The sequence below is a fragment of the Psammomys obesus genome, unplaced genomic scaffold (assembly GCF_907164565.1).
Source record: "Psammomys obesus unplaced genomic scaffold, mPsaObe1.curated_primary_1811, whole genome shotgun sequence".
NCBI lineage: Eukaryota > Metazoa > Chordata > Mammalia > Rodentia > Muridae > Psammomys > Psammomys obesus.
In genome coordinates, this window is record NW_026596034.1 from 3,644,740 (window position 1) to 3,710,597 (window position 65,858).

The 65,858-nt window shown below is 46.0% G+C and overlaps 1 protein-coding gene across 1 annotated transcript; it reads right to left on the reverse strand.

The window, feature by feature from the left end:
* Positions 1-17,576: 17,576 nt before the first annotated feature.
* N4bp1 (NEDD4 binding protein 1) lies at positions 17,577-59,517 on the reverse strand. Its single transcript, XM_055620983.1, has 7 exons — positions 59,100-59,517; positions 38,207-39,894; positions 29,367-29,497; positions 27,549-27,645; positions 25,081-25,188; positions 23,303-23,410; positions 17,577-21,484 (listed from the first exon to the last, which is right to left on the reverse strand). The coding sequence occupies exons 1-7, from the start codon at positions 59,295-59,297 to the stop codon at positions 21,127-21,129; spliced, it is 2,688 nt and encodes an 895-aa protein (XP_055476958.1). The 5' UTR covers positions 59,298-59,517; the 3' UTR covers positions 17,577-21,126.
* Between the last annotated feature and the right edge of the window lie 6,341 nt (positions 59,518-65,858).

Genomic DNA, 65,858 nt, shown 5'->3' on the forward strand with positions numbered 1-65,858 from the left:
CTAGGCCATCTGTAGTCCTAAAAGCTAGGGAGGTGGAAGAAAGAGAATTAGAAGTCTGAGGCCAGCCTGGTCTATGTGACAAGTTCCAGGAGAACCAAATCTACACAGCGAGACCTTGTCTCAAAAATAAATAAAAAAGTAAACACACATGAAAGGTAGGTGATTTGAACACCAAGATTGTATACAGGGAGGACACTTGTAAGGCTGGTGGTGGGGATGGTTGGGGGGAGGGCGGGCTGAGAGATGATGGTTCAGGAAAGACGACGTAGAAAAGATCCTTGCTTCACTGCCCGAGACACTTTGCAGCCTCCACTGCCAAGGCCTTGGCCGGTGCTGGGGACAAAGCGATAACAAAAAGAAAGGATGAAGAGTCATTGCATTTATGGGGCTTGCGCCTTGGGAGGGGGTGGCGGGTTCAGACAGTAGTGAGACCTATGACAGGGGCAAGAGGCTCCTGGCTCTTGTCACTGCTGCCCCTGCCGGTCCTTTCTGCCTTCCCAGGAAAGGCCTCTCCCACCCTAAGCAGGACTCTTCCCATGCCAGCTGCGGTTAGTGAGGTTCCACAGGGCTTCATGCAAACACCATGGAGATCTTGGAAGAATGGCTTTCCCCCTGCAGCTCTCCTGCCCCACCCCACCCCCACCCCCACAGCTGCTCTCTCCTATTCAGCCACTTGCTCACCCTTTCCAACCCCTGCCTTCTGCAGTCTCTGTTTTGGGCTCTCTGGCTGTAGGGACCTTTCCTCTAGGAGGCAGGACCTGCCATCTTTTCTCTTTCTTGACCTCTCTCTCTCTCTTCTAGACAGGGGTTCTCTGTGTAGCCTTGGCTGTCCTGGACTTGCTTTGTAGACCAGGCTGGACTTGAACTCATAGAGATCTGCCTGCCTCTGCCTCCCTCCTCCACAGGCGTGTGCCACCACACCCAGCATTCTTGGCTTCTCTACCTGCTCTAACTTCTTTCGTCTTCTTTCTCCCCTTTTCCTTGGAAGGTCTTCAAACTGAAAGCAAAGTTGCACTAGAATGCAGTGAGTTCTTTTATATCTCTCATCTGAATTCACCGTCTGTCATTATGTTGCCATTTTCTGTTCCGCATTGTGTCTGCACTTTGATGGGCATTATGTGTGGAGCCTTTGGAGAGTAACTTTAAGCCCCTGTGAGTCGTCCCTCTTGGTTTCAGCTGTGTTTTCTAAGAACAGAGCATGCTCTTACATAGTCACAATTTAAATGTCAGTGAAAAAACTATATTGACACACAATTCTTACATAAAATACATTCCATATTTAAATATCCCCAATAAAGGACATTGCCTTTACAATGTCCTTTTTTGCACCCTTCCTTTTGACCCAGGAGCCAGCCTGAGAATACATGTTGACATGAATCAGAATGCCCTGCTTCCACCAGAGCCACTGCCCCAAAGCTGTCACTCGGTGAGATCCTGTCCCTGTTTCAGTCACCAACCCACAAGAGGTGGCTCCTGGTCCCTCCAGCCCTGTTTTGGCAACCTCTCTCCTTTTCCTCCTTCCCATGTTGGCATCTCTCCAGGACAGAGTCTCTGGGTTATCTCCTTTCCCAGAGCCATGCCTGCCAGAGTCTGAGAAAAAGAACTCTTTGCCTGCTATCAGCCAGACACAGATTTCAGCTGTGGTTCCTCCCAATGCCTGCGCGGCCTCTGATGCTCAGGCTTCTGTGTTGAGAGTTGTTCTGAGCAGATGAGACAATGGGCTGTGCAGACACGAAGGAGGATCTTCCCGGGCCTTGTCAGCATGGCTGGCTCAGAGTGCACCTGGGTGACAGAGGCGCATGTGTCGTACCCAACAGGGTCCATACGCAGGAGAACCTGGGACATCCATTCTCAGCTCCCTGATGACCCTCCCGCTAGCTCTAGCCAGTATGCCTGTCCCAAGCTTGATGGAGCCCAGGCCTCAGATTAAAAACACATTTAATAACACAAGGAGTCAGGCTGTCTGGGCCTGCTGTACATACCTATAATGCCAGCACTCGGCACCCATCATCTTGTCCAGACATTCCATGAACCTGATAATCACCCCTAAGTTTAGCCAGCTAATAACTTCCTCCCCCAGCTTGCTACCCCCGAAGTACCCCCAAACCTCTGCTGGGCTTCAGCATCTGAGGCTTCTGTCCACCCACAGTAGGAAGGACAAGCTCCCTGTGGAGCAGTGACATCAGATTCCTAAGTAACATCTGGGTCCCATTTAGCAGCAGAATATTGAAAACCAGGGCTGGCCATGAGCCAGCACATCGAAGGAGGAGCAGGGCCACCACTCCCCTTCCAGGGCAATACAGTTGTCTGAGCCTCTGGAGGCCCACCCTCTTTCCACAAGGCATTCTGAGGAAACAGAGGGGAGTAGAATTTGCTGGCAGCCCAGTACTGAGTTCTCTAAAAGTCGTAGATGCCAGCCTTTCCAAAACAGCAAAGTGAGTGCTCTGCTGACATGGAGAGCTAGGGGGCGCTCTGCCTGCATGAGCCTGGAGTTGAGGGTTGCTCCACCTAGTGCAAAGTGCCAAGGGCCGTGCGGGCACAAGTTCCAGCAGACACACTGTGCACATGTGGACATCAGGTCACTCCATGCCACTCGCTGTACTTGGTTCCTTCTAATCACGCTTGGATATCTGGTTCCCAGCGCAGCCAGAACGTCCAGTCCAATCTTCATTACTCAGGGAGGGCAGGAGTCCAGCAAAGGTGGTACAGGAATACAGGATGCTGCACCGTGAATGGAGAGTGATGCCGCCTCCACTGGGTGCCTGCCGACTTAAACCACATCCCAGCAGCCGTTTGAAATCCCCACTAAGCTATCCTCAAAATAGTGGGTGAGAAAGCTAGGAAGATGGCTTGGGAGGTAAGACCACTTGCTATACAAGCCTGAGGACCTGAGTTTGAATCCCCAGCACCCATGTGACAAGCCAGGTGTGGATGCACAGGACTGTGACCCTAGCGTTGTGGACCCTGTATCACGGGACTGAGGCAGAGATTTAGGAGGACATCCTCTTCCAGCCTCCAGATGTGCACACCAATGCGCACACACCCCTCCACACGCACACACGTGTACACAGACACACACACACGCACACACACATGAAAATGAAAAACTCAAGGCTGGGTTAAGCCATAAGCTGGATAAATGAGGCTGAGAGCCAACCTAACCTGGCCTGGCATCAGATGACAGGGTTCCTGCACGAGGTCCTGATACTGAAAATCCGCCAGTGTGTCCCCCTAGGCTGTGCTTTCAACAAGGAAGTACAGGGTGGGGCTCTCCCACAGCTCGGTACGTGCAGGACATGTCACAGGCAGGGAAACATCCGGTGCCCATTCACCCAGCAGCACAGCTATGGGAAACTTTGCCTTCCAGGTCAGTCATGAATCACCCTGCGCCTCTCTGTCCTCAGACTCCAGAACAGCCAGCGCCTGCTCTCAGTTGGCTTTAGGCCAGCAGGATCCCTATGGTCTATGGGGAAAATGTCTGTACCTACCACCCACATGAGCAGCTTGCAAGGCCAAGCAAGTGGCTTTGAAAGAGCATGTTGAATTTTGTTGCATAGGGACATGTGAACAGACACATACACAAGAACAGGCTTTGTCTGGGAAGCAGAGCCTGGCGGCTGGAGCTAAGCAAGGCACACAGTTTGTCTGCTTGCTGCTGGTGCAGCGCCCGCCAGGCTCAACCCAGGAGGCTCATGCACAAGAAATCAGAACAGCAAGGATGGAACAGCCTTTCAGGACCAGGCAGGCCACCCTTCCATCTGCTATTGGGGACAGTGAGGTCCCAGTACACTGTCACTTATGGACACATGACAAGATGATTTCCTGAGCTATGTATCTTGGGGATTCTACTGCATCTCTAGGATGCAGAGGCCAGGCCTGTGAGCTCCCTTAAGGTCAGGGGAGAAGTGAGTGACTTCTCCAGGCAGAAATCCTCAAAGAGGTGTGTTGCGCTTGTTTTTAAACTCTGCTTTATTTTGGAGTTCTTTAAAGCTTCTCCTTTCCAACTCCCCAACCCTAGGTAGAAGAGTCAAGGTTAGTGGGGAGAGGGGGTGCAGAGCCCTTTACTTCTCCTGGATGTTTAGGGTCCATAGGTTCCCCTGAGGCTATACCAATCTCCATCAATAGCAAACACAGCAGGCAGTTTCTTCCCAGGCGCTTTGTTGAAACGTTTCTCTCCATCTGCTACACCCTCCGTCTCTGGTCACTCCAAACTCCCTCACGCCACACACCAACACTGCACACCCCACTTTCTGTCTCCAGCTTCCCATATTTATATCCCTCAGAGTCCTAGACCACGCCTCTCTCGGTTACCAGCTGGCAAAGGCCACACCACACATGAGGCAATTTTCAGCTATGGACAAACTAAAGCCCAAACTAAAATCCCACACTTGGGATTAAAACAAAAACATATTTACATAATGTAACCGACTTTTAAAAGAAACCAAAGCTTCCATTACAGAGGTGCTCTCTGTGAGCGTGGCACCCATTGGTAGGACTGTGTTGAAGGTACTAACTAGAAGGTACACCTACCACAACGGGCTAGCTCCAGAACGGTGGGGAGATCTCAGATGCCCTCGCCCAGCCTGGGAGGGTAGCTAACATGTGATTGTCATGAGGTGAGATATTCTGTCTTTGATAGCCTGCGAAATAACCCCTGTGACACAGAGATGCTGTTTTCTTGCCACCTCTCTAGTCCAGGCTGGAGCCCCTCCGGAATAGCTTTGCTGGAAAGTAGGGCTATGTCGAGGGTGTGGACAGCAGGGCCATGGTATCCTCCAATAGTCCCAGGCAGAAAAAGCCACAACAGGAATCTAGTGTGGGTCTCTGTGACAAATAGGGGCTCTAAACAGATTGAATTTGACTTAGAAAAAGAAAGAAATATGGCAACAATGTACTGTGTCTTGGGCGAGTCTGGACGTGATAGACACGTTTACAAACATTCCTCAACAAATCAAAGTTTTTTGGGCAGTGGGGTGGAGACAGGCCTTTGCACATAAATGCATACCCCCTCCATCACCCCCAGCCCTTCTGGGAGCCTACCTAATGCAAGTAGATAGTGTCAACACTCTCGTCTGTTCTCAGGCCATGTGGGATGAGTTGGTCAGGGTTCTGTATTAAAAGGAAATTTATCAGTTGGCTTACCTCATATGGTCTGGCTGTCTCACCCCAGAAAGGCCAAGAATCTCAGTTTACAAGACTAGATATCTCAGCAGTCATAGTCCAGTCCTGAAGACCTGAAGGATTCTTGGAGAGCTGCTGGTACTTCGGAAGCCTGAAAAAGTTGGTTTTAACATCAATGAAGAAATGCTGCAATGGCAGGGTAAATGACCTTGCCGGAAAGACCGCAGGCAAGCAGGCAATCAGCAGCTCCCTTCCTCGTCTCTCATAGCGGCTGCCATGGAAGGCGTGGCCCAGATTTACAGTAGGTCATTCAACCTCAAATGATCCAGGTTTAAGGTGGGTCCTCCCACCTCATACGATCTAAACAAGAATAATTTCTCACAGGTGTGCCCAGATGCTGGGGTTTTAGTTGATTCCAGATGTGGTCTAGTTGACAAGCAAGATTAGTCACCTCAAGCCCCGTCCCTTGTCCACTCGGCACAGTCATATCTCTTTATGCTATGCCTAATTTCCAAATATAAGCAATAACCAGGTACTAGTTATGCCTAATATAACGTAATTATGCCACATGCAGCTGTAAATGTAATATATATCTTACAATAGGTGGCAAATGTATCTTGAAAGATATTCTTTTAATTTCTTATAGCTTAAGTATGATAACCATTGATATTTTCTCAATTGATGCTATGTTACAAGATAAAAACATAAAGGAAAGAAAACATAACTGAACAAAATATTCTTAACAAAATATGACAAAAATACTCATGTCAATTCTAATTCTCACTTTTGCAACTGGTCACATGGACCTTAGCTGGTATTTAAACTACCTTTCTCTGCTACCCGTTCTGGATTTCCTCCATTCTAAACAAGTATCTGGGTAGGTCGTGGTTCTTTTCCTAAAGGAGTGATCCATTCCTTCATTCCTGAAGGGTCTGTGCCCTTTGTCATCCTGCCTGGAGTAGGTTGTTGTAGCTTCCCATTGACTTTAATCGCAGGACATGGTAGCACCGAGAGATGCCCCAAAGCATCTCCTGTACTCAAGACACAATCCGTCTCTCTTCCACTGTAAAGAAGCAATCCAATTTCCCCTCTGTACTCTGGATCAACCATCCCTTTCTTAGCCTTTGGGCTTAAGGGCATCAGAAACTCAAAGTGACCATGGGGAAGTCTGAGCTTCCAGTTCAATGGAATATTTATTTTGTCTTCTGGCAGGAGCAACTCCCTCATCTGGCACAAAAATTCTAGGTCAGCAGAATTTAAGGTCTCACGAACAAGAAGCAAAATTTTTCCTAGACACAACTTTTTTCCCTAGTGGGTAAGCAGGAGTGATAGGGAGTAGATCCTGTGTATGGTTTCTGTGGGAGAAACCATCCCATACATTTGACATTGATTCAAAGCATATTCTGCCTTCTGGAGGATTCTATCTTAGTCTTCTAGGCTACTGCCATCTAACTGGTGCTGTCACTGTGTCTTCAAAAGGCCTTTCATCATCCTTTCAGGCCAGCTGTGTCAGGGTGGTGTGGAACATGGCAAGGCCAGGGGACTCCATGATCCTGGGACTACTGCTGCACTTCTCCGTCTGTGAAGTAAGTTCCTTGGTCCGAAGCGATACTGTGTGGAATACCACGACAGTGGATAAGACATGATGTAAGTATGGATGGTAGTTTTGGCAGAAGCACTGTGTGCAGGAAAGGCAAACCTATAACCAGAACAAGTATCTACTTCAATAAGGACAAAACATTGAACTTTCCAGGAAGGAAGTGGTCCAGTGCTGTCAACCTGCCACCAGGCTGCTGGCTGATCACCTCAGCGAATGATTCCACACTGGGGGCTGTGTGTTGGTCTCTGCCGCTGGCAGATCTGACATTCAGCTTCAGCTGTAGCCAGGTCAGCCTTGGTGAGTAGATGCCATGTTGTTGTACCCATAAATAACCTCCATTTTTCTCACCATGGCCACTTTCTGCAGGAGCCCTTTGTGTAATGACAGGGATGACCAGGGAAAGAGGTTGGCTGTACATCAGATCTATTTCTCTGTGGAAGTTACCCTTTGATAAGTGTTTACATGGACATAAGTGTCTTCACATCCTTCACCCATTTGGAGCGATCTAGCCACAAATTTCTCCAAATGTCCTTCTCACCAATTTTCAAGTCATGCTCTTTCCCAGTCCCTGACCATCCACCAACCCAATGCCCATAAATCAGTGAAAACCAGGCCATGTCTCCTCCCAAACAGAATGCACGAGCATGTGTACTGCCCAAGGTTCTGCCCACGTTGAAGATTTCCCTTTGCTGGTGTCTTCGTCAGGGTTGTCCCAGAAAGGGGTTGTAATGCTGCAGCTGTCCACTTCTCGATGCCCACATATCATGTAGAACCAGCAGTAAATCGGGCCCTAGTCTTCTCTTCCTTAGTCAACCAAGAAGAGAGCACAGCCCATAAGCTGATAGGTGCATGCTTGGCAGCAGATAGCACTGTAACGGGAGGAGAAACCATAGGCCTTTGAGCAACTTCTTCGAGTATTGTGCCCTCAGGACCTCCTTGGGCTTGATTACATATCTCTATCACTTCTATTTGATACTAAATGACTGATGTGCATGTCCTACTGTACGGAGGGTCTGATATTACCCACTTCATGACCGGCAGCTCAGGTTGCATGGTAACTTGGTGGCCCATTGACAATTGTTCAGTTACCACTATAGCAGGCCAAGGGCTGTTTCTCAAAGGGGGAATAGTTGTCTGCAGATGATGGTAGAGCATTGCTTCAAAATCCCAAAGGTTCCTTTGCAGTTTACCAATAGGGTCTGCCTCAGGCTTGGAGCATCCTTATCTGCTACTGATACCCCATGCACCCGTCAGATGGATCACATGGTCCAAGACATAGAACAGCCTGGGTCTGTTAAAGAGCCTTTTTTGCGTGACAGGTCCTACTCAAAGCCAGCACCTTTCCAAGTTATTTGGTATTGGAACTGGAGCAGCACCCCCAAGTGAAGAACGTGCTGTCTCCAGAATCCAAATTGACCCACTAAACACTGTGATTTTTCCTTGGTTGTGGAGGGACCAGGTGCAGTAGCAGATAAAGGATAAGTTATCCCTTATCTCAGAAGCCCCACAGCACAGGATTGCGGTGGTAGACGCCCTTGAATTTTGGTTGGAATTATTTCCCATTGTCTTAATTAGGGTTACCATTGCTGTCATGAAACAACATGACCAAAGCAAGTTGGGGAGGAAAGGGTTTACTTGGCTTACATTTCCACATCACAGTTTATAATCAAAGGAAGTCAGGACAGTAATTCAAATAAGGAAGAAACCTGGAGGCAGGAGGTGGCAGAGAGGCCATGAGGAATGCTGCCTACTGGCTTGATCCCATATCTTGCTCAGCCTGATTTCTTTTTTCTTTTCTTTTTTTTTTTTTTTTTAAGACTTATCTATTTATCTTATGTATATGAGTGTTCTGTTGTTGTTGTTGTTGTTTTCATGCACACCAGAAGGGGAATCAGATTGTGAGACACCAAGTGGTTTCTGGGAATTGAACTCAGGACCTGTGGAAGAGCAGCCAGTGCTTTCAACTGCCAAGGCTCTCTCCAGCCCTCAGCCTGACTTCTTGAACCTAGGACTACCAGCCAAGGGGTAGCCCCACCCACAATAGGCTGGGCCCTTCCACATCATTGACTAATTAAGAAAATGCCTATAGGCTTACCTACAGCCTTATTTTATGGAAGCATTTTCTTAGTTGAGGCTTCCTCTCTCTGATGACTCTATCTTGCATCAAGTTGGCATAAAACTAGCCAGTATACCTATCCTTGGCGCATATGTGTTACCAACAAGTCCAAAGTGGTTGTTTCCTCCTGCTCACCTTGGCCAATCAGCCTAATGTCATCAATTTAGTGGACCAGCAGGACACCTTGTAGACAAGCCTAACGATCAGGATCCCTTTGAACAAGCTGTGACACAGGGAAGGAGAGTTAACATAACCTTGAGGAAGAACTGTGAGGTGTGCTGCTGTGCTGCTGCCTTTGCCATCTGACAGCAAGTTACTTTCCGGTACCTCATGGGCAGGTACTGAGGAAAAGGCAGCTGATAGATTAATAACTGCATACCATGTACCAGGAGATGTGCTAAATGCTCAAGTCAGAACACCACACAGCATGAGGCTGTGCCAAACAGGAGACTTAAAAGAAGATGTCACCAGGCAGTGGTAGTGCCACACAACTTTAATCCCAGTGCTTGAGAGGCAGAGGCAGGTGGATCTCTGAGTTCAAGGCCAGACCGCTCTACAGAGTGAGTTCTAGGAAATTCAGGGCTACATAAAAAAACCCTGTCTCAAACAGACAAACAAACAAACAAACAAACAAACCCCCAACTGAACCAACCAAACAACCAACCAAATAAACAAAGGGAGATGTGATTAAGTTACAGCCCAGAAGAAGAGCAATGGCAAAGCTCTTCCAATGGGCTGGTGTCCTCTCACCATTTGTGCCTTTTAGGATTAGTGAAGGGCATGCTCTCTGAGCCTTTGCATAGTGGAAGATTAGGTGAAGTTTGCTTCTTATTTTATTTTTTAAGTTTAATTTTTATTTTATCATTTTTAATGTTGATCTGTGTACTATGTGTATGCCTGGTATACACAGAGGTCAGAAGGCATTGGATACCTTGGAAATGGAGTTACAGATGGTTCGGAGCCACCATGTGGGCTCTGGGAATTAAACCTGGTCCTCTTGAAGATCAGGCAGATTCCAGCATTCCAATTTCCCTGAGTCTTAAAATCCCTTCATCAACACTAAACCAAGGATATCAAACATGTCCTGTTCCTCTTCAGTGGGCCATCTATTGACAAATGCTTCAGCCAACCAGCCAGCCAACCAACCAACCAACCAACCAACCAACCAACCAACCAACCAACCAACCAACGAACCAACCAACCAACGAACCAACCAACCAACCAACCGACCGCATACTTTTGACACCTTTTTGTTTTGTTTTGTTTTGTTTTGAGACAAGATTTCTCTGTGCAGCCTGGGCTGTCTACAACTTACTTTGTAGACCAGGCTGGCCTTGAACTCACAGAGATCCACCTGCCTTTGATGCCTGGCTTTGACACCATTTCTTTTTAACTGTGCAAATTTCCATCTTAAACCTAGAATCTCCACTCAGTGGGTCCATATCAAAAACTCTGCCTGACCCAGTTTTATGTTCCTTTTACCATTATCCCACACTCTTAAAATCCATTCCCACACATAACTCTTCAGATTTCCTCTTGAATGAATTAGCAGACTCACCATGTTCTTTGTTGTACAGAGTAGCTTCTCGTGGACCATACTTTCTTCAGGTGCCCAGCACCCACTCACCCAGACTTCAGTTTTCGTAGTCCCCTTTACCACAGCCTCCATACAGACTGTTCAATGCAAGCCACCATTTCATTGGCTTCCTTAAAAGGACCATCTCTTGGTCCTGATCCCTCTCTCACACATGAATGCTTGGGAAGTTAGTCCATCCAGAGGCCCATGGGCCCTGGTTGTCAGTGATGATCCCAGGCTTGGCTGCCAGTTCCCTAGGGATCTTACTAGAAAGGTTCTCAGAAACTTTCTACACCTCTCCCCTACCCTGATACTTGGATTTATAGTTAACTTCAATTTTTCTCAGATGGGCTCCTGGCTCAGCCATTAGCCTCAGTAGCCTGTGGAAACTTCTGGTGGGAGGCATGTGCACACAGTGTCACTAGGCTGTGTCCCTTGGCTCCTGGGGCAACAAAGACAGAGAGGAATCCTTGCTCTCGTGTGCGTCACAGAACCTATCTAGTCCAGGGTTCCTCCCATGGCCTTGGCTAGGAGGTGGCTGTTGGCAAGTAATCCTGCAGGCATTGCCATTGGCAGGAAAGCAAACTGTGGAGAGGTAAGAATGAAAAATCAGGACAGTGCCGTTTTTGCAGGCACTGGGTCAACACCTCGAGAGACTGACCCTGTGGTTTATACACATCTAAACACAGTAGAAATTGTGACCTGTGACCTTTTCAATAAGAATCCATTCTTTTGAATAAACAGAGTGCAGGCCTAGGGCCTAGAGAAGGATCTGTGATGAGCAAAAGGATAGATACTATTGGTGGAGGGTACAATATACATGGGCCTCTCTCATAGGGATGGATTCTATTTACTGTAGGATTAGAGCCGCAACAGTGCTCAGGATCTTGGGGATTCAGGAAGGCTGGCTCCTAATAGAATAGCAGAATGATCGCCAAGTTAACTGACCACGTTTTGCTCTGGCATTCCAGGTGACTAGACATCATTCATTTCCTTCCATTGGGGGGATATAGGCTCACATGATTGACGATCTTGGTTTCTCCACTGCTTATTTTTAGCTGTTCCTCTTACACTCCACCACTTAGCTACATTATCAGGCTGTTGACTGGCCATGTACAAAGGTGGAAAGTGACCAGATCAGGGATGCACTGGAGTGGGGCTTGCGCATGCCGAGGTGGGTCAGCCACTGTCTCAGTTAGGGTTTCCATTGCTGTGAAGAGACACCGTGACCAAGGCAACTCTTCAAAAGAAAAAGGTTTAATTGGGGCTGGCTTAAAGTTTCAGAGGTTTAGTCCATTATCATCACAGAGGGCAGCATGGCAGTATGCAGGCAGACATGGTGATGGAAGAGCTGAGAGTTCCACATCTTGATCCTCAGACAGCAGGAGACTGTGTCACCCTGGGTGGAGTCTGAGCAAACAGAGCCTCAAAGCCCCTCCCCACAGTGACACACTTCCGCTAACAAGGCCACACCTCCTCCAATAAAGGCACAACTTCCAATAGTGCCAATCCCTGTGGTCAAACAGTCAAACACATGAACCTATGGAGGCCATTCCTATTCGAACCACCACAGCCACTTAGGAAGGCCTGAGGTTTGGACTAGAATGCGTACGCAGGGATTCAGCAGCTGGGGCAGGGGACCCGAAGGGACTGGGGTACCATCAGAGACCCTGGTGCCAGGGTTGCTGCCACGCAACACCACTCGAGGCTGTGTCACGAGGTGGTTGTGCTGGATAACACTGATGCTTTCCTTTCCCTCACCATGGTGCCCATCTTGGCCTCCACCTGTTCAGCTAGGTCTGCACTTAAGAGGTTTTGCCTTCTGTAAATTTTACATTGGCATATGACCCATCTTGAACTCTTCCTGATCTATCTGTCTAACACAAGGTGGACGTTCATATTTTGTTTGACGTATAGATTGTTCCAGTTTTCTGTGCCACATTGTGAATGATGACGCTCTTACTCACTTGCCATCTTAGTGCCTGGAGGTCAGGGGTTTTGACTAGCTGCAGAGTCTCTCCCAGGCCACCATCAGGATGTGACCCTGGGGTATTCACCTCTGAGGCTTGCCAACTGTGGTGGTTTGAATAGTTATGGCCCCCGTGGACTCGTGTGTTTGAATGCTTGCCCTTAGGGAGTGACACTATTAGGAGGCGTGCTGTGTTAGAGGAAGTGTGTTACTATGGGGATAAGCTTTGAGGTTATGTATGTTCAAACTGCCCAGTGTGACACACAGTCTCCTTCTGCTGCTTGCAAATCAAGGTGTAACGCTCTCAGTTCCTTCTCCAGCACCATGTCAGCCTGGATGCTGCCATGCTTCCTGCCATGACAATAACGAACTAAATCTCTGAAACTGTAAGCCAGCCAGCCCCGGGACAATGCTTCCCTTTATAAGATTTGCCGTGTCATGGTGTCTCTTCACAGCAACAAAATCCTAGCTAAGACACCAGCAAGGAATCCACTTCCCAGTTCATCTGAGTTGCTGGCAGAACTCATTGCCTACGGTTGTAAGAGCAAGAGCCCAACTTGTCGCAGGCCATGTTCCGCTCCTGCAGGCTCCTGACAGATTCTTTTTTCATGAACTTCCCAAGTATACCCGCTTCCTCATCAGCCAGGAAGGGCAGTCTGCAGCAGCTGCTTAGGGCATATGTACTATGCCCCTGGGAGTGATAGCCCTGCCACAGGTCTTACTCACACTTGAGGTGGGAACCAGCAGGCAAAGGTCACCAATCCATTTAAATCTCCTGGCCATGGGGACACACCATGTGCTGACAGACTATCTTTTCTCCTCTGACCAGTCTGAGCGCTTTGTAAAAAAAACCTATTGACAGAACAAATGGGCACCCATTTCTACTCCACCGGCCTGTACGTCTGTCTGTGAGCCAAGAACATAAGGTCCTGATGACCAATTTTAGACCAACTTGAAGCCAGGGAGTGCATCTTTGGTTGTTTCTTTTTTTGAGGGTGGTTGGGCTTAAGACAGGGGTTCACCCTGTAGCCCAGGCTGGGCCCAAATTCCTGATGACCCTCCTGCTTCTGCTTCCATTGTGTGTGACCTAGAGTTAGTTTAACCCGCTGTCGACCTGCTGGGAGTACAAGTTGCTCTGACTATTAGGAACATTCTTATACATGCTTTCTCTTAGCATCTTTTCACTTAGGAATAGAATGGCTGGGGCAGGGGCAGATGTGGGTTAAATTAACTCTGTTCTGTATGGAATCCCGGGTTTATTGTTGCTCTTGGCCTCCTCTGCTCTGGGCAGGAAGAGATGCCTTCAATCAGGCAGACTAGAGGGGAGCGGTTCTCAGAGACTGGCCCCTTCCACCTGGGTTGCGACCCTTGCTCAGGGTGGGGGCTTGTCCTCAGGGTGAAGCCCTGACAGGGTGGGTGCTACCACTGGGCTTTAGACTGGCCACCTAAATGGTCAGGCATCTGGAGAATAAACAGTAGCCCACTTCCTGGTGCTGAGCCTGCGTCTGTGGAGATCTGGGAACTCCTTAGAAATCTTCTGCCCTCAGCCAGAGTGAGAAGGTGTCTGCTCCAGCAACCAGTGACCAAGTGTCTCACAGACACACCTGTGTCTAGTAGCTGCTTGTTGCCATCAGAAATCAGGGAGGCGCAGGCCAAGTGGGTGGCCAAAGCCACTGCCCACAAGGCCAGGCCTTGTACACTGCTCTCAGCCATATGTTCCTGTGCCCCTGGAACTCAGTGCACGTTGGGGAAGCTACCTTGGTACTCTCAACATCCGCTGCAAAACAGCGGGCTTGGCTGGAAACCGCGGCCATGCTCCCACTCCTACATTGGGTGTCTCTGAGGTGCAGAACAAGAGCCCTGGAAGTGCTTTCCAAACAGTGGAGCTTGGAGCTTGCTGACTTTCCACAGGCCTCCTCCTCAAGAGGAAAAGCAGGCCATAGTCAGGTCCTCTCTACTGATCTCTCCAGCCTCGGAACTTCTGAGCTCTTTGAACCTCCCCATGATGCCCACCTCCTTGTTAGGACGGATCTCTTAGGCAGTGCATACCTTGCCTAACCTGGCTCCTTCCCACACACTTTCCTTGCGTAGATACCCATGGAGATGTAGCCCATGGATGCTTAAGCTTAGGTGTTCGTGGAGGGTTGCCGACATCCTGGAATGGCTGAAAGGACAACTGGCTGTGACTTCCGGCCCATGGGTGGGGTAGATACACGCTGCTCTCGGGCATGAAGACTGTGGCACAGCTCTCAGTGGTGCTGTCCTGCCTCTCACCCACTGAGAACTATTTCTGCTAACCCTAAATTCTGGCTACAGCAGAACAGGGTCACTGTAAGATGGTGGGCCGTGCTGGCTACACACGAGGAAAACATCTGAGAACAGACAGGAGGCCTGGGCTGCCCACCTGGGAAGCGGCTGCATGCAAAGCAGAATGCCTCATAGCCACCTGGGCTGAAGCCTGCTCTCAGACCCAGGATCCATGGCGCTGATTTCTTTGGTTGTCTGTGATGGGGCATGAGGCTTCCCTGCCTGTTGTTCAGAACAAACAGATGCAAGCCTGGGTCAGGTTAGAAAATAAATAACCATCTTGGCCAAGGCCATTTCTATGGCAGTCCAGGGCCTGATAGCCAGGGCTCTGGGAGAGTACAAGGAGCTCAGCATTACTCTCCATTGTACCCTAAACGGGGCTCTGGCTGATTCTGGTCTTAGAGGTCCTGAAATTGTCAGATGATGCAGAACACTATAAGGGAAAAGCCATCACCATCTTCTGGGAAGGTAGAATGAATGAGAGAGTAACATGGGAGTTCAAGCCTTGCCTCAGCTGATTGCTAGTGGTTGTGGACACAAAGCCAGCCAGGTCTCTGCACACTGTGAATGATGGCAGGGCAAGGTAATGAATTCAGTGAAAAGGTCCAACTGTTCCTTTCCCTCCTTTTTCTTTCCGAAATTGTCCCAGAAGCGATTAGTCGTTTCTTCTATTATGTAAGGACACAGGGGTGGAGATGGGGATCAGGAAGGGCAGTTGTGGCAGCCAGCCAAAGCGGGTGCTGAGGGCCAGCTTCAAGGCTTGACACACAATCCCAACTGCAGTCTTCCCCCTTCCCTTTGTCTTTTGAGTCAAGAGTCTCACATTGTAGCTCGGCCTGGCCTCAAACTTGTCCTCCCGCTGCCCAGGTGCCAGGTTTCAGGTTTGCACAGCCATGCTTTGCAGCAATGCCTCAGCAGGGCAGCTGGGATCTCTGAGGGCTTGACAACAGTATCCATGTCATCAAGCCTTCCAGAGACTTGAGAGGTTGAGGAACTTTCTCAAGGTCACACAGCACTAGGGCCTACACACTCACCAAGGCAGTCTAACTGCCTCCTTCCTTTCCTCCACCATTGTCTCTGTGGTTTCCTTTGCTTCGAAGGGACTCAGGAACAGGTGGGGCAGAAGGATCCAGAGGGGAGGTGGTACTGGAGCTGTTTCAGAGGACTTGGGTGACCTGGTGGTAGAGGCCCTGTGGATGGGGAAGGACACAACCTTGTTTTCAACTCCTGCGGGCCAGTCGGGAGGACCTTCTTCCTGCTACCTGTTTGAGATGGCCACAACTTGAGCCTGATCCAGGAGCCAGACCAGTACAGGCCTGATTCCTCTGCTGGGTCTGTCTCCAGACTGGGTTCCAGACTGTTTGGCTGAGCAGGGTTAGCAGGTGACCTGGAGGGATATGGCAAGCAAAATCTTAGAAGCTGCAGTCTGCAGAGCAGAGTTTTGGGATTTGCAGTGAAATCCACAAAGCAGGAAGGCAGGAGGGGAAGTTCCAGCCCCTGGACACATAGTGGGCACTAGCTATGGGACTTTGGCTCAGCCTTTTCCCAAGAAGTCACCCCTGGCCCTGGCAGCACCGTGTGTCTAGAAACATTCTATCTCTCCATCTATCTATCTATCTATCTATCTATCTATCTATCTATCTATCTATCTATCTATCTAATTATATGAGTGCTCTGTCTTCAGCCCTGGCAATACCATGTGTCTAGAGAATGGAAAAGTGAACTGCTTTTAGTTCTTTTGTTTATTCATTAATTATATGAGTGCTGTGTCTTCACACACACCAGAAGAGAAAATCAGATCCCCTTACAGATAGCTGTAAGCACCATGTGGTTGCTGGGAGTCGAACTCAGGGCCTCTGGAAGAGCAGTCAGTGTTCTTAACCACTGAGCCATCTCTCCATCTCCTGCTTCTAGTTTTTAAAACCCCAAAAGCATGGTGGCTTTCACCTGTAACCCAAGCATTCAGGAGGTTAGGGCAGGAGGATCACCATGAACTCAAGGCCAGCCTGGACTATAGAGTGAGAGACTGTGTGAAAACAAACACCCCATAAAAACCTGCTGGGCAAAATGGCCTATAATCCCACTGCTTGGTAGGCTGAGGCAGGAGGATCATGTTTGGGTCAGCCTGTGCTACAAAACCAGTTCCAGGCCAGACTAAGCTATTTAGCAAAACTCTGCAACACCAACCCAATGAAATAATGTACTTCAGGCTTCCTCCCACAGCAACAGTGCTGGGTATATCCCTCTGCATACGACAGTGGAAGCCCCCTTCCTTGAGAAGGTATAAGTGGGGAGGGATAGGAGGGTGGGACTCTTGAGGAGGACACACAGTGTGCTGCTTGCACAAGCCTTCAGGACCCCCCATCTGCATGCTTTATTAAGGACAGGGAGGTGCTTCACTCAAAAGTAGACACCTGATTTCAAGGAATTAATTCCAACATGAAACTGCTTCAGCACCAGGGGACACTTCAGAGACTCCTGGGCCTGGTGACATCTGAGAAAGTGTTTCCTTGACAAAGGGAGCTCAGAACTCAGGGCCATGAGTCTCTTGCTCGTATTTCTTCCCTATGGCAGAAAATGGTGTTAATGGCTGTGAATCGATCAGCCCATGGCACCCTACCCATGATGGGAAAAATCCCCGAGGAAGCCTGTTAGGAGTGGCCTAAGCCAACTATCTGGTATGGATGGTTTCATCTGGTCAGAATTCTAGATCCGAGCAACTTTGCCCAGGATGGCATGTGCAGAAGCCCCTACAAAAGGGGCCATGCAAACCAGGCAAGCAAACCCACCCCTAAACCTAACAGAGGTGGATCTCTAAAACATGGTCACCAAAGGTCCTCCAAGGGACCTTCCGCCAAACCCAAGTCAAGAAAGCACCATCGTCCAATTCACTTGAACAGACATTTATTGAGCACCTACCAAGTGCAAGGCACTGTTAGGTGCCACAAGAGATACAGACTGACCATATGGTCCCTGCCCGCGAGGAGCTCACAGTCTAGAGGGAGGCAACACAGTACACAGTTGGCTGCAGCTACACCTGCCAGGGCGGAAAGAGCCAGAAGGGAGACATGAAGAATAGCATAGGGCTGCTTCTGTTCAGGGCACAGAGGAGGGCTCAGGGCTGGGCCCTGAGGAGGCAGGCTGTAGGGCAGAAGAGCATTTCTAGAGAAATAAGTGTGAACAGGGCCCATGGAGAACCTAGATCTGGGTGGCTAGATTGAACATCATGGCAAGGGATAGAAAGTGGACAGTCAAGTATGCCCATGGAGCAATAGCCGTGACACTAGACTGAGGGTAGGAGCTGGATACTGTGTAGAAGATCAGAAGAGCATGATGCAAAATGGTCCTCTAGAGGACGAACTTGGGGCCCTGTGGAGTCTGGGAGAGGGAAGAGCTATAAAGTGGCTTAGTGTTGAGGAACCATTAAGGAACCAGTGTCATGGAGGATTGTGGGAACAAGTGATGAGCAGTAGCAAGCCAAGGCCAAGAAGGATATAAGCGAGCTCTCAGGGTTAGGTGAGAGGTGACAGGATGCAGGCTGAGGTTCTGGGAGCCAAGATCACACAGGGCTAGTAACAGGACTGGTGTCACCTTGTGGAGGATGGAGTGAGAATGGAGACTCCTAAGCAAGCACAGTTCCAGACCACCTACTGCAGCCACTCAGGGTGTGTGGGGGTGACAAGCCTCCAGGTTTCCCTCTAGAGTCCACATGTCCTCAGGGTGGTGCCGGAGAGCCTGCATTTTAGCATGAGCTGCCCTTTCCACCGTGAGACCTACGGGTGGCCCCGTTTGAGAACTACCTGGTTGAGAAACCGTATTAAGGATTGGCATGAAGCGCCTCTAGAAGGAAAACGGAGAAAATAGGGCCAAAGGCCTTGCTGTCTATAGCTACTACATTAACAATGAAACAGCAACCAGTGATTTCCCAGGCTGCTCACCTGTGGTGGGCAGAAGCCAGGTTTGCAAACTGGGGAGGGAAAAAGTGGAAAGTTAAAGCATTAGCAACAAAATGCATGGCGGGTTAACCTAAAGGGATTGGAGATATCAAGGGAGTAACAGTGCAGGTGGACCCAGCTGAGATGGCTCAGATGCTGAGGATGGGGCAGCACTGCAGAGGTGTGGAAGGCAGGCCAGTGCCTGGGCAAGCCTGGTGCAGAGGGCAGTGTCTACAGCAGCTGCTCCTACGAGGGGGAGGACTAGCTACTTGGCACTGGCAAGGAGGGGTGGAGTAGTCTTTCATGCCTTACATGTTCACAAGGCAATATAAACACAACTCCATCCTGTCTCAGAGCAAGTCCTAGTAATACACCTGAGCCTGCCAACCACACTGGACCAGGACAGCTATGGCAACAACACATGAGCATACACACACACACACGCACACACACACCCCCCCTTAGAAGTCCATCAGACACCCTGTCCAATGACCAGAAGTGTCAGCCTCAGCAGGGCTGACAACCTCACCCAAATGTCAGGACACACAGGAGGCAGAGGAGCTCCACACAGGGAGGAATTCCGAGACACTCCCAGGTCCACTGAGGAGGCACTGAGGGATGCAGGTAAAGCATCTACAAGCACCTAGCAGCAACAGAGCTTGGAATGAGGCAGAGAAGCAAGCTGTGAGCTTTCTTCAGTGGCTGAATAGCTAGGCTTTAAATGCTACATACACCTAAATGTGATAGATTTTACAAAGAATCTAGAATTATATTTCATATTATAATCTACAAAGTAATTAATGCCTCTCGGTTTCCTCCAGCATTTTCTTCCCTCCTATATGGAACTAAAAGGAAATGGGCAGATATCTCTCAGAAACAATACTAAGAACCTGGAGGTTCACACAATTCAGAGATCAGGCTGCCTGAAGAGCCTTAAAAAGCCTGTGCTCCTCCCTGCCAGCATCAGGCGGAGGCAACTGTGGAGCACCAGGAGGCCCTACAGACAGCTCCACCTCGGCACCTCTGCTATGCTCCAAAGTAGGGGCAAGAGTGGGGAGCTGGCCAAAAGTCTTTGTTCTCTACTTGCACAGCTAGCAAGTCTGAAACTACCTCCTGACAGATGACAGCTCCCCAGCAGGTTACATCATCAACACATTCAGGAGAGAACATGACTGAGGTACAAGTGCGGCCACCTAGAAGGCTCTGTATTTGTCTCCTAAGGGATGCAGGGATCAAGCGAAACCACGGCACATGCGTGGTGGCATCATTCTGTGATCTACACAGTCCCTGCATCACGGATAACAAACCAGCACCAAGTCCTCAGTTACTATTTGGGGGGGCAGGAAGAAAGACAATCCACAGGGCAGTGAAATTGACCACGAGGGCCCAGAGACAGCACAAATGAAAAACACAAAGCCCTTTGAAGGTCTAGGTGAGAGTCAAGATGCTAAGGATGACCAGGAAGAGTTTCACAGACACAGAATTCAAGCTACACTGAGAAGAGACAAAACCAAGATAACTGGTTTTGAAAGACTCAGGAAGAGCTGCTAAGAGACCTCTAAAGACAGAAGAAGGGAAATACAGGGGCTTTGGGACCCCTTCTGAAACTACTAATGCTATTTATTGGCTTGGGTCATCCTTGAGAATAGAAAACTTTTTGGCAAAGCTGTACAAACTCCACATAGGGTCTCCTCACCAGGTGCTTCAATCCCCACCTCACCTACTGAGGGTACAGTAGCTGTGGTGCCCGGCTGGCAGCATGGTGGCCTCGGCTGGTGAGTGCATTAAGGAGCTAGGCCAGTCAGAGAATATGCTGGGCCTCAGTTCCCTTCTCTGTCCGGTGGAGAGGGAAGAAGGTGGGGCCAGATGGACTCTTAAGTCTTCCCACCTGCTCTTCCAAGTGTGCCTTTGTCTTGGCACTGGTGACAGCTAGGCACCCAGTGCCATCTAGTGGCTCCTGTCTCCACTCTTCACAGTGGCCTGCTGACAGGAGCCCACAGAGCAGAGCAGGCCAGCTCCAGGGAGGAAGGCAAGGGAGCACACACCATGTTAGTGGACAGGACAGATCACCAAGAAAATAGACTTTAAGAGGTCTTGCTTTCCTTAAGGAAGCAACTCTTTTTTTTTTTTTTTTTTTTTAATTTTATTTAGAAAGGCTAACCATACTCATTTGTCAATTTTTCTTCAGCTTTAAGGAAAATAGTTTAAAAAACATAAAATAGTAAATACACTCAAGAGTAACTGCTATTAAACAGTTCTGAACAGGCAGAAAATGTACTTTCCTTTGACAGAAAATGTTAAATCTGTAATAGCAGCATAATTTATATATAGAAAAAGGCTGGCTTTGAAAACCCAGATTTCTGTATACACAAAACATCTCCCTCCTTTTTCCTATACTACACAGCAATGTTCACTCTGGGAAGGCGACTTCACATTAGGGTACTTCCCACAGGCGGCAGCTCCCTCGGGGGTCCCATCATCAGTGGACTCTCAGCCCAGCCTTCAGTCCAGTACAAGGGCAGAGAGGGCGTTCAGGTCTTTCATGTACGGATGAGCTACCAGGATTTGGTCGATCTTCAGTTTCTGCTCAGAGTCAGGGAAGATCTTCAGCAGCGCCTCCCTCAGCTCGCTGGTCTCTGCAGAAGATCTCTGTGCTGGCATGGGAAGGTTCTGCTGCAGACTGGGAAGGGTGGCCAGGGGCGTAAAGTGGGGCTGCTGAGGAAGCCAAGGGCTTGAAGAGGCTCCCTGGATCCGGGGTGGAGGCTGGTGGCTGGTGTTGGCTACCTGGGTGCTGGAGCTCCGGAAGCCAGGGTCAAACGTGCCCACACTTGGCAGAGCATTGAGTAGCGGCTGCATGTCTCTGTGGATGAAGTTAGCCATGGTGAGAGGGGCAGTAAGATACCCTTTTAAAGAACCTATGGCTGACATTGAGGGTCTAAATGCCAGCTTTATGATTTCAGAAGGCCCCCAAAGAGTGACCTCTAGGACACTCAGTACCATTACCAGAGCCACGGGGGAGCGAGCACCCCTGGAAAGACAACCCCTCCTCAGTCTGCTGCCTTAGGGCTGGCCACACTGGTTGGTTCTGCAAGGTTTCTACTCTTTTGGAGAATTTTATTCTGGGAAGAGTCAGCTAACAGAACTGGGGAAAGGCATCCCTCTAGGTAAAAAGACAACTCCAACAGGCTCATGGACTCCTTGTCTCCAGTGAAGTCTGGATTAGGCCCGTGTGTTCTCAATGTACATACACAAGGTACCGTATGTGCATACAGGGTACATCTGTGCTGCTCAACAACCCCCATCAATTCTAGCTGTAGCTGAGAACGGGAAATAGTGCTGTCAACTTCAGAAACCCAACAGCCCGCAAAAGCTCCATTAACCCTAGTGGCATCCCCTCATGAAGGAGTGATGGCAACTGGCCACCAAGCACTTTGAAAATAATACTAGGTGGGAGGGAAAATGACCAGAAGGGCTGATCCTGTCACCAGGTTACTGAAGGAGTGGAACAGGTAGCAAAGAATCCACCTCTAGCTTGACCTGGGCCTTGGCTCAGCACAGGGCCCACACATAGCCTCAAACACAGGCCTTAAGGCCTAAAATGCTATGAGGATTTCCAATGCAAGGCATGGGGGAGAGGGGTGAGTATACCAGGCTGCCATACCCTTGGTATGGGCACACAGCTCTACCTGAGAGTTACTGCCTCAGCTGTGATAAAATCCTCAGGCTCAGGGAAAAATGATCCTAAGAGCAGGAAGCTGAAAGTGTGCTGGTTTCCATTAGAGAAGATAACCTGTATAAAAACCAATCCACCTCGGCGTACCTCCAAGTTCAAACTGATGGTCCCCAACCACACAAATGACAGATTAGCAGCCTTGAAAGCTGGGAGAGAGCATGCCTTCTCCTTTTAGGTACCCAGACCAACCCTATGCAGAAATCTGCCAGGAGGGCCACAGAAAGCACAGAAAGAAAGCTGATTTGGGTTTTAAAACAGAAAAAGCCTAGTTAGCAATGAGGAAGCTGTGGCTAACAAGGTCACCTGAGAATTCTGAACATAGAAATAGCCCCTACTTGTCAGTCAGTGTCAGACAAATACATGGCGGGCTTTTCCATTCGTGATGGTACACTGCAGCTGTTTGCTTCCTGTTTGCAGTGATTTCTGAGCAGGACATTCGCACACGTCAGCACTGCGCACTCTGAACAAAGAACTCCAGAAAGTGCATGGAAAGGCATCCCTCACAATGAACCATGCAGCACTGGCTGGCAAGTTATCACCAGCTTGAACATCGACTGATCCAAGACCCTCAGAAATGGTTGTGCTCTCTTAAGATTAAAATAAGGAGGGGAGCAGGCCTGGACCCCCAGTGTTCAGGAGGCAGAGGCAGAAGGATCTGTGCTTGAGTTCACCCTGCCAACATAGAGAAACAGTCTAAGGCAGGGAAAGAGGGAGGGAGGCAGGCAGGCAGGTAGGCAGAGGAAAACTGGAAAAGTCCACACTGAAGAACAGCCTTGGAATGATTGCTTGATTCACTTCCACAGCAGTCACATATCATTAAGTCTAATTAAGGCTTTTTAAAAAATTAAGTGCCATTTCCAGTTTTCAAGGACAGTACCTTGTCTGAATCACAACATGTGGTTGAAACAATAAACTTTGACATACAAGGGAATAAAAAAAAAATACCTAAGAAAGACTTCCTTTCGAAGAAATTCTTCTAGCCGAGGTCCGTTTCTTCCCAGCGGGTCATCAGGAACCATAAATATGTCCCCCACGAATGTGTACTGAAGCAGTCTACAACACAGAAGGACAGACGGTCACAGTGCTGACAACAGTACCCTTCCCTATTGTAGGAAACAGGGCATTCTGACTATTAACTACCCGAAGGGGAAGCAACCCACATCCAAGTAAAATCCTTTTAATGTCCGTTAAGGACACAGTCATGCAAGAAGCATTTCTCAGCTTCTCACATATCTCAAAAAGATGCAAGCCAGATGAAAAACACCATTAAAGCATTCTTGTTGCGACTTAGCAGGTATTTTAATTTTTAAGTGAAACTGGAAACAAATGTGTTCATGGGTTGAGGGGGGAGAAAAACTAGAGAGAGAGAGAGACAAGGCTTCTCTGTGTAGCCTTGGCTGTCTTAGACCAGACTTGTGGACAAGCTGGCCTCCAACTCATAAAGATCCACCTGCCTCTGCCTTCCCAAGATCATAGTGTGCACCATCATCCCCGGCTGAAAATACTCTTTTTTAAAAAGAAAACATCTTCGGAAGAGAAGCCAAAGGTTGAGCAGGCATTACTCATGTCGGACATGTTGAAACCAGGACCTGCTCAGTAGGAAAGCCTGGCCGGGCACAACTGAGGCCCCAGATTCTAGCACCTTACAAAAATAAAAAAGCAAAATAAAAAAAGTGGCTGGGCTTGAAGGTACATGCTCTTAATCCCAGCACTCCAAAACAGAGGCATGTGATGCGGGCCGGCCAGAGCTTCACAGTGAAATTCTATCTCAAATAAATGAATAAATAAAACAGAAAATCCTCCTGCCTATGTCTGTGGTTTGCTTCTCTGAAGTCTGAAAGCAGTGGCTTGCTGTGAGGCTCGCTGCGGTTTAAGCCTCATGTGCGGTCCTGTGTCTCACTCACACCAGTGTCCCAGAAGTTTAGCAGCTCATCCACCGTGTGACCACCGGTCAGAGACCGACTCTCCTCCACCCATCACTAAGATCTTTTCACCAACACAGAGGTCAAAATGTAATTAACTTCCTCCAAGAAGTTCACACCCAAGCTTTCTCTGTCTTTTAAAAGTCTAAAGTTACATTGTAGCATTTGTGTGCAGACAGGAGCTACTTCAGGAGGTTGGTGAGCAACCCAGAGCGGTTCCCAGGACTGACCTCAGGTCCTCAGGCTTGGCATTTCTTATCAGCCCAAGCCAAGCTTTTCCAAAAACACTGTTAGGATGTAGCAAGCTATAAGGACATATCTACCAGACACAGGCCAACTGTGAAATCCCAAGAGAAACAATGTTGACACATTCCCTTCAAGGTTCAGATGGGCGTGTGTCTTACCCCTGGAATCACAGCACAGTGCTCCTGCTTGTGTGAAGCAGCTGCTCAAGTGCACAGACCTTCTGGGGGCTTGTGGAACCCAGTGTTCACTGCTCTTCAGCAGTTCAGCAACTGAACACATCCACAGCATCAGCAAGAAGAATCTGCGCACTAACTCATGGAAAACACCAGACACTGAAACTAGAACCAGAAAGACTCACCCCCTTCCCCTCAGATAAGCACTCCCTTCCCTCAGCATACTGTTTTTGTCATAAGCCCTTGCTGAGTCACAGTATGGCAGAGCTGACACCGCAGATGGCATGAGGCCCACCCTGACCAGGCCCACCAATCCTGCAATCAGCAGCCACATAAAATGCAAACAACAAACTTCTGACCAAAGCAAAGAAGACAACATTACCTTTTTGTAATAATTTCTCTCCAGGACACTGACTCAGTCACAAACTCTCTGAAGTTATCATTTGTTACAATTATACCCCCAGTCTTGTCCGCTAAGTGTAGCAGGAACCTATGGTAACAAGAGGATTCAAAATGAGCAAACAGCAAGCATGGATGAGGTAGCTGTGCTAAGAAAATGAAAGGGTTTCCTCTTCTTAAGAAATTGCCAGTTTAATTGAGGCTGGACACACAGAGTTAGGCCCTGCAAAACTGAAGATGTTCAGAATGGTGAGTAACTCTGGGACTATTAGTGTGACTATAAAACAACTTATTCATGCTATCTAATTCTACAAAAAAAAAAAAAAAAAAAAAAAAAAAACCTTAACTACGATTCTGCATTTTTTAGGAAAGTGCAATAAACTGTGGTAACAGTGCATGAAGGCTCGAGCAAGTTAAAGGTAACCAGCCTGTGAAATCAGCTTTCAGCTGCCTGAGTTTAGTTCGATGTTAGTTACTTGAGAGTCAGCAGTGCAATTAAAAAAAAAAAAAAAAAAATCCATTTTCTGCTTTGGTTTAAGAAGACATCATTAGAATGACCACAGATTCATTCAGTTATGAAAGGACATATGGTAATAAAATAGTTTTTACATTTAAAAAAAATTTTTAGCAGTGCTGGGACCAAACTAAGGGTCTGGCATGCTAGGCAAGTGTAAGGGAGGGCACAGTAAAGAATCCATGAAGATGGACTTCTCCGTGGCTGAGGAGGAAGTTTTTATTGTAGAAAGGAGAGAATAAACAGCTAGAGTCACAGAAGAGAGAAAAAAGGAACAGATTGGCTAAGGCTAGGGCTATCTTTGTAGGTGGATGGGGGGTGGAGGGAAAACTTGAGGAGAGTGAAGGCAAGGACTATATAGTGAGAACCTATCTTAAAAAGCAAAATAAAACAGAAAACTTTGTGGAGATAATGGAAATGTTATTTCTTGAATAAGAACAATGAAACAAAGAAAGAAGCAGATCACTGGAGTCAAAGGTACAAATGATGCTCTTCTTAGCAGTGGCTCTTTTTTCTTCTCCCAAGACAGGGTTTTTCTGTGCAGTCCTGGCCATCCTGCACTTGCTTTGTAGACCAGACTGGCCTCAAGCTCACAGATTCATCTGCCTCTGCCTCCCCAAGTGCTGGGATTACAGAAGTGCGCCACGGCGCCCAGTTTTAGCAGTGGCCCTTAAGTGGGATTAAAACAACTCAATACTTTCAAGATCTCGGGAACCTTGGAGGGGAGTTTTGTTTTTGTTCAACCCTCCAACCCCCAGGCTATTCCAGGATAGCTTAGAATTCACTATACAGCTAGTGATGACTTTGCATTCCTGATCTTTCTGCTTCTACCTCTCAAATGTTGAGATTATGGGTTTGAGCCATCACAGTAGGCTAAGTTCCTTATTTATGAACATTTCAGTTTTATTTCTAAAGGCCATGAATTTCTATGGTGCTCCTGTTTGCCCAAATGTCAATAAAAGTCAACAGGGAAGCTTCTCATACTATACATCAGGGCACTCACCCATGTTCTCTGAAACCCAGAGAGCTATGAACCAAGCCAAAGCTTCACCTGCATGACCGCACCTGGGCCTAACTCACTCGGCTGTGAGAAGACAGCTGTGGTGGTAGAGCACCTGAAGGCTTCTCCTAGGCCCACCTGTAACTACCTTTTCACCTGAGCACTCAAGCCTGTCACAGGGCTGACAACGACTGCTCTTTCAGGACAGATTTCTGGGGCTGCTCCTGAACCATGTGCCGCCCTCGCTCAGCTCTTCTCACACTGTTCTTTGATAGCACCTTGGATCAACCCCATCTAACTTCCTGTCGGTGAGATGCCTGTTCAGAGAGTGGATGGATATCCACTGTAGCCCCAACTCACCTCTTTCCCATTCACCCATCTACCAGCTCAGGAAACAAATAAAGCACCGTTTTTATTGGAGGAGTGGGAAAATGGACAGAATAGTGCAGAGAAGAAGGAAAAAACAGTCTGAGGATCCCAGACACCACACTTGTTACTACTGACATTACACCAGAATAGAGTTGCAAAAACTACATATGATTGGGTAAGCTTGGAATCAAAATTTTTCCTTTTTTGGGTGGGGTAGGGGGTGGGGATTCCACCATGTAACCCTGGCTGGCCTGAAACACAGAGATCCACTTACATCTATGTTCTACATAGTGAGTTCTAGGCAAGGGCTGCATGATGAGACCCTGTCTCAAGGAAAACAACTATGGATATCTGCCTTTTCTCATCTCAGACATGTTTTACTGAAATAAACCAAATTCCCACAAGTTCCTCTTGTGCCCAACCTGAGCACACAGTGTGTGTAAGTGACCTTGATCATGAGTCTGAAGCCGAGTCGAGCCGGTCCCCTCAGAGGGTGCACTTATTTGGTGGGCAGGTAGCTGGCTCACCACCCCACTCCCACCTTGGGAAGAAAAACAGCCCTTCATACCTGTCATCATGAGAAGCAATTCTCTCTCCAAAGACCATCCGGGCAGGAGTTAAAGATAATATTCCAAGCTCCTGGAGCTGGGTTAAGAAGTGCTGCTCTGTTCACAGAAGAAGTTAATATGTATTCAGCAAAGACTATCTTCCCAGATGTGTAAATAAATGAATGCAAACCAAAATATTTCACTTGGGGGCTTGCAGAAAACCTCTTTTCCCTACTTACTCCATCTTACTAACTCACCAAAAAGAAGAAGAAAGAAATCAAAGAGTCACACTAAGGCAAGTTATGAACTGACTGTGTAGTTTTTAAACAAACTAACAAAATGTCACTCATTTGCCTCTTAAGACTAAACCATAAGCCCGTAATTAAATAATCCTGCTCCCAAGAACATTTTAAAAGGTATATATTACAAGTAGAATACAACAAAAGAAATGACAAGAGTCCCCAAAAGGCTGAGAGCAGGAGGGGAAGAGCCCTCTGGAAGTAGAGGCAGTAGGAGGGACAAGCTGTTTTGCTTCAGTCAGGAAAGGCCGTTCATTCTGGCTGTGACCTCCTTTCCTCATCACTCTTACTGACCGGCAGGAGTGCTGACTGATGTTCACAGGTGTGCACAGTGACAGAATGGAGGGCCAATGCCACCATGGAAAAGTAAGTCATAGACAAGAACTAAGCTGAGAGCTTAAGCAGAAGATTCCCAAATTTGTATTTCTCACCAAAGCAGCTGCCAGTGACCTCAACCGACCTGCCCAAAGGAAGGTTCCCTGCCTTAGAGCCACAGAGTGCGCAAGCACTGAGACTTAGCTAGAAAATGTGTGCCTCTGCCTTGCTCCTTGGGGACCTTCTGTAACAACATATCTTCTCCCAAATAAAGGAAGCTGGGAATACTCCAGAATCGAGTGGCTTCAGCACTTCCTCCTCCCTAGTGTCTAAATTTCACTTCCTGTTTCTGTGCTTTCTAGGTGCTCTGATGTACTATGCCTGGCACAGTTTTTTCACCTGTTTTTCTTTTTTTTTTAATTAATTCATTTTTTTTTTTTTTTTTATAAATTACAGTTTATTTACTTTGTATCCCAGCTGCAGCCCCCACCTTATCCCCTCCTAATCCCACCCTCCTTTCTTCCTCTCCTCCCATGCTCCTACCCAAGTCTAATGACAGGGGAAGTCTTCCTCCCCTTCCATCTGACCCTAGCCTATTAGGTCTCATCAGAACTAGCTGCATTGTCTTCCTCTGTGGCCTGGTAAGGCTGCTCCCTTCACCTGTTTTTCTATGATGACCTAAGACAAAAACAACCTTATGTTTCTCTGGAATATTTCACAATTTATATTAAATTCAAACCTTCTGTGTGGGGCCTGTAGGTCAGCCAGAAAGTACTATATGGCAAACAGAAATGATTCATAGTAAGCCATCAGACTACTGAAAAGGCATACCTGAAGGTACCAAACAACTATTTTAAAAAATATTAAATACTCAAAAGCGTAACCAAGTGGAGGAACACATTTCGAACAGCTATGCTAGCTTTCCATCCTTCCCTAGTCACTCCTCTCTATACTATAACACTTTTCAATTGAGAGGTGGGTCTTCTGCAGGCCAGCCTCAAAGTCCTACTCTGTAGCCAAGGATGACTTTGATTTTCCTGAACTTGTCATCTTCCTGCTCCATCTCCTGAGTGCCGACATCACAGGGGTGTGCCACCACACACAGTTTTCAGTTAGAATTGTTCAAGTTTTGCTCACATGCATGAGTCTATTCTAAGTACCCTATGTTGCAATTTTAAGCATTAACTATCTAACCAGAAATACAGAAAAATCACCGGGCCTTACCTGTAACATTAGGATCCCGTCTTGTTCTCCACTGTGGAACAAACACAGTGATGTTTCTGTTGCCAAGCTTCCAAAAATATTCAACTGCAATTGCAATTCCACGGCAACTGAAGAACTTTTTCAAGCCATGGCTGGAAAGAAACAAGGACAGTTTCTTTCAGGTTAAAGCATATGTAAAGTCTAGGATTTACCACAGAAAAGAGCAACCATACACAATAAAAGCAATACAAATATGCTTTTACTTTCACATTTGCTGTACAGTTTGTTACTACGAAAAGCCAAGTTAGACCTGCTGATTGAGTCCTTCCTGTATTTTAGGGTCTTTTCCTTGTATTTAACAAACTGAGTCCGTGCTTTGGTGGAGGACTGCAAGCTGGATGTGACACTTGTTTATTATCGTGGGGTTTTGAAGTGTATTTTACTGGAAAAAATATTACTCTTCCTAAGTTCTGTCTAATCACTGCCTTTTTTTTTTTTTTTTTTTTTTTTTTTTTTTAAAGACATGGTCTTTGTATGCCACTGAAGCTGACTCAAACTTGTGCTCTTCATGCTTCAGTCTCCTGAGGTCTGACATCACTCACGTATACCTCTACATCTACCCAATGTGATCACGAGTGACTGCCTGGGGTTGTTTCTGTTGTTTTGCTTTTTACTGTGTTGGGGATCACACCCAGGCGCTTACACGACTGCTTCACTGCCTGTGTACTTCTAAGAATTCCCCATGAGTTTTATTACAGAATATGTCACCCAAGCAAAAATAGCTCAGTAGATGTGACAATGCCTGAGGACAGGAATAACGACGTGACCCTGCCCAATGTCACTGCTACCTCTGATGGGTTGGTGGGTGCACCACCCAATTTCCAGGGAACTGAAAAGCTTCCGAGTTCATAACTAGAACATGTCAATCTGTAAAGGTCGCGTGGTCATTGTCTACCACTCAACTCTGCCATATGTGACAACAGTCACAGACAGCTGTAGGTGGCAAATATGGCTGAGTCTACTCTTCAAACAGAAAGGGACTGCACTCAGCCCAGTGGTGACCTCTGGCTACTGAGACACAAAAAGTGCACTCCCCAAGTCTCACAGTACATTTCAAAACACGAAAACTGGCTAGAGGGAGGGCTCACCGGTTAAAGCTGATCTCGCAAAGGGCATGGATTCAATTCTTACTATCCATTCTTAGCTCATAACCATTTCTAACTCCGGTAGCAGAGGATCAGAAAGTCCTCTTCTGACCAGGCATGTATAGGGCGCGCACGCGCGCGCGCGCACACACACACACACACACACACACACACACACACACGTACACATTAAAAAACAAAACAAACATCTGGCTATCTGGCTCCACAGGTAAAAGTGCGACCCACGCACCAGGGTGTGTGCACTCTCCACACACACACACAAATAAATGTAATAAATAAACAAAAACCTGTCCTTTTTTTTTCAGGCAGTTGAATAAAGGTGAAGGATAGAAGTCTTCCCCCCCTCCCCATTCTCTGCCAGGGTTGGCTTCCAGGTCCCTCCATCTGACAGGTCAGAGAGAGCAAGCCAACACAAACTTTCCAGAATTCACGTGGCAGCCAACTCTTGCTCTTGGGTGGTCTTGTTCTCATCCCCCCGTGTACCTTCCCTCCAGCCATTCTAAAGGCTCAAGCTCCTCTGATGCAATCCTTGAGAAGGCCCTTCCTGTCCTTTCACCTCTTGTCTATCTTCTACTGTGAGTGCAAGAAAGAGCAGCCTGCCTGGGGTGTGCAGCTGGACAGTGGTGTGCTGGTGCAGACTCAAACTTCCCTACCCTGGCCACAGCCCTTCCACTATCCCATAGTAAGCTGCCAACCCCATTTGCATCCCTGACCCTTGACAGCAGGAAGGGCTGGATACAAACAGCTAAGTTGCCAAGAGGTTGCAAAGAATAGCTCCCAAGTTCCCTGTTTGCCAGAGAATAACACCCTCTTTTTTTTTTTTTTTTTTTTTTTTTCTGGAGACCCATAAAAACAAAACAAACACAAACAAAAACCAAACAACCCTCTCAGATCTTACTCCAGAAAACAAAATGCAAGCAAACTCACTCTGATATGCTAAGGATGTACCCATGTGACACTTGTCACTGGGGAAAAAAGAGGGCGTTGACTGGGGTTGTTATTGTTAAAGAATAAGATCACACTAACTGTTAATACCAAAGACAGGTTTGGAATTAAGTTATGAAGTCTCAAGTTCTAACATGAAGATCCCAAATCAAGAGCCTGCTGCTTCCTAGGAAAGCCTGCTTAGATCCCAAAACTTTAAAAAAGGGCCTCCGTATCATTCAAACCACATCCACGCATCTGCTTGTTCTCTCCTTAAATGCTTCCAATAACCACAACAGCAGTGTGGATGGGAATGGAGTACCAAGTACCATTTTGCCAGGTCAGGGAAGAAGAAGGGGCCTATGCAGACAGAGCAATTCTGCTACCCCAGGTTTCTCACAAGCTTGGTGGGGCTAAAGAGGTTGACAGGCAGTTTCTAGAAGCACTAATGCTGAACCAATTTTCAGTGTTCTCTACAGTAAGATCATAACATTTTTCACTCTGAAAAGTCTCCAGAGTTTAAAACAGTGGTTCAGTGTTTGGGTAAACAAATATAAAGATTTATTTATCTAGAAAATAGAAACTCCAGAAAAAAGAAAATGGGTGGAGGGCTGAGGGGGTAGTCTGAGTTTAACCCTCAGCCCCATGGAGGACAAAAACAACCAAGTGGAGCCACCCTGCTGCCATAACAGTTGGCAGTCCAGGAAGAACTCAGCCTAATACGCTGGCTGGATAAGTGTGTGTAGTCCTGGCTGCTTCTGGTTCCTGCAACTGAGAGGCTGGCGGGCAGGGAAGTGCAGACCAGTGGTCTGCCCTGACAGTGCATAGAATATAATACCTTCTACGCTGGTGGCCAAAGTCTGAGGCTCCTGGCTCCATTCAGGGAAACACCTCTGAGCCTGGGAGGGTAGGTATATCAACTCTCCAGAGAGATTTGAATTCCTGTTCCTCACCTCTGGAAACAAGCTAAATTCTCTGGCTATTTTCACACTATAGCAGCCAGTCAACATGTCTGAAGCAGAGGCGAGCTGGTGACAATAGTGGCCATCAAACCAGACAGGACAGTGTGGGGAAATAGCAGAAAGCCCTTTCAGAGTTAACCAAGAAAGCATGATTTCCTTCTAGCTTCCATTTAATAAAAATGGTTGTGGAACCTGCTATAGAAAGAACTGTGAGAAAAGTGGACAGAATGCACAGTTCTGACAAGCAAATGGGCAAACCCCATCTACACGGAAAATCACCAAAGCAGACTAGTCAGGTGCTCTCATTCTGGGGTTTCAGCCGCCACTATGTCTTCGAGCCAGACACCGCAAACATTTCCACTGACTCATCACTTGACTCATTCATGGTGATAAGGGGGAAAATTAACCAAAAACATACAGCATCAGCAGCATAAGGCAGGTGTTTGGGAATTTGTCATAGTATACATGAGCTGCAGATATCATGCCGGATCAAATAAACAGCAATCCAGGGCAGAGTGCAACCAGGCTGCTTCAGGGCACTTTACATCAATAGACCCTACTCTTAAAGGGTTTCCTTCTCAACCACTCGGTGCTCAGCTGAGTCAAAGCGGTGAGGAACACTCCGAAGCACTTCTGTGTCCAATGACAATAAGGTCTGAATATTCCAACCTCAACTAGACATAGGTAGTCCAAGTGCTGAGAAAAGACATTATGGCCCCAAGTCTAGGTTTTCATGTCATTTTGTATCATGTAAGGTATACCCAATTCTTGATCAAAACAAAAACAAAAACAAAAACAAACAAACAAACAAAAAAAAAAAAACTAGTGTGAAGATTGCATTACAAAGAAATAATAAAGTACCAGGCTGAATGAAGCTCAGAAGCAGAACATTGCCTAGTATACCTAAGAACCAAAGTTCAATCCTTACACTACACTGGCAAAACCTTGAATTAAAAAAATACTTGGACTCAGTTAAAACAATGATCAGAACGGCAATCATGTCCTGAAGTTATAAATGATGGCAAAAAGTTAGTTAAAAACAAACAAACACACAAACAACAACAACAACAACAAAACCCTAGTCTTCCGTTCATCAGATTTTTCTGGAAGCCCACCACGTCCAGAGGCTCTGGCTCAGGGTGACCTAACTAACTGACTTCACTCACTGTGGAAACAGACGCTCTGGTGCAAGAGCCGGCCATCTCCATCTTGAGGGCTGTCTTTCTGAGGTGAGTCCACGGAGCACTCTTGAGTGCTGTGAAGCCCACGGACAATGATCTGAGGAATTCCCAACTCAGAGACTAACTTGCCACGTGAATCTACTATGTCCTAGCTAACATCCCTTCTTATTGTTGTTTTTCTTTTTTTCAAGACAGGGTTTCTCTGTGTAGCCTTGGCCATCCTGGAACTAGCTCTGCAGACCAGGTTGGCCTCAAACTCAAAGATCTGCCTGCTTCTGCCTCCTCAGGGCTAGGATTACAGGTGTGTGCCCCCACAATGGCAACAACCCCTTTCAAACCTGTTACTCTTAAATACAAACATAAGTAAATTTGAAAAAAGTCAAATCCTCTAAAAATAATCAGCTTTCAAAAATAGTAAGTGGGCTAGAGGGCTGGCCCAGTGGTTAAAAGCACTTGCTGCGCTTAGAGGCTGGAGGTCAGCTCCCAGCACTGTGTCAGGCTGTTCACAGCCACCATAACCTCTGCTCCAGAGGATCCAACACCCTCTTCCGACCTCTGCAGGCACCAGCTTGCATGTGCACAGCCTTCCTGTGCCCCTACTCATATATATATATAAGTAAAAATAATGTTCAGTTCCTAGTACCCACATCCAGTTGTTCACAACTGTTACTCCCTATGACATACATATACACACAATCAATATGTCAATCAAATTTAAAAACATATACTAATGAGAGCTTGCATGTTCACATCAAGTGATAATTACTGTTTTTCAAAAACAACAGCACTAGATCCAAGAGTGTTGGGAAATATGTGGTAGTATTTTTGGGGTGTCACACTGTCTGGGGAGGTACAGTATAGGCAAAGTGAAGGGATTAGATATATAACACATCCTGCCATGGTCAAACAGCACAGTGTATTATTAGTACAGTCTAATAATATTATTATTATAATTATCTAGGAATTATTATTATTAGTACAGTCTAATAATAGCATCTGCTGTGAAAGATGCTATTTACTACCCCAGGAGAGTTGGTAAAGTCCATGCTGAACAAGTATGAGGCCTTGAGTTTAGATCCCCAGTACCCCTGTAAAAAGTGAAGATGGTAGCCCATGCTTATCATCCTGGCACTGAAGAAGCAGAGGCAGGAGGAGCCCAGCTAATGCAGCCCAGGTTATGAGCTCCGGGTTCAGTTTAAGACCTGACTCGCAGCACACAAAGCTAGGTGGAAAGCAACAGAGGATGATGCCAATATTACCCTCTGGTCTCCATATGCGCACACACACACATACACACACTCATGAGCACACTTGCAGCGCGTGCACACAAGCACCACCACCGTGCTGAGCCTTGGTTTATCTGTGTTCATTGTATGAATCCCAATTTGGATAATATTTCCACACACAGAAAGGCTTTTGCAAAAGAATTAACATTCCTCAAAACCATGACTTGAACTCTGTGTAGTCACGTATCACAAGAACTTCTAACAATGAGGAACTGGAGCCAGTCTTGGACTACAGGTACCTGAACGGCTCTGTTAGTCTTACACAGATAAGTCTCTAAAGCTGTGGGGCATTTGCTGGGTTTCCCCTACCAGAGCTGCCAAAAACCAAAGTGAGATGATAACAGGCAGTGTTGCTTGGAAACGGGGACACAGGCTCAACAGTTTTTCTCCTGCCTTTCCATTTTTCAACCTGATCCTCCTGCCTTGACCTTCCCAAGGTTGGGATTCAGGAAGGGGCCACTGGGCCCACTTAGTGCGTGGGAAAACCCAGGGCTTCAGGAATCTAGATAAGCACTCTACCAATAGCAACCCAGCCCAAACTGCCAAACCTCTAGTATCTAAAATGTGATCCTCGCAGAAGCAGAGGCAGAGGCAGGTGGAGCTCTGTGAGTTTGAGGCCAGCCTGGTCTACAAAGCAAGTCCAGGACAGCCAAAGCCACCCAGACAAACCCTGTCTCAAGGGGTAAAAATGGTGGCACTTCTTTTAAACAACAACAACAAACCGTGGACAGCATAATGTAAACATACAATAATTTATTTTTTAAAAAAGAAAACAAAACAATGTTCATACTTGTAAAGCTACATACTACCAGACATGGTGTTGCACACATTTAAAGCCTTGCACTTGGTAGGCACAGACAGCAGGAGGATCCCCATGGCTCTGGGGCCTGCCCGGCCAACATAACTGGCTAGCAAGGGCTACACAGCAAGACCTGGCCTCAAAACAAGCAGGCCATGTGTGGTGTAGCACACCTATAATCCTAGCACTTAGGAGGCAGACTGGATCTTTTATGAGTTTAAAGTGAGCAAGTTCTAGATGAGGGTTACATGGTGAGACCATGTTTCCAAATAAAAAGCTACATACCAAAAGTTATCAGGGCAGACTTATAAGGTAGGTTGGAGAGTGGCAAACAAGCTTATCATAAAAGAAGACCAAAATTGGGCCTGGCTTCCATTGTTGCACCATACCGGTGTCAGCAGCCACTGTTCTATGCTACCCTAACCCCGTGGTAACAGGAACAAGCCAGGCATGGCTGCTGCTGCAGGCACCTCACCGAGGACACCAAGTTCTCAGGGGACATGACGGAGGAGTTCTGTGGCTTTGCTCACCACCAGCAGTGAGCTCTGGAATTGCTCAGTGTAGACAAGGACGGACAAACAGGACAGACAGACATATACACCCACACCAAAAGAAAGGGAGAGAAATTGGGCGAGAGTCCTTACCAAGATACAAAGTTCCCTCTCTCCTCTGAGTAATAAATAATTTCCAGAAAACAACATGGAATGTGTCTGAGATACATCCTGAAGTACTTGTGGATGAAATGTATATCTGAGATTTCGTTACAAGCACCTAAAGAGCTGGAGAGGGAGCTCGGCAGCAGAGCCAACTAACATGCAGAAGAGCCTGGATTCCATACCCAACACCACAGGGAACAAGCAGAGTAAGACAAAGAAAATAAAATAAATGGATTCAAAGCAGGTAAGAGTGCAGGTGGAGCAAGATCGGTCCTGAACTAGTAATTGCTAAGTGAATCCATGGCAAGTCACCACACCTTGTTTTAAATTTCTTTGTAAATTTAATGCAAAGAAAAACACAAAACACACGACAGTACTAGAGAGATTGCTCAGGGGTTAAGAGCGCTATTACTCTTTCAGAGAAGCTGAGTTCAATCCCATCAGCATAGAGAGGCTCACAGCTGCCTGTAGCTCTGGCTCCAGAAGACCCAATGTATTCATCTGGCCTCTTCCAGCACCTGCACACACATGGCATGAATTCACACAAACACAGATGCATGTACATTAAAAAAAGAAGAACACTGGCTGGAGAGATGACTCAGAGGTTAAGAGCACTAGCTGTTCTTCCAAAGGTCCTGAGTTCAATTCACAGCAGCCACATAGTGGCGCATAATCATCTATAATGAGATCTGGTGCAGAATACTATATATGCATAGTAAATAAATAAATGGAGGGGAGGGAAAGAGAGGGGAGGAAGGGAGGAGGGGAGGAGGAGAGGAAGGAAAGATAGATAGATACAGGTGACTAGAGAGAGACAGCCTCAGTATTTACAACTCTTGCAGAGGATTTGGGTACAGTTCCCAGCACCCACACAGTGGCTTACAACTCTAACTGTAGTCCCAAGGAATCCAACACCCTCCTCTGGCCTCCAAGAACAGCAGGTATGTATCTGGTACATATAAACATGGAGGCAAAATTCTCATACACATACAATAAACATGTGCCAGTAATTAATTTTTCATGCCTGTACTATAAGCATTATGTGAGAATTGGTCAAGATTGTAAGTCTCAATACAGCCTGGTCAGCCAGCCTGGGCCACTTAGGAAGACTATCTCAAAACAAAAAATAAAAAAGAGTACTGGGAAAGAGCACAGTGGTGGTGTGTTTGCCTCATTCATATAAGGTCCTTGCCCAAATATTAAGAACAGAAAGACAAAGAAAAAAAAAAAATGCCACAGGTATCCTTAAAACTTCAAGATATGAGTAGATCATTTAGAATTCCTAGGAGGCCATATAGACAGACATTCAACAACAGCGAATATTACTCTTAGGATCAGCACCTGCAGGAGCTGGGAGCAATGGCGCAGCAGTTAAGAAAGGCTTGAATTCAGTTTCCAGCACTCATATCAGATGGCTTAATCTGCCTAGAACTCCAGTAACAGGAACTGCTACACTTTTCTAGCCCCTGTAGGCACTCTAGTCATATGCACAAACTGAGTTTCTAACACACGTATACATTTAATTAAAAATAAAATACTTTTAAAAGATTTTTTTTTAAGAAGCTGAAGCAAGGACTACAAATTAGTAGCTAGCCTGGGCTACAAGAGACTCTCACAAACAAAAGGCAGCAGCAGGCAGCAGCTCCACTCCTGTACTGGAAATCTAGTGCTAACACAGATTTCAAAGTCTAACTCACTACTGCTGTATACTATGTGGCACAAGGCAATTTGTACTGTGAAAATTCGCAGTCTCTACCATCTCTTACCCACAGGAAAAGGAGAAGGGTTCCTCTCCCAGGGAAGGATGCAGATCCATTAGAATGCATAGGGCAGTCCTCAGACGCTGCTTAGAGAACTATGTAAGAATAATCTGCAGAGTGGACTTACGTGATTGCAACATTGCTCCCGTCTATAACAATATGCTTCAAATCAGCTCTCCCTGGTTCATTTTTTAACTCCAGCTTGTATGGTATTTTTAGGGTATCCCGAAATCTTTGAACTCCTGTAACTGAGGAATCCATATGATCAGAGGAGCCTGCCAATCGTGCATCTGAAACTGAAGGTGACACCTGGGGCAGCGGCATCGGCGGACAAAGTGGGGGATAATTTGGCTTAGGCTGAGGAGAGCCACAACAGCCAGAACGTTTTTCACCGGCAGGTTTTGTATTATTTGGAAGCAAAGGTTCTGCTTGCTGCTGAAAACCATTTTCAGGAAAAGCTGGGCTCCTCTGCTGGTGACCTGCAGCTCCCCTGGAAACAACACTGACTTCTTTAGGGCTGGAAGAGGCAACAGAGGGCGAGAGACCATCAGTGTCAAGGTCTACATTACCACTGTAGTTCTGGCTTGAACCCCAGATTTCATGTTTTTGTCCTGCTGGCACTGTTCTGAAAGAATTAATCCTGCAGTTTGAGGTACACTGTTTAGAGTCTTTGAAGGGTAACTGGGAAAATTTCTCCACCATATTCTGCTCTGTGTGATTCTGTGTTTTCTTTGGAGTGGAGTCTGTTGTGAGCTCATTGGTGCTGCTCCCAACACCTGCACTTCGGCTCTGTCTGGCATCTGGATACACAGTGCAAGGTGGAAAGTCTCTGTCTTCTTGGAGCCTTTTATTTTCTTTTTCGATTTCCTCCAAGAGCAACAATGGTTCTGTAGAAGGTCCATACTCCCTAATGACCTTTTCAACAATCTCTTGGGAATAGCCCATGGTTTTAAAGAAGTTTACAAGGATGTTGTATTCCATTTCTTCTGTAGTGTCTTTTCCATCGGGGCTTAGATTTGTAGAGTTAGAAGCAGCATCAGAAAGGTCAGTGACTTCATTTCCAGCTGATGCCTTACCATCTGGCAATGGCTCTCCTTCTGGAACATTCTCTAAGGAAAACTGCTTCTTGGTATGCCTTTCTTCTGCGTCAGAAGACCTCCTCTTGTGACAAACTCTGTCTTTGGAAAGAGCATCTTCCTCTGGACTCAGACCATTCACTGGCAAAAAGAGCAGATCTGGTGAGCTAGAAAAGGCTGTGTCCATTTGTTTTGTAAGCTCAGAAACTGGGGTCCTCCCTTTATTTCTGGAATCTTCCTGTGCAACAATTTCATCTCTAGTAATACTCAGTCCTGTGGCAGCATTCTGCGTGAATTCTGGTGGCCGCACACCTCCAACTTTAATGACATCATCATCTCCTGTTTCAAAAAGATTCTCTTCACCTTGTGTGAGACTCAGTAGTTCTTTCTTCAAGGAAGTAGGCAGAATCAACAAGTCCATTGTGTAATTGTCTGCATGGGCTTCAACAAACTGCCTGAATTCCCGTTTGATTTCTGACTCTTTCTGATTACTGGGCAGGTTCTCATTATTCTCAAAGAGCTTCACAAACTGCTGAATGTGGCTCCTGGCCATGACCACAGCCTCAGCACTTCCTCTGATGCCAAGAAGCCCAGTGTCTAAAATGCAGAGGTCAGCACAAGTATCCTGAATTAAGCTCTTCAAAAATAGGCTCTGTGCCCCGACAAAAATGCAGTGCATGGCCTTGGGGTAACATTCTCTTTCTTCCAGTTCAGGTTCACAGATCCCTTTGATATACTCCTGTGAAGAGAAGACAAAATTAGACCAATTTGCCAGGTTCCTTGGTACATGGACCTACAATAGCCAGGCTGATTTTTTTTTTTTTAAATCATTAAGCATATTTATAATTTGGAGCAATATGCCTTAATTTCAGTTAAAAAAAAAAATTACAGCTCTGAACTTTTACCTGGGGTGGGGGCTATTGCTTTCTGTTCATTCTCAACTGTTTAACTATTTTTAGAGGAATTGAAACTTTGTATAATCTTCAGAGTGGGAATGTATAACCTTTCACTCTTTCGCATTGTGATTTTAGGGGCTTGCCTAGCTACACAGTGGATAATCCCAAGACTGGATGCATTTACATCTACAGAGTATCTCCTTGGTACCTAACTGCGATAATCTGATTAGTGAGTTATGAGAAAACAAAGGCTTTGGTTTCTGGATTCAATAAAAATGATTACCCTGCCTCCAGGTTTCTTGAGGCTTTTAGAAACAGTAGGATTCAAGTACAAAGAATACTAATTAGGACCGTCACTGGTTGATGCTGCTACTGAAGAAGTCTTTAGTAAGGTTAAGAAGGGGAACTAGAGCCAATGAGATGGCTCAGCAGTGAAAGAATTGCCACCAAGCTTGATGGCGACCTGAGGGATCCACATGGCAGGCAAAGAGAACCAACTCCTTAAAATCATCCTCTGACCTCTACATACATGCCACAGCAATACACACCCAATAAATAAATGCAATTAAAAAAAACTTTTAAAGACAACTAGTTTCTTTAGCAAGTGCGCTGCTACTGGAAACAAAAATGAGTCAAACAAGCGCACGCACAGACAAACGTGTGAAACACATTCGTTAATATGCCCACCAGCTTTGGCTCTGGAATGTATTGGTCTCAGATTCCAGAAATAGTTCCGGTGCAGTCTTGCTCAAGTTACCCAACTGAAGCCCAGATTCTTCAATAGCAGAGATAAGAATAGCACAGTCATATATGGCTATGGGAATTAAAGTCCTCATAATGGCATCCTGGTACATGATCAGTGAAATTTTTGGATCTCTTTTGAAAAATGAGATCTAACCTCTACCTTCAACTAAAATTATAACAGCATCCCTAAAGCCAGAATTATTTAAAAGGTCGGCCTGTGAAGCGCCAGGCAGGAGGTTTTTAAACTTAAACTTAATATGCATTTGCTGTTGATGGCCACACCTCTTCAGTTAGAATCCATATTCAAATATATATATATATATATATATAACCTTTGTGCATCTATAATTTAGAACCACCAAATCTGAGTAAATCAAACAGTAGAAATGAGGAAATTCCCATCCAAATAGTATGTTACTAAAGTATGCTCCTGAGTCCTGACTGGTACTGGGGTTTATAGTCTTGATGAAACAAAGAAGAGTCTTGTCTTTTTAATAAGCATATTTTTCTATTTTTTTTAAGGTGACAATTTAGTCATGCCAAATAACCAAACGTTTTCTCTTCCTGAATATCCAAGCAGTGTTAAATACTGTTAAATAATGCCAGCAGCCTTAGAGCTCCAAGTGGGATCTGGGGATGTGGCTCAGCTGGTAGACTGCTTGTCCAGCATACACAGGGCCCGAGTTCAAATGTGTTACCATGTGAGTCAGTCATGGTGGTATATGTCTATAATCCCATGGACTTAGGTTGAAGCAAAAGGACCAGAAGTTCAAAATCAACTTTCGCTGCATAAAGGCCAGCCTCAGCTACATGAGACCCTGACACAAACAGATCTCTCTTCAAAAGGGCAACATTTGGCTACAACTTGTTTGAACTTATGCTATATTTACACATGGCTTTAAAAATGTTTTTATAGGAGCTGGAGAGATGGCTTAGTTAAGACCACTTCCTGCCCTTCCAGAAGACACAAGTTTGGTTCACGGCACTCATGTCAGGAGTTTACACAGCCTGTAATTCCAATTCTTGAGGCTGTGACACCTTCTTCTGGCCTCTGTGGACACCTGCATATACCCACCTCCCTACCACATGTACACACACAAATTCTTTAAACAGAGAAAACGTTTTTATAAAGCACTTTATCTTAAGCTAATAGCAGTTTCACAAGGACCAATTTTTTAACTTTAGTATACAGATCATGTGCACTCTATCGATTGACCCCTAATCACTATATGATAATACCATGAGACTCCAAACTTCTGCATGCATGTATGAGTTCATCACAGATCTAGAATATTTCATCACATGGCCTTATAAAACCATCACCTTGTGGCAATGTTTAGAATTATTCCATTATCAAAGATTTTCTTTATCTTTTACTGTCACATCTACGACTTTTTATCTTCAATCTCCTGGAGGTCACTTATTTTCAAATTCGAACTTCTGTGATATTATTAACATTATGAAATGGACTTACTTGACTTTAAACGTTTTAGCACACACGTAAAGTGCTGGTCCATGATTTTCCATGCACATGCCTCATTGTACTTGACTTGTTTCCACCTATAACCTTCCTTACTATAGCTGTCCAGCTTTGCTCATATTGCTCTCTTATCCTTGTATTGGTCCCCTTTTTGCGTGCGCGTGCGTGCACACACGCACACACGTCCAGGTTTTAGATAAGAATACATGATATTTGTCTTCCCCAACAATTCCTCTCTTACCGGCTCCCAAAGTCCCTTCCTTTCTTAGCCCAGAACCCTAGGTCCTTTCTACTTTCACATCTTAAGGTTGAATGGCTGATACACCACATTTCCTCTATCCATTTGTCTGCTGACAGGCAGGTAGCATAACTTAGCTATTGTCAACAGTGTTGCAATAAGCATAGACAGGAGTGTAGTGATGTAGACCTTTTTCCCTTAACACGATGCCCTTAAAACTTAAGAAGTTGCAGCTGGAAGCGGTGGTTCATACTAGAGATTGCAGCAGAGGGAAGACCAAAGCAAGATTGCTGTGAGCTTGAGGCCAACCTCGGCTACATAGAGACGTTGTCTCAAACAAACAACACAAAACACTAAAGAGTCATGTTCAGATTTTTATGTGAGTTTCCAGTTCACATACTTAGTTTTCCAAGGAGCTTCCCCATTTTTCAGATGGCTACATAATTTACAGGACTCCAAAAATGTATGAAATCCAGTTTTCCCAAAACTCTGCCAGTTTTTAATAGTGTTAGTTTTTATTTTTGACATTTCAGTATAAGTGTGGTGGTATACTTTATCTCAGCTCCCATCTCCTCCTGGCTGGCTAGTGGCCCTGATCACCTTGCCTCACACTATCTGTCCTCTCCAGTGAAATGCCTTATTCTTTTGTCTGTCTCTAATTCGACTGGTTTTGTCATTTGAGTTTTGAGACTACTTTAAATAGTCCAGTCTTCTGCAAGAACTGTGGTTTACATCTCTCTTATATATACTAGTAGTCAGTCTTACCATTTTTCCCCCACTTTGAGACAGTGTCTCATGTGGCCTACATCGGTCTCTACCATACTTGGTCTATATGGTAATCTATGTACTAGAGATCAAACCTGTGACTTCAGACATGCTTGGCTGGAACTCTAATGACTGAGCTACACCACAGGCCCTTCAGTCCATTACCTATCAATTAACACCATGTTTTGTGCTGGCAAGTCTTAAATTTTAAGAAAGTTGTTTATTTTTTTTTCCTTTGTTAAGCTCTACTCCTGACATCTCCCCTATGTCATCCTACACAGGTTGTATATTTAAGAGCCAAGGCTTTAGCTTAGCAGACGAGCCAAGGCAAGCCGTTTAAAAGCACTAGCTGCTCTTGTAGAAGACCCAGGTTCAATTTTCCAGCACCCACATGGCAGCTCACAACCACCATCAAGCAGCGATGTCACTTACTGATAGGTCTTTATAGAACCCTCCACCCAATAGCCAAAAGATGTTCTTCTCAAAAACCCACAAAACTACCAAGATAAACACCATGCTCACCATGAAACAATCTCAACAAAGTTAAAAGAACTGAAATTATGTAGAATGATCTGACCACAAAATAATCAAACCAATCAGTTACAGATAAGAAAAATCTCCTAATGATTGGAAGTTAAAAACTGTACAGTATACTTCTTAGTAACTCATAGGTCAGGGGAATTTTCCTTTTTCTGTTCCTTTCTTTGGTAGGCTATGGATCTTCCAGACATGTGAGTTCTTTCTTACAGTGCTGGGGATGAACCCCGGGCCTTGCCATGTTAGGTAAGTATTCTGCTGCTGAGCTGCACGCAACCCCTCTAGGAAAATTTTTTAGGAATGCATTGAACTAAGTGACAGTAACATAAAATATCCAGGCACAACTGAAGCAGCATGGAAAGGCTTTTTCTGAAACTCTCAACATTATCCTGACTGACCTAAAATTCACTAGGTGATCACCAGGTGAGCCTAGGGCTCAGTGATCCTTTTACCATATCCTTCCCTGTGCTGAGAGTATGTGCAGGGACAGCCATGCCTAACTTGAAAAGGAAATTTAAGACAGAAATGCACAATTAAAAATGGGTATTGCAACTCACACCTGTAATCCACCTTAATTGCAGCATTTAGGAGGAAGAGTTGGGGGACTGACATGAATGCAAGGATAGTTGGGCTCTAAGTGTGAACGCTGTCTCTGCCTCCTAAGTGCATGGATTACAGGTAGCCTCCGAGCCCTCCCCCCTTTTACATGGGTTCTGGGGACTCAAACTGAGGTTCTCAAGCTTATGCAACCAGTGCTTTATCCACTGAGTCATCTTCCCATCTGCCACATGCATCATTTGAAGATACCAGGATAAAGGTCCTTGTTTTGTTTTCTTCCTGTGCTGGGAACCAAAGTGTGAGACTTGTATGCAGTAGACAAGTGCTCTCCACTGAGCTACATTCTCAGACCTAAATTCATTTGTTCTTGGATCCTTTCCTCTCCCACCTTCTAACACAGTGCCTCACATTCCATGTACATACATTAAAACCCAGCATACAATGCACATTTTTTGTTTCTAGCAATCAAGCTCAAGTTGAAGAACTCAGGAGGAACAGGCATGCTGGCGTAATTCCGGCACTAAAGAGGCTGAAACAGGACAATTTTGAGCTTAACAAGCCACCTGACTTAAGCTACATAATGACACTTTACATCAAAAACAAACAACCAAAACATCATAAAAGGAGAAAGTAACCAACTGCACTTACTACTTCCATATAAACTTTAGCAATTCAGAACAGGTGGGAGGGTAGCCAGTGCCAAAGCTACACGGTGTCCCAGTAAGCCTCAGCTAACAGCTAGAGAGCTTGGTTCCAACGGTAATAATGATGATGAGGATGGCCACCTTCTGAGTTTTTAATTGCAACTTTGCTCTAATCTTGCTGATTGGTTCTTTTCATACTAGTTTTTTGCTGAACCTATTGGTTTTGACAGTTACCTACAGGGAAGTTTACCCAGTTGTCCTGGAACAAGAGGTTCACCTGTCCCTGCCTACTCCGTGCTGGGATAAAAGGATGTACCACCATGCTCTACAACTGGGGAATTTGAATAACAGCTGCTTTAGTTTTTAGCAGGTGATTCCAACATCTGTGTGTTCTCAGCAGTAATATTAACATCCTTTCCTGTAAGTTATGAATGGCCCAATTATTCACATGCTAAGTCACTTACACAGTCCACATTGAATGCTATGGTATACCATGCCAAACCTTGTTGAAGTTCTAAGAATATTGGCATGTTTGATGGATAACAAATCTGTCATATGAGTTGTGGTTCCAATGCCATACAGTTTTAGAATGTGTCTGCAATAGGACGGTGGCTATGTTCAGTTCTTAAAAGCTTTTTGTTTGAGACAAAGCTTATGTAGCTCTGGCTGTCCTGGAACTTGATATGTAGACGAGGCTGGCCTCAAGCCCATAGAGTTCCAACTGTCTGTGGCTGCTCCTCAGTGTTGGGATTAAAGGTATGTGCCACCAGCCTCCCTTAAAAGCATTTCTTGGGGTGTTTGGGAGCAGGTGTGCACATGGGCAGATTGGAGCTGGGTCTGGAAAGTCTACAAACTGTTTTCACCACCCCAGGACTGATGCTGCCTGAGTACAGAGAAAAGAGAAAGAATAGGGATTTGGCAAATGTCAAGTACTAGGTGCCCCCTTCCTGTCACTTCAGGTTGGAGACAAATAGGAGGGGGGGCAGGCAGCAAGATAGCTCAGTGGATAATCGTTCCTACTGCCAAAACCGACAACCTAAGTTCCATTTCCAGGACCATGAGGAAGAACAAGAGATTAGACTCCTGCAAACTCCCAAGCACATCCCCACAGCCCTATCTTACCCTGATAAATAAAGGAATAAATTGTGGTAAACCCCAGGTCCCATGTACTGAGCTAACATTGCTGTTGAGACAGGGTCTCTCCAGGTTGATTGGGCTAGCCTGGAAATGGCACTCTTCCTACTTCATCCTCTAGGATGCTGAGATCACAAGCGTGTGCCACACACCCCTATCCAGCTTCTCCTCAGTTCTTAGAAAAGCATCCATCCCACAAACCTAGAAGTGTTCCTGGTGACCTGTGCCACTCAGGAAGTAGCTCAAACCAGAAAAGGGCAAGGTTGCTACTCAGGAGCAGGCAGGGCTCACCTGGGAGCCTATTTCTCAAGGTACTATTCACATTATAATCTCCTCTCGAAGGCATACAGCTAAGATGTTTTAAGGACAAATAGAAAAGCAAAGCATATGAAATTGAAACGGAATTACAACTGATAGCAACCTGAAAGCGACCACCATAGTGTGTAGAACTTTGCTCACTACCAGAAGCATCATGGTACCGACAACAGGATATTCAAGTCCACCAACCATCACTGAGAAACACATAAGCAAGGAAGCTCTTAAGATGTCAACCTGGGCATTGTGGCACAATGAGTACTGTCATCCTAGTACTCAGCCTTCTTGGGCTACACTGGTACTTCTTGGTACTCTGTCTCAAAAACAAAACAAAAAGAAAATATTCTACACTATCTCGAGGAAAACAGAAAGGAAAATAAATAAGCCTTTTACTTTTATGCACTGATATGCATCCAACATCAAGTCTACACAGTGAGTTTCAGGACAGCAAGAGCTACATAGAGAAACCCTGTCTCAAAACAACAAAAAAACTCTTGTGTGTGTGTGTATGTTTGCATCTGTAAGCTCACAATGAGTGTGCAGGTGTCTAAATCTATGGAGGCCAGAAAAGGATATCCAATCCTTTCCGGGGATCCAGATTGGAGTTACAGGCAGCCATGAGCCACCTAATCTGGATGCTGGGGACGAAACTCATGTCCTCTGCAATAGCAGCAAGTACTCTTAAGCTCTGAGTCAACTCCCCAGCCCACACCAGATCCTCTTTACCCCTTAACATGTGTGGGCTTCCTGATCCTATGGAATGGTTACCTTCAGCCTTACCATGTGTGAACGTGTTACTACCATGTGTGACTGTGTAGGGTTACCCCCATCTCAGTCCTTCCATCTTCACAGTCTATGAACACAGAAGCTTGAGTCCCATTTTACAGCCAACACCTTGATAGCTGGGTTCTGTTCCTATTCTAACAGAATCACTTGAATGCTGACAACTACACCAAATAATTCTAACTTGGGTTACTGAGCACGACACAAGCAATCCATCCCTGCTAAGGACTTCCCACTTCACAGTTGTGCATACATGCTACGTATGGATACATCTTGACATGGGTGCAGCCATCTTGAGTCATAATTGTCACAAAGGCTCCCCAGTAACCCTAATTGGATTTTCCTTCACTTTCTCAATAATAAATAATAAATGAACAAATTACTAATCAGTCACACGTTGAGCTTTATAGTCAGACGCTGGGGATGTGTCCACAGCTTAGATGTTACTTTCATATAAGGCAGGTACATTTCAGCACAGATGAAGTCACTTTGTCTTAACCCACAGATACACCTCTTTCTGACCCAGTCTGTGGAAATACAACTGGTCTCGCTAACCCTGCTGGACCTCCTGTCTGTCAGCAAGGCCCCCAGCAAATGGAACCCTGAATAATCATATCTGTCTGCCTCTCTGGCCTCACAGGACCTGAGGGCTGCTCCTCATACAGGAAAACTGGGTTTATTCAGGGGACACCACTGAGTATCTCTTCCTCTCCTGGCTATGCCCCAAATCTTTTGCTATCATTTTCTATTGTTCCTCAGAGGTGTATAGGTCTCAAAATCATCTCCAGGTAGTTTCCCCTAAACTCCACCACTGGCCTCTCCAAGCTCCAGTCCTAACTTTTATTGGCCTGGTTTATCCAATTTCTGCCTCTAGCCTTACCACTGTTAGACCACAAGAATACCTATCCGCTGGCATTTCCATCCAGTCACGCTATTCCAAAAGTATCTCAAATTCTGGTCTGACTTGGAGCTGACAGTGCCTTCCAACTTAGCTTTGGTCCAAGTTCTCTTTTAATAAACATTAGAGTCAATGTAAACACTGCAATCAACTACAAATACAAACTTCTTCCTACCCACAAATTTTATCATGCCCTTGCTACAACATATAACACTGCTTCTTGCAATATAAGAAGTATTTCTGAAAGCACACTCTAGAAAGCCTCCTACTGGCAGCACTAATGTTCAAGATCTGCAGGGTCTTGTTCAAAGGTCTCTGGTTTGGATTAACTGTCCACTTATTTTTGCTACATACTTTAATGTTTTCTTCCTCTACCTTTGTCTAAAAATATCATCTGAGAAAACAGGGAGTATGTATATTACTCTCTGCTTTTTATACACAAGAGTGTCCTACTAAATTGTCATATTTATCACAAGTCCAGTAGACTGCTCATTTCTGCGGGGTGGGAACTGCCCTTAGCCATCAAATTCAGTTATCTCAAACAGAAATAATTCTCCAGGCATCTGGCAATATCAGGAGACATACCTGGCTTTCACAGCTTAAGGAGATGCTCCTGGCATCTCCAGCATCTAGAGGGTGGAAGACAGATGGTGCTAATCATCATACAGATATAATACACTCCTCCCCATACACCCAAATTATATGACCCAAAATGCCAATTGCATCACTGCTGAGAAACCCTGAACAAACCAATTAGTGACTAACTAATACCCACAGGTGGTTTGGAAACATGGACCAACATCTTGTAGCCAAGATGTGGTTAAATATTAGTTAAGAAAGAGGGGCCAACCTGGGCAGTGGTGGAGTGCCCCTTTAATCCCAGCACTCAGGGAGGTACAGGCAGGCAGATCACTGTGCGTTCAGGGCCAGACTGTCCTAAAAAACAAGCCCAGGACAGACAAGGCTACACAGAAAAACCCTGCCTCAAAGAAAGAGAGAGAGAGAAGGGGGAAAGATGGATGGGAAGATGGAAAGGAGACAGAAAGAGGGAGAGAGAGAGAGAAAGAGAGAAGAAAAACCAACTCCTCCCTCCGAAAAAACTCAAGGTCATTCTTAGCTACATAGAATTCCATGTCAGTCTTGGATGCATGAAACTCTACTTCAAAAATCAATCAATCAATTCCTTAACTGGAATGTATATAGAATTTCGCCAATCAAGATAACTCTGAGTTGGTAGACAAGAGAGCCCTAAAGAGTAAGATTTCTTTGCTCTGTAAGGCATTGGGTAGCCAATTTAGTCTGTAACTTAGCAACTTCATCCCAACATTCTTGTTTTCTTTGAGACAGGGTCTTACTATGTAGCTCTGGGTGACCTATACACTATACAGACAAGGCTTGGCATTGAACTCCAAGACCAGCTTCTACTTCCTGAGTGCTGGGATTAAAATGGGATTAAAGCAGTAGTTTCCAATTTTCCTAATGGTGTGATCCTTTAATACAGTTCCTCATATTGTAGTGACCTCCAAACATAGATTTATTTTCACTGCTACTTACAACTGTAATTTTGCTACTGTTTTGAATCTTAATGTAAACATCTGTGCTTTCCAATGTCTTAATCGACCCTTGTGAAAGGGTTGGTAGACTCCAGGCATGGGCCACCACGCCTGCCTCCAGTATTCCTTTCTTCACCCAAACTCTCAAATCCCCAAAAATTTTTTGAGCTATGCTTATGCCCTTGCTGACAAGTTCTGGTTCATGAGTTACCTGCCTATCTGAAAGTTTGCTTGTAACTTAAAAAAAAAAAAAAAAAAAAAAAGTGTTTTATTTACCCTTTGGAAGTTTATAGGACCCACTAAGAGGCCCCAGTGTACTCACCTGTTAGAGGTACTAGCCTAAGATGCTCCCAAAAGGCTGTATGTTTAAATAAAAACTTGTATCATTTTAGGTCCCAAAATAAGTCCTCAGTAGCAGAAAGCCTTCACTTTTCTGTCTGTCTGTCTCTGTTGCTTTCTTCTCTTCTGCTGCTATGTTTGTATCTCATCATTCCTGGCCTTTCCTTCAGATGACTCACTGGTCTCAAAGGATCCTCCTACTGCAGCTTCCTGAGTGCTGGTGATTACAGGAGTACTTCATTGTGCCTATCTCTGCCTGTCCCCTTGCCAATCTCAAATGAGTCTCTATATACATGAATGTGGTCTAAGCACCTCTGCCTGCAACCTGACCTTTTTGGTTATGATCATGTGGTTATCTGACTAGCAGATAATTAGGATCTACTTTCAGATGAGATTAAGAAACTCTGGTTTGTGGCTGGATGCAGTTCAATGTCACAGTGCTTGCTGGTATGAGCTACACTGTGTTCCATCCTCAACATCACAAAAAGGAAGAGAGAAATAAGTATGGTGGTGCACACTGGAAATCTCAGCACTAAGATGAAGGTAGGAGGATTAGGAGTCCAGGGTTCCTGCAGGTACATCCTCGGCTACATCAAGTTCTAGGTCAGGTTGGCTACAGGAGACCCTTTTTCAGAAAGAAAGAGAGAGGAAGGAAGAAGGATAAGAAAAAGGAGAAGAAAGGAAAGAAGGGGAAGGGTGGGGAGGGGAGGGAAGGGAAAATATTTAGAAGAATGTTCCTTTTGACATGTTATCTATATTAAGGCACAGAAACTCAGTGCCCTGTGGGACCTAAACCAGCCAGTCTTCAATACATAGCTTTACTCCCTCAGTACCTGTACTCTTCCTGGACACTCTCAGAGACACTTGTCCTATCTAGATGGTTTCCTGATGAGTTAAAACAAAATGATTGATAGGAAGGAGGGTACTTGGTAAAAAGCAAGTAATAAGATATGACAGCCAAGCTAATGTCTACCAATATCCATTTTCTGCTTCCTTAACTACAAAATTCAGATTTTATTGAGGGCAGCAATATACCTGGGTCATAATGAAAATTTTCTAGTTTGATACTAGGAGTGGTTGCATGGCATACTTCTAGTCACCTAGAGGAAGCAAAGAACATATTAAGCTTTTCTGGAAAGGTGCTACTTCGGCTGCATTTCTTTCTTTTTTTTGTGTTTGGAAGCAGAGCTTCTCTGCTGTAGCCCTGGTTGTCCTGGAACTGGTTGTCTGTAGACCAGGCTGACCTCAAACGCAAGAGATCCGCCTGCTTCTCTATTCCAAGCGCTGGGATTAAAGGGGTGTGCCATCGACACTGGTCTACATTTCTTAAATCAAAGACATGACAGCTGGAGCAGTAAGTCACTCTGACCATAAGGGACCAGCTACTAGCCACTACTGAGATTTCTTCAGACTTTTCTGCTTTGTGGTGTTTAGGATTAAACACAAGGTCTTCCTGTACATGCTAGGCAAGCCCTCTACCAAATCCTTTACAATTTCTTTTTTAGTTGAGGACAGAGTCTCAGTAAGCTACCCAGGCTGGTCTCCTAAGTCACTGCATAACTCAAGCAGATCTCAAACTTGCAACGCTCCTGCCTCAGCCTCCTGAGTAGCTGGTATTACTGGTGTACCTCACCAATGCTCGGCCATCTTTAGACTTCTTGAGTGAAAAAAATACCAAGTCTCTATTTGTATAGGCATCTTTTTACTGCAGGAATTTTATTAACAACAGAGATATATTAACATGCCTCAATCTACCTATAGCAACAAAATATTAATTTTATTCTCTTAATTTAAAAAGCATGAGGAGGGATGCTGGGTCCCTTTAATCCCAGCACTAAGGAGGCAGAGGCAGGCCGAGCTCTGTGAGGTTCCAGGCCAGCCAGGCCTACATGGTGAGACTGTCTTTAAAAAAAAAACAAAACAAAACAAAACAACAACAAAAAAACCCCAACCAACCAAACAAACAAACACGGTTATGAGCCTTTAATCCCCCATGAGGTGTCTGTGTTATGGGAGTGGTGATTAGAGCAAGCAGATCTTGGCCAGCTTGGTCTACATAGCAACACTCTATCTCAAAAATAACAACAGGGCTAGGGCGATAGTTTGGTGGATAAAGGTGTTTACAGTACAAGCATGATGACTTAAATCCAATCCCCAGAACTCAGGTAAAGAAAAGAACCCACTTCACAAAGGTGTCCCCTCACCTCCACATGTATACTGCAGCATGTGTGGCCATACCCATGTGTCCACGTTCACAAAGTACCACGCACACATTACAATAATTTTTCTAGAACAACAAAGCAGCACCTTAATTACTACAAAGATCTCCCCCTACAGTTCCATTTGAAATTTAAGGATACTAACTTTAACAATTACATTAATTTGGTAAAATAGTGGGGGGGAGGGGGGAGAAACCAAGACAGTGAACCTTGATTTAATTAAAATCCTACAAAAGGGGGGCAGAAAGATGGTTCAACAGTTAAGAGAACTTGCTGCTCTTACAAAAGATCTGGGTTAGGCTCCTATCACCCACATGGCAGCGTACAACTACCAGTAACACCAGTTCCAGGGGATCTAATGTCCTCTTCTGACCTCCACTGGTGCTAGTCATGCAGGTGGTGCACAGACATACAAATGGCAAAACACTCATACCCATAATATCTTTGAAAGGTAAATACAGCTTTTTAAAAATCCTACAATAAGACATGCAAAATACTTCAGCAAGTAAAGTTACCTGCTACCAAGCCTGATGACCTTAGTTCAATCCCTGAGACCTGCATGGTGGAAGGGGAGAACCACTTTTGACAAGTTTGTCCTTGACCCACATGCAGGATACGGTATAAACAACTCCAACAAAATGAGTAAGGAAATAAGATTTTAAAACAAATCCAATATTGCCTGGGAAAGGAACAGAGAAGGGGAAGCTACAGCATTAGCAGTGAGTATCCCCTATTTCAACATTCTGGAACAACCCCAAAGTATTAGCCATAAAAGACACTAAGCCAACCACTGTTTCTTAAGATGATTTTCACAACTAAGGGGGAAAAAAGTATCATTCTAGGAAATGCAAAAAAGCTACACATTCCTTTCTGGTAAAATCAACACAAAAGCTCCACGATCCTATCCAGTGGTGCATTTCTAAGTTACTCCCTCCATGAACAAGCCTACTGTTCCCTCAAGAACCAGGAATCACTCTTCTAAGCAGAAGGATCTGAAATCCCTACAGCTCAGAACCCTGGAGAATGCCTGAGGGAGCCTTGTCGGTATGACAGTCTAGCCTGGAGTCTCACCTCCACCCCACCCCACTCCCCCTGCTGCTGACAGCCTTTCTACCTCCTTGTCCTCGCTCAAATAGTCTCTTCAGACACAGCTCCTGGGTCCCCCTGTGCCTCGCTCAACTTCACTTAGATCACCATCAGGGAACCTTCTGACTCCCTCTGGTCCCTACTTCTTTCCATACAAGTCCCTTCCAGTTTCTTCCTTACCGCTTGTCACCTCACTGAGACAGTGCTCCGGGCCACTAGGTCTGCTGCTGCTCTCTTATCCAAGAGGAAGGAGAAGGAAGTGTGTTAATTTACTAATACTGCCTCTGACTTTCTGAAGTAGAGCTTAAAAGGGCAGTTCAAACCCCCACTTGGATCACTGACATGTTTCTTCAGCATGTGTGACTGCATTTTATTACAATACATTTCTGTAAACTGAAGCTGCCATCCCCTGAACACCCCTGGCAGGGCACGAGGGGTTAGGGTGGGAAGGTAGGCTGAAGATTTGAAATGGCTCGTTAATTCAAGCTTGATTTTAGGGAGCTGACACTATACATTCAGGGCAAATTACCTTGGGGTGTTGTCAGCCCCTTTAGCAGCTATTCACCGTCCACCCATGTCTGATATAACAACATCCTTTTAACTGTAGCTGAAGCGTTCGGGATGTGCTTATTTAGCAGAACACTGGTGCCCATCAAACCGTAAGCTAAGTTGCCACTACGGAGACAGGGTCTGAGACTTAAAGATGCCCCCACCTGCTGTAGCCTAGTCTCCTCAAGTCTCAAGTTCCTAGCAATGCATCTGCATCTTCCTTGACTCTTGACTTTTTTTTTTTTTTTTTTTTTTTTTGAGATTGTCTTGTTACATAGCTCTGGCTGGGTTAGAACTTGCCACGCAGCTGTTATGACCCTGTGCCGATCCTCCTTGCCTCTAACTCTGAGTGCTAGAATTGTGAGTGTGTGCTACCAGACCCAGATATTTGTCTTTTGTTCTGACTATGAAAGCGTATGTAACTGCTTCCATATTAAGTCATGTTATTCAGTTGGGCAGTGGTGGTGCACACCTTTAATCCAGTGCTCAGAAGGCAGAGGCAGGAGACTCACTGAGTCCAGGATGGCTAGGGCTACACAGAAAAACCCTGTCTTAGAAAACCAAACCAAAACAAATAAACCAGATGTTATTCAGGGCAATCCGAATGTGTGCTCCTTGGCCACAGTTATTCATATTTGGCAGAGAGTAAATGATCTCTTGCTCCCTTTGACAGCTGTGTTTTGTGCTGATGACTTTACAGAGAGTATCAATGCAGCCAGATGTGGCCTGTAATCCCAGACTGAGGACAGGAAAAGTGAGGTTTTGGCTGTTTTAGACTACATAGCTTCCTTAATCCTTTTTTTGTTTGTTTTTGTTTTTCAAGACAGGGTTTCTCTAGGTAGCATTCGCTGTCCTGGACTCACTATGTAGACCAGGCTGGCCGCAAACTTACACAGATCTGCCTGCCTCTGCCTCCCAGAGTGCTGGAATTACAAGCGCACACTACTGCTCCCGGCCCTACATAACTTTCTTAAGACCAAAAGGGGGGTATTAATATGAAATTCTTGTTGATATACCACATAGCATGTACATGGAATTAAAAATATAAATTTGCTCCCCCATCCACCCAATGGATAAGGCAGTTCTCTCCAGGTTTCCTATTTTTTCACACTGTCTTACTTGACTGCTGTGATGAAACACCATGACCAAAAGCAACATGGAGAGAAAAGGGTTTATTGGCTTACGCATACACAGTCCACTGAGGGAAGCTAATGGAGGGATTTAAACCAGGTGAGAACCTGGAGGCAGGAGCTGATGCTGAGGTCATGGAAGAGTGCTGCTTATTGGCTTGCTCAGCCTGCTTTCTTAAGAGAACTCCTGGGTTCTCCAGGACCACCTGCCCAGGGGTGACACCACCCACAATGGGCTGGCTCTCCCCATCAATCACTAAGCAATGTCAAATTAGTATGGAAGTTGCTAGACATCCCTCACGTATCTGTATCCTGGAAAGCCAGCAGCAGAACATCAAGTCCAGAGATTGCCATTCTGTGGCATTTCACAGCTACATCGTATGCATTCTGAACTTCTACATCCCCTTCAGCAGGCCTTTTTACCTCTGAACATTTCCTCCATGCTCTCTTCATTCAAGGAACTGAGTAAAAGCACACATTTCAAATACCTGTGGTTTTGCCCATGTTCTCCCCTCCTTCAGAGATGCCCCGACTGCTTCACCCTTTGGAAGCTCACTGATCAGAAAAGTCTTTTCTTTTTATCATTACTGTGACACTTGGAACACATGTCAGCTGCAGCACGAATCATGTTGTCCTGTTTCCATGGGACAACCACATACACTGCTCCTTCACAGGTAGGCTTTTCCTCAAATGCTGACCACCAGCTAGTTGTGGTAGGCCATGTCGATACTGAGGACCAGGGGGAGGAAGACCTCCAGTTGGAAGCCAGCCAGAGCTACACAGCAAGATGTTACCCTTAAAAAACAGTAAATAAAAATTTAAAAAGCTGACTACCTGGCAGCCCCATCACCAACAGGTCAGAGAATATGAACTACTCTCTCTGGGTACCAGGGTTTAAACTTACTTGAATCTCTACTTCCACTCAGGTCCCAATCCACCCCACCCATGTCCAGTTCAACCTTAAAACAGTGTTCCTTTCACTACTGGTTCTCTTCTTGCCTTCAAGTTACCCATCCAGGAGTTTTAGGTAATTTTTTTCTCTGTCAGAACCCTCAATGACTCCTTCCTGAATATCCAAGATCTCAAGCCAAGCCAGCTGTTCTCCCAGCCATCATATCTCACAAAGAACCTTGACACGTTCTGGTCATGACATTCCACTTCAAATGTTGTTTTCTGGTTTCTATGTCTTCGTTAATAATGAAGTGCCTGGTAATCGTTCAGGCTTTTCAAGGTCCACCTAAAGCGCTGCCTCCTCCAACACACACAACTGGGCAGTCCTTGCCTTTCTTGAGCCTCCATGGGCATTATCGCTCTCCAACAGTAGCTCCCACTCCCCTCCCTCTGATTACCAGAGGCCTGGCTAATTCATAGGCCATTCTCACAGCTGTAACAGAAAACTCAATTTTGAGAGCCAGAGCAGTTAGCCTCCTCGCACCAACCCCCACCCCTTCTCTCCCATTTTCTTCTCTGGCACTAGTGATTGAAGCTTCAAAGCATGCTACCATTGAGCTGTAGACCTTGATTCCTTATTTTATGAGAGGTTATAGAGGTAGGTTTAAAACTCTTCTGGGGGGTGGTGCTGGAGGGATGGCTCAGAGGTTAAGGACACTGGCTGTTCTTCCAGAGGTCCTGAGTTCAATTCCCAGCACCTGTATGGTGGCTCCCAACCATCTATGAGATCTGGTACCCTCTCCCGGCATGTAGGCAGAATACTGTATACATAATAAATAAATAAATAAATCTTTTAAAAATACCAAAAAACTCTTCTTGGGCTGGGGGTGTAGCTCAATGGAAGATTGCTTATCTAGTGTGTACAAGGCCCTGGCTTTGATCCCCAGCACTACCAAAAAGAAAAACTTGGTCATGATGGTTCCTCTGTGTAGGCCAGGCTGGGCTCAACCAACCACCTTCATGCCTCAGCCTCCAGGGTTCTGGGATTATAGTATGTTCCACCATAACCACCTGGCCAAACTTTTCTTTGCTGTATTTCCCCTCAATGCCATCTCACCTTAGACCAAATTAATGGTTTCCTTTTCCTCTAGTCAACTCTTACTCATGAATCTCAAGGAAAGGAAGGATTTCTTGTAAGTGGGAAGGTTAGATTGTGAGTAATACATGTTGAAAAGATAACCTGGAAGGTGGCATTACCATTACCAAAATAGCAGATGCCACGCCTTCCCCATTAGCTAAACAGTGAGGCACTAGCAGACAGACCAGAGAAGGGTTGGAAGGACTGGTAGAAGAAGCAAGGCTTTTCTGTAGACCAGTCGAAGCACTTTCTACCTCAGAAAGAAAGTGGCAGCAGGAGCAGTCCAGGCCACAGCCAGGGCAGAAGGGAGCCTGCTGTGGAAGTCTAAGAGAGCTGCTACCACATCCATTAGCAAAGACGGAGGTGGGGCACGAGCCTGTAGTCTTAGCACTTCCAGACAAGGGTAAGACTGCTGATTCGAGGCCAGGCAGTCACAGAAAGGTTGTCTCACAGTGTTCTCTAAGAGGAGGGTTCAGACTGACAGGAAGCCCTACCAGGTCCCAGCACGAAGGAAGGACTTTCTGAAGGAGGATGATGGTGAAGTGGGAGGCAGGGAGCAATGCGGCTAGAAGCAATAAAGTCAGAAGGAACACCACCAGAAACAAAGGTCTTAAGCAAAGGCAAGCACAGGGAAAGGAGTGGAATGAGTACATGGAGGAACATGTAGAAGTGACAGGCCTCAGGAATGTTTTTAGCCCTGGGTAGTGAAAGAGTGGGTGCTGAGGAGAAAGGAGGCTAATAGGAAGGGGTTACAACACTTGTTCAAAACCAGATAACTCATTTAAGGGATAAGCACAGGAAAACCAACTTGATCCAACATCAATGATTCCAGCCCACACTGTGCAGAATCGCACAACTAAGTGCCTTATACCCTACACATGGTAAATGCAACATCTACATTTTAAAATTAAAAAAAAAAATTAAATCTAATTACATCAGGAGCTACTCAAGGGTAGCTTGAGTACCACTCAAGGGTAATGTGAAATTTGTAATGTAGGATATAAAAAACGGTCTCCCCACAGCGTTGCCCGTGGGGATTCTAGAAACAAATGAGTTCTGGTGCCTTACAGGTAGGAAAGTCTGGAGAAACATGGGTATCTGAAGGTGTTCAGGAAGCTCAAAACATGTGGCTTTGAGAAGCTGGTGACTTCAAACCGAGAAGAGCAGTGAGGAGCTTTCTCCTAAGTTCCCAGATCTGACCCTCCAAATACCGCCGGAGAGGAAACACCACCTTACTCCTCAACTCAGCTTTGGCCTTCTGGCCCTTCTCCCACGCATGGGCTTGTAGGGCTCTCTTCCATGCAAACAAAATTAAAATGCCCTTTCTTCAGGCAACCTGTCGACTACCTGGTTATTTCACTGGCTCAATGAGATTCGGAAGCAGAGACTGTTCTGCGGTCAAATTGTGCCACTGTTTTCTGACGAGAGGGGGAGGAGCTGGTGGCGGTGTTGAGTATGTATAAGGTCTGAAATACTGATTAGACATAAGGTGAGTCACCGCTTGGTTTCAGTTTCTCCAGCTGTTCATTTAATAGAAGAGTCCTACCAAACCGTCCTCGCTGGATTTTTAAACGCTGAGTTATTCCTTTTCTGATACTCGGCGGAACGTCAGACGTGCTACGAGCATCATATCATCGAGTATCAACAATACAGGAATAATGTTATTTCGAACGCAGCTACTAAATATCCCGACTCTAAAGTGTCTAAAGCATTGCTTATCCTTATGCTTTCCTCCTCCTGATTTCCAAGAGGGCCTAAGATCTCCAAAGAGTTCAGAAGCCCCGTAGTGACGACCTGGAGGGTGAAAAACAACCAGGAGCGTGGAGCCCTCGCACATCCAAGGGACTGGGGGGACCGACAGCGCGACCACGCAGCGCGCTTGCTCCGGGCCTGACGGCTCCGCGCTCTGCGCACCTCGCCTACTTCCATCTTCGCGGGGGACCGGAGAGGGAAACGCTGTCGCAGCGCCCTTTCCAAACGAGGAGACCAAGGCTCCCGGGATGAAACCGCTACGCCCCGCGGGCCGCAGGGGCCAGGCCGGACTCACCTTGGCGCTGTGCACCGCCTCCTGCGCGCCGCGGAGCTGCAACCAGATGCGCGCGGGCAGCGGCTCCTCTGCCCCGAGCGCGCCGAGCACCGCCAGGCCCACGCCGAACAGAGCCTCGATGCGGCCGCGGCTCCGCTCCAGCAGCGCCGCCTTCTCGGCGGGCGCCGTGAACTCGTCCAGCACCGCCCGGGCCGCCATGGCGGGCGCGGCCTCCCGTGGCGCCGGGGGCCAGCGGCGGCGACGCCCCCTCAGCGTGCCGCCGCTGCACCGAGCCGCTGTCCGGAGGCGTGGGCCGCGCCGGCCGCCTCCCCCGCCCGCAGGCCCCGCTACACCATCACGACTCGGCCGCCGCAGCTTAGCAACTGCGGGCAGTGACTCTCCGCCGCCCCGCCGCCGCCGCCACAGCCGCCACGCATGCGCTCAGCCCGCCGCCGTCATTGAAGCTCGCCGCCCCGTCGTGAAGGCTGCGTTGGTAGGCTGGGGGCGACGGAAGTCGACGCCATACGCGGTCACCATATTGGTTGAGGGCAAGCGTCGGGAGGCGAGGCCTGGGTGGCCATGTTTGATGAGGGGTTGGTGCCTTTGGTCATCTAGTAAGTAGGTGGGATGTTTGGGGGTTTACGTTGGTAAGCAGATGGTACTTCTTTTCCCCTCTTTTCGTTTTTTTTACTCCCTTTTCTTCCCTTATTTACTTTATTTAAAAAAAGTTACAACAGGAAATGAAAAAGGGACTACCTGTAGAGAATTGAAAGGCTAAATAATTGCTTACACAGTGTCAATTACTTGTAATCGCAGCGGGATGGGGAAATGAGGCAGGCGGACACTGGTCTGCTGAAGGCAAGCCTGAGGTACATAGTTCCAGACCAGCTGGGGTTACCAAGGGAAACCTTGTCTCAAAAACCAGAGGAGACATGGCTAGGTGGTTAAAAATTCTTGTTGGATACTCATAAGGGCTGGGAGTTAGGATATATCAAGCCAGGCAAGGGAACAGATCTCTAGTGCCATCTCCGAGGGAGGTGGGAAGACAGGAGGGCTTGCTGGCTTCCAGCTTAGCTGAGAAAAGGCAAAAGAACAGCGGCTGATTCAAAGAAAAACTCCACGGTAAAGGAGTAGTTGCGATGTGGAAGAGATCACCTGAAAGCCCCTTCTGGCCTCTCCTTGGAGAGAGACAGGACACACTTGTGCCCATACACTCGCTCACAAATAGAACATACAGAAAATAATTCTAAAGTAAACCCATTCAAAGAAGCCGGGCACGGTGGCCTGTATTTGTGGCAGCACTTAGGAAGCTGAGGCTGGAGGATCGAGACTTCAAGATCAACTTTGGCAAGAGCCAGGCGCAGCCTCAGAAACATCTCAAGCTCTCTCCCTGTGCTCTGTCCCTCACTATCTCCACTATTGTCTCTCACTTTCCCTCTGTGCCGGGTCGGCAGTTTATTTACTGTACCTTCGCATACAAGAAAGAGAAAAAGGCAATTTCACAAGGGTTATTTGTGTTATGTGCGAGGCACAAATTATAGATATGGGGGCGGGGAGGGGGCTCACTCATGATCATACTTGTGCTTGCGCGGCTAGGGCAAATAAGCCCAAATCCTTCTTCAGGTCTGTTTTTCCATCTGTAAAGTCAAAGACGTCAGTCACTTGACTCCAACACCTTTTCCCAGACCATAAGTTTTCTTGAATCCTTGAAAATAAATTGTGAAAGATAAAGTTTCTTTCTTCTAAGTATCTTGGATATGGTAAAGAGGACTGCGGGGATATTGCTTACTTCTCTGTACTGTAATTCTTCATCGGTACACTGCTGGAGGATGTTTTTGTACACTGTGTATTCAGATGCTGATGTCTATGCCCTGAGATATGTTTGCAGTTTTCAGTCCTCATGATCACTAAAGAATTTCCTGTATCAATGTAGTGTAAACATTGCTCCCGACTTATCTCTGATTGGTTAATAAAGAAGCTTATAAGCCAATGACTGGGCAGAGGAGAGAGCAGGCTGGACTCCCTGTCTGGGAGTCTCAGGTAGAAAGAGGGAGGGAAGGAAGTGGAGGAGAGAGGAAAAAGTCACCAAGGTGAGGAGTTCGCCAGGAGGACAGAGTTAGATCAGAAGGCTAAGGCAAGACCAAGACGGCAAGTAAAAGGGCATATGCCTGGGAGCCAGACTAGCATAAATGCGTTAGAACAGTGAGTATCTGCCCAGTTACAGGGCATAAATCTTGTTGAATAAACCTAATAGGTTTCGGTGTCATTTATTTCGGAGCTAGGGCGGGTACCAGAAAAGGCCCCTACTAATGTGGTAAATGGCAGTCCTATTGTGACAGTATAATCCCAACACAGTAAATGCACATTGTAGCTATTATGCAAGGATCTCCTTCATTATCAAAATTAACCAAAAAAATTATTCCCATGTAGTGGGGGAAGTGAGTTATTAGTCTCTTAATCCTGCCTGAGACTTCTGAGTTAAGATGAATTTATTAAGCTACAGGTATGACCGTGGTGGTGCTCCAATCAATTCCCTAAGGTGTCAGGTTTTTGTCCATACTCCCTGAACCCCCACTCCCAAAGACTTTGGCTTCCTGGAAGTGCCTGGTACCTCGTGGGGATAATACAGTATTAACAGTGACATTAATGTAGGACTACAGCAGTATCATCTTCAAGACTCCAGCTTTCATTCTTGTAGCTTTTGGTTTTTTTGAGATAGGGTCTCTCTACATAGCCCTGGCTGTTCTGGAACTCCCTATGTAGACCAGGGTGGCCTTGAACTCATAGAGATCTGCCTAGCTCTACCTTCCAAGTGCTGGGATTAAAGGCATACACCACCACACCTGACTCAGCTTCCATTCTTGACAAATGAACACATTCTTGGTAGGGGCATGGAGGATGCAAATAGCTATTAGTGCCGAATTAGGAAGTGTTTTTCTCTTTTTGGGTTTTTGAGACAGGATTTCTCTGTGTAGCCTTAGTTGTCCTGGAACTTGCTTCGTAGACCAGTCTGGCCTCAAACTCACAGAGATCCACCTGCCTCTGCCTACTGAATGCTGGGATTAAAGGTGTTTGCCACCACTGCCCAATGAATTAGGAAATGCTTAAAGCCTCAGTTTTGATGGCAATCCTGTGGAGGTTTATTACAGGAACACTGAACTGTGGGCCTAGGAACCTGTACCCTCTGTGTGCTTGCTCTCAGAAGGAGAAGGAATTGGATCTAAATATATTTGGGTTAGAAATGGCAATGGTGGTGGTGGGGAGTTGGTGAGACGGATTACCTCAGGTAAGATGTATCGGATAGGATGTATAAGATGTATAGGATAAGATAAGGGTCCAGGCTGTTGGGGTTTTCCATGTTTCAGAAACTCAGGCAGGTGTTCTCCTGGTGCCTTACCAAAAGATGAGTCAGTGCAGGGAAGAGAAACACTGGCCTCACAGACCAGCAGCTTCCTCTTCCCCCTGGGCTTTTCCCCTGGTGTCCACACAACCTGCAGTCTTGCTCCATCAAGGCAATTATCTGGGATTGGCTGAGGCAGACCAGGTGGTAAGTGTGACTTGCTGGTATATGGCACCCGGAGCTTAGTGTTATCAACACAACCTGCTATTTTCTTTGTTGCACTCAGTGGAGTCTACATTGTTCATCAGTTGGGCAGGGCTTTCCCCAACACTGTTCCTGTGTGTTTCTAGTAACTTCCCTGTTGGTGATTCTTTCATTGCTTAGTTGTAAGGGGTGGGGAAAGAGATTATCTTCAAAAGCTCAAAACAGCACTCTCCTTTCTGGCCTCTAAAACAGCAGGAGTAGAGCAACTGGGCTTGATTGTACATACCTGTAATCCCAGCGTTTGTGAGGCTTGAAGATCAAAGGTCAAGGCAAGGTTACACAACACTAACCTGTATTCAGAGTCACCAAGTTGGTATATCACTGAATATATACAACTTTGGGGTATTTTTTCTCCTAGTTAAGATCCTTTGCAGTTTTTATTTGTTCAGCATTCCCCTTTTTGGACCTCTCTTGCTTTTCTGAGTGTAAGGAACAAGGAGGGAGAGAGAAAGAGAGAGGGGGGGGGAAAGGGAGAGAAGGAGAATGTTAAGGCAACTCCCTTGCTTCATTGCTTCATGCAGCCTCTAAACCACAACTTCCTCAGTTGACTAGCCTTGCCTGCCTGACTGGCCTTGCCAGCCTAGGGCATTGATGGTAGGGACGGGATCTTTTTGGAGTCTGGATTCCAGATTTCTCTGTTTCTCTCTGACCAACGAAATGCAATGGTACTGAAGAATCACTTATTCATTTTCTCTGGTAAGAAGGGCAAGTAGTTTCCATCTCTGCTTCTCAGACAGGTAGCCTCTGGCGGAACGTAGCTCACTTGGTTTCCTCCACTTGTCAATCATCCTTCCTCAGAGTAGGTCTCTCAGATGGTGGCTTTCTGGGAAGCTCCGTGCTGTGTCAGACATTGTACTCCTAGGAGAGTACAATGCGCTGTTAGTAGCAGCCATGGTTGCCACCATGCCAGTGACTGGTAGAGGGTTTCTACTTCAGCCATACCCTCTAATAGAATTTTTTTATCAGGAATAAATGTAAAATCTTAAAAATTAAAACATTTTAGAGGCTGGAGAGATGGCTCAGAGGTTAATAGTTCTTGCAAAGGCCCCAGTTTGATTCCTAGCACCTATGTAGCAGCTCATATGTCTTAATCATGATTCAGTTCCACAGGATCTGACACCTTCCTTGGGCACTTGCCACATACTTGGTACACAGACATATATTCAGGCAAAACACCCATATACATAAGAAGATTTAAATTAAAACTTTATTTTAAACTATACGTATATGGGTGGCTTGTATATGTGAGTACAGGTACTCTTGGAGGTCAAGAGATGCCAGATCCCCTGGAGCTGGAATTATGGGCAGTTAGGAAATTTGGACATGGATGTTGGGGGGAAAAATCAGATCCCAAACAGTACACACACTCCTAACTATTGAGCCATCTCTAGCCTTCAAAATAACATCTCGGTCTCCCCCAAACTACGGAGCGACGCTGCTGCTACTGGTGGTTGTGTGGGTAAGTGTGGCTAGGGACTCAGCCCAAACTCTCACGGCACTAGGAAAACATCTTACCACTGAGCTAGATCTCTGGCCTCTGCCTATTTGCTTCTCCTTCTTAGCTTCTAAGTCAAAAGAGTCAGAGCGAATGTTCACTGACCTGCTGAACTTCCCTTAGAGATGAAGATCCAGAATGCCTTTCTACCCTTGAGCTGGCTCAGGCAAGAAGAGATCATGTAGACTGGAGTGAAGGTTCAGCAGTTAAGTGCAGCTGCTCATCCAGAGGACCTGAGTTCAGTTTCCAGCGCCTATGTCAGGTTGCTCACTTGGCTGTAACTCCAGGTTGGGTAGGTATCCAAGGCTTCTAAGCTCTGTAGGCACCTGTATCAAGTGTGGGCTCACACCCACACACATAATTAAAAATAATAAAAATAAATTGTGTATAAAAAAAGAAAAAGATAATGTGCTATCATGGACAACTCCCCCATTTTTGGACCGTGTTTGCCTTAGATGTTTTCAAAAATAGAACTGCACTTGGGATGTTGCTCCCCTGCCAACCAGTTTGACTTATGATGCTAAACAGACTGAGGGTGCTGCTGGCCAGCAGTGTGTTCCGGCAGGATGTCTTCCTGGACTCCGGGTTTTCACTGGGATCAATGGAATGTGGGAAAGGCAGTAAGACAGTTGTGCTTCAGCTACACACTGTGTTAACCAGCTTGTTTGATGCTCACAAAACTGTATCCCAAGCTATAACATATGGCAGGCTGGAGTCTTTAGATAGTGGTTATCAACCTCTGTGTAGCAACCCTTTCACAGGAGTCAAATATCAGATATCCTGCTATCAGATATTTACATTACAATTCATAGCACTAGCAAAATTACAGCTATGAAGTAGTAATGAGAATAAATTTATGGTTGAGGGTCACCACAATGTACGAAACTCTTTTAAAGTGTTGAGGTGTGAGGAAGGTTGAGAACCACTGCTCTACATCAAGGCCTGTCTGCTCATTCCCCTCCCATCTCTAAGAAGCACTTTTCTGAAGTTTCTCTGCCTATAGATAAACTTCAAACAAGAAACTCAGTTGTCATGTGTCCTGTCCTCAGGGAAACTTATCAGCTAGGGAAGATGAAGTCACTGGAAAGGTCAAAGGTGACAGGTTTTGTTACAAACTGTTACCTATTCTGCTTATGTGCTACCCAAGAACCTTTCTGCTTACCAAGATAATCTGGCCCCAGGGATATACCTCATTGTAGAACCTTTTGCCCAGCTTGCTACAGCCCTTTTACCAGTATTTGAGAAACTTTACTTAGGACTCAGGCCCTTTCTGGTCAGCATCTGTAATGGCTTGATAGACATTTTCATTTCAGAGAAGCCTTGGCCTCAAAACACTTTAAAGGGCTGTAGCTTAGGGGTACATGCTTGCCTAACATGCATCAGGCCTTGGGCTCAATCCCCAGCACCACCACAAAGTGAAAAACTGGGGGTTGGCTGCATTCTGGTAAGTCCCCCTGCCACAGGTTCTTGTAGCCTTGTTGTGCTGCTGTTACTGGAGTCGTTAGGGTCAGCCTTGGTCAGTGAGGCAAGTGAGGCTCATTCACCTACATTCAGTCAGCTAATTAGGACACAAGTAATAGCTAAGAGCAGAGAAGAGTTCTGAAATGAGGCCGTACAGGAATGATGAAGCACAGTGACTTCCCCACTCCTAACACACACACACACACACACACACACACAC

Excerpts from the sequence above, each read along its gene's own strand:
- N4bp1 (XM_055620983.1), bottom strand. The coding sequence starts at position 59,297 with ATGGCGGCCCGGGCGGTGCTGGACGAGTTCACGGCGCCCGCCGAGAAG. Across the intron at positions 39,895-59,099 it reads AGGCGGTGCACAGCGCCAAG|GAGTATATCAAAGGGATCTG; the intron begins GTGAGTCCGGCC and ends TTCTCTTCACAG. Across the intron at positions 23,411-25,080 it reads AGAGAAATTATTACAAAAAG|ACTGCTTCAGTACACATTCG; the intron begins GTAATGTTGTCT and ends TCTGTGTTGTAG.